The sequence below is a fragment of the Rhododendron vialii genome, chromosome 5a (genome assembly GCF_030253575.1).
Source record: "Rhododendron vialii isolate Sample 1 chromosome 5a, ASM3025357v1".
Lineage (NCBI taxonomy): Eukaryota > Viridiplantae > Streptophyta > Magnoliopsida > Ericales > Ericaceae > Rhododendron > Rhododendron vialii.
In genome coordinates, this window is record NC_080561.1 from 18,034,004 (window position 1) to 18,106,092 (window position 72,089).

The 72,089-nt window shown below is 41.1% G+C and overlaps 2 protein-coding genes and 1 long non-coding RNA gene across 7 annotated transcripts in view; 2 read left to right on the forward strand and 1 right to left on the reverse strand.

Moving 5' to 3' along the window:
• Positions 1 to 29,457: 29,457 nt before the first annotated feature.
• Positions 29,458 to 32,926, forward strand: LOC131327098 (uncharacterized). The gene is made up of 2 exons (XR_009200177.1): positions 29,458 to 30,221; positions 32,753 to 32,926. It is a non-coding gene; the product is annotated as an uncharacterized LOC131327098 (long non-coding RNA).
• An 8,310-nt stretch (positions 32,927 to 41,236) lies between these two features.
• Positions 41,237 to 42,132, forward strand: LOC131327652 (uncharacterized mitochondrial protein AtMg00860-like). Its single transcript, XM_058360798.1, has 3 exons — positions 41,237 to 41,317; positions 41,467 to 41,529; positions 41,617 to 42,132. The coding sequence occupies exons 1-3, from the start codon at positions 41,237 to 41,239 to the stop codon at positions 42,130 to 42,132; spliced, it is 660 nt and encodes a 219-aa protein (XP_058216781.1).
• Positions 42,133 to 70,066: 27,934 nt separating this feature from the next.
• Positions 70,067 to 72,089, reverse strand: part of LOC131326219 (uncharacterized) — an 18,275-nt gene continuing 16,252 nt past the window's right edge. For 4 of the 5 annotated variants that reach the window (XR_009199932.1, XR_009199935.1, XR_009199933.1 and 1 more), the window contains exons 2-3: positions 70,370 to 71,545; positions 70,067 to 70,321 (exon numbers count right to left, since the gene is read on the reverse strand). Coding sequence is in view for 1 of the 5 variants with exons in the window: in XM_058358906.1 (XP_058214889.1) it covers positions 70,421 to 71,530 (1,110 nt within the window). In the remaining 4 variants the exon portion in view is untranslated. Of the gene's footprint in view, positions 71,546 to 72,089 lie in introns of all 5 variants that reach the window. The other variant, XM_058358906.1, reaches the window with a different exon arrangement.

The window sequence follows — 72,089 nt, forward strand, 5'->3', positions numbered from 1 at the left end:
TGGGTATCTTTCCCAAATCCTAGATTCTCAGGGTTTCATCCCTTAAGGGATATCATAACTCTAGAATATTCCCTTTACTTCAGCTCTTGGCTAGAGCTCTTTCCTTGTTCGGTTATATCGTAGCCAAACAGACTGCCTGGACCAGCTACTTCACATGTAACTTGGTCCTTGTTTAACTATTTGGACCAATGTAACGGTACGTCTCTATCTACCGAACAGTTAGTTTACACCAATGACTTCTCATGCCATTCGCCCATATCGCCGATCACTGCTCATGGTGGTTTATTTGTATCGTGTTTAACCCGTGATCCCTCGTATCACATTTTTGGTTATTACTCTATCTGTTCGGGAATACCTCCCTACACTTACTTTTTCTTTACCCATTGGGTAACAAATGTTAGGGAAATTACTATCCCTCGGTTAATAGATATTAGACTTGCCAAGTGTATATACATATATATACAACTTGATAAGACAAGACATGCCTAGGGTTATAGCCTTAAGCCTATTTATACTAGAGTTACTTTCCTAGATATATATATATATATATATATATAAGTGTACTTATATATATATGCAAGAGAGAGAGAGAGAGTGCAAGAGAGAGAGAGAGAGAGAGAGAGAGAGAGAGAGAGAGAGGCCGAATGGGAGAGAGAGATGTGGAGTGTGTGCTTGTGTTTTGTTCTCTTTCACAAGCTACTTAATAGCCCTAAGCCTATTTACTACATGCCAACCCATTAGTAGTCTTCCTAAGTACATCCTAGCCTTTGATTTTGTTCTTTCTTACAAGCAACCTCTTTTTAGGACTAGACTAGTCAAAAACCCTTCATGATGGCCTAAGATTTGGCCTATAAATGGAAGTGACAAGTGAGGGAAGGCTATGGATTGATTGAAGGACTTGAAATGACAAGTCTATGGAGCAAATCCATGGGAGGAGTGGAGAGAGAGAGGGGCAGCCATGAGAGGAGGAGAGAGAGCCAAAATTTTGGCTATAAATAGGACTACCCTCATGCCATTCAATTCACACCTTCACCTAGCAACTTCTCTCTCTAAGAAAGCTTGTGTTCTTACTTCTTCTTGCTTAGTTTTTCCTTGTTCTTGAAGTTCATCCTAAGTTCTTCAAGAAACTCTTTCCAAAACACCTTTTCAATCCAAAAAGTTCAAGTAGTTTTAGTCATAAAGTTGTTTCGAGAGAAACCTTTCTCTTTCGAAGCTACCGGAAGCCAACCGTAAGAAGTTACTCCGCCCAAACACCAACTTACTTTCCGTAGTCGTCAACTACCGCCAAGAAGAAAGGTAGATTTTTCCATCCTCACTATCTCTAAGTAAATGTAGAGTCCCATATACGCTATCTCTAAGTGTACGTAGAATCCCTTGTCCCCTAACTCAACGTATAGCTTAGAATCGAATATTGAAAAGTAGAATGTCTTTACTCTTTAGTTCAAAGTATAACATGAAATATTTTTAAGTAGATAAGGTTATCTATCGCTTTTAAATGTTTGAAATGCATGATAGTGAATAAACTCGTTTTGCTAATGGTAGTATGAACATGTTGGAATAATCGATTTTTACTTTAATAAACATGTAATGTTTTGAATTTCCCACAAAGGAAGAAAGAACGGTTTCGAAAGATAAGACTTTATCATTGATAGAAGTATTCGTATTTTGATCTTTAGGATGGTTATGAGCATGTATTATGAATTGTTTGTATTACTTGTCTTACTGTAAAGCATAAGTGATTCTCACTCCAAAGGCATCCGTACATGTGGCATTATGCTTTAAGTTGTGATTTAAGCATGATTAGTAATATAGAGTTGGATGATCTTGCTAGTTTAGTTCCAAGATTACAATGAATGATTTATGATTTCGTATGTGAAAAGTCCTACCGCGGAGTCGTTGCATGAAAACGTGACACGGAAATCGAGAAAGTTAGAAACATGACACCTAGGGTGTGGTTAATGAAAAAGGCGTGTTTGGAAACGAGAAATGTTTTGGAAACCGCAATGTGGTCGGACGTGGTAGCCCATTGTGTGGTGTGTGTTTTGTGTGCCAATGGGAACCCGGCGCGGCGGAACCATTGTGAGGATACTTGGGAGACTGGCGCAGCGGAATCGAGGTTGGGTGAGTAGCTTGGTTATCCGCAGAGAGGAGCCAATGCAAATTTTGTGTGCCAATGGGAACCCGGCGCGGCGGAACCATTGTTAGGATACTCAGGAGACCGGCGCGGCGGAACCGAGGTTGGGTGAGTTAAAAACGATTTTGGAAATGTTGATATGGTTATGAAATATGGAAAATGGTGACACGGTCTACGAGGAGTCCCGTAGGAGAAACTCGAAAAATAATAGACACCAACGTTAGTTTGGATAATGAATGTGGATGTGTCATTGTTAACCATTTTGTCAAATATGTATGAACTATGTGGAAATTATTAAATTTATGATCGTTTGTTCGTAAGTGTAAGGGTTAGAGGGTATGGGTTACTCTATTGAGCTTTTGTAGTCACGGTGTTACCTTTGGTGACCCTGACATATTATATTGATGGCGACGCCGGTATAATGTGTCAGATCTTATAGATGAACAGGGTGAACTCTACACCTTGGAAGCCGTTGGAGCCGAATAGCTAGCCAGGATGGAGGAAGAAGCGGAGCAGTAGATAGGAACCCTAGTTCCCTCCCTTATTTGAATAAAAGTACTTTTGTAAGGTTTATGATGTAATATTGAGCCAGACTCCATTTATTTTTCAATGAAATTTCCTATTTAGCATTCCGAAAATTAGGGGCATTACAGACATGAACATCGGGGTCCCAAAACCTAAGAGCAGCTCTCAGAAGTTCAGGACAGAGTGGCACATGCCTAAGGTATCGGAATGAGCAAGGCCATGAGATTGGAAGTTCAACCAATCAATGGACAAAAATTCTACTAATCGAGGCTTGATCAAAGTGGGGAGTGGATTCTCCATCGAGAATGCAAAAGGTTGCTGAATATGAGGAGTGAGAATGTGGGTTTAATAATGCTTGCACCTTCCATATATAGGCAAAAATGAGCCTTGATTCTCATGACAAAGTTAAAACCAAGCATTAGTGTCCAAACAACCCTAGTAAGTAAGGACACTGCCTTCTGATACTCAGAAACCGTGTTCAAACCGTATCGAGATAAAGACAAGGTGCTTCTTTAAAAAGGACATTTGGTCAGACAAGTGGATCTATAGCAAGCCTTACCAAAGTATGCCAGCACATTACTGTCGTTCACGTATCCACATTACTGGCGCACGTAGGTATCTACTGGCACACGCCAGTCAGGTTCACCAGAAACCAGAATGCAGCAGCTACTGCCACCGAATGTCCGTTTTCGATTCTGAGGCCTGTTCTGAAAGTTTATTGATTCCTGTAAGTCATGAATGGTATTTGGGACTGTGTCAAAGCATCAAATTCCAAACGTCACGCTTAACAAAGATTTTGGACCCCCTATGGCCCGTTTCAAGTTCAAATCAAGGTTTCGAAGGTTCGAAATTAGTTTCAGGGGCTTTTGCCAAGTTTTGTCATATCGTACACGTCAAATGGACCTAATGTGACTGTACGGGGGTGTCAGTTTCAGTTTGGGACTAAATTTGTCATCTTTTGCGTCTTATGTCCGGTTTTTAGGCATTTTTAGCATTTTCTGATTTATTTCTCGTCTCAAGGTGTTTTTCCTGATTTTGTTGGTTCGTACAGGTCATTGTACGTTTATGTGGTCTTATAAAAGTTTTGGTTTCCCTTGTTTAGGAAAATTTCGAATTTTGGCTCATTAATGCCCAAAATTTCATTATTTTCCATTTGTCCTAAGTTTTGTATCGTATCCAGGGACTTTTCTTTCCATGTCGTCCGAGCTAAGTCAATTTTTGTACATATACGCGCGTGTTTGTTTGTCGATTCAGATCGCTCACTCAATGCAAGTTGGATATTAGTGCTTGGTTTATACATTCTTTTATCAATTTTCTTTACAAAAGAGAATTAATAAACAAAAGATGCAACTTTTATATACTGCTATGTCAATATCTAAAAGCAAAAGGGTGGAACAATGTATGAAGTGGCACAACGGCCCGAGCAAAAGTTGATATCAACAAGGCACATGTGCCAAAAAGTCAAAAAGGGCACACAGGCCCAAGCATCCTTCAAAATATCAAGTCTAGGGCATGCCGGCCCGCCATCAAATCTATCTACGTGGGCGCGCAGGCCCAAATCAAAAGCAAAAGGAAGTAAAATAAATGAAGCTCGGTGATGGCCCTCAGTCGTCAAAAAGGTCCTCGTCGTTGTCGTCTCTCTCTCTTGGATCCATCTTATACTTAGGGTCGTCGTCGAAGCCGTTGCTGAAAGGCGAGCGCTCCTCTTCTTCCTCCTCCTCTTCTCCCTCGTCGCTCTCAGACACTTTTCTCATTTTCTTTTATGCTAGCCCTTGAACTGGCTTCTTCTGAGCTGGCCTCTTCCTCAACTCTCTACGGAAGTGTAGCTCATCTCTTGTTGAGATGATCTCTACTCCTCTGGGCGCTGGTCGTGAAGCGTTTGCTTGTCTCTGGGCTGGGGCATGAGTGGTAGAAGCGCTCACCATCTTCTGTTAAGGAAGAGGCTGCACACTCTTTCGCCTAAGAGCCGCCCTAGCCAGTCCCTGCATTAACAATTCATATCATTTCAATATATATATTGTGCATATTATGTATATTAAATGCTGAAAACTGGAATCAAGAGCAGGTCTATCAAGAAAAATTGAACAAGTTTCTGGGATTATACCTGAGGCCTCGTCTGTATAGACGCCGGGGCTGGAGTCACCGGTGGATACTTCAATCGCAGAGGAGTGCCGCTTGCTATCTTGTGAAATTCCTTCTCCATTGCAAGCATCAAACGGACAGCCTCCTCCGCCCATTCTGCTGGAACCTAAGAGACATTTTGGGAACAAAAGTTTAGCATACAGTTCAAATATGGTACAAAGGAAATGATACAAGCTGGAAGTACATCATACTCGCCCTTATGACCTATGCTGGCTTGAACTCTATTATCGTAGCCTCTCCCTGTGTATCCCTCACTGCTAGTGTCCAAGAAAGTCGAGGCAAACTAGTCGCTACCGCATAGCTAGACCTCTTCCTTGAGCTAGTTGTCCTCTCTCTTTGGCCTCGCCTCTCTTTGCCAGCTTCCATAGCCTCTCCAACAATGGCCTAGTGTGTCATCACCCCGAGTAGTCCCGCCAAGTACTGCCTCCGGTAGATGGCATAGTCACGCTCTAGCCTCACAAAGGCTGAAAGGTCCGCCGGAACAGTAAATCATTGCAGCTCAGCCAGCGTGTACTTGCCTGTGTGTGAAGCACGAGGCGGAAGTGGCCCAGGGACTTAGAACTCAAGCAAGCCAAGTGACTATCTCGTCACCCGGTCACCCAAATACCACTGCCACCCGAAAGCCGACTCTAGCAGCATTCGGCTCGCTCTCACCGCTCCACTCCTAGCCACGTACTCTAGCTCAGGCACCACTTCGCCCCACGGGTTCCATTCCACCTGCAATACATTCAAAAACCAAAACCAAACAGGCATCAGTGTTAGCATTAAAGCAATTCAAGGAAAGAGTAACTAATGAAAGTTTTGTTTACCTGAGTACTCGACAGCTCGTCGAGGTAAGCTCTGAAGGCTAGGAGGCTCCCTCTCGACTTCTTCTTGCCCTTGTGTAGCGGCCCCCAGATCATGGCACGCAGGAGAATCCTCATGCTCAGGCACTTCTTCTCCAGAGGATACATCTGCAACACCTCGTAAGCCTATAGCTATAAGGTTTCAAACAAGCAAAGCATCAGAATACGGCATATACAATTCAAAGTACAAGTATGAACTGCAATGAAATTACAAGTTGGAATTCATACCTCCGACACTCTCCAGTAGCCAACAACAGCCTTCTTGTACCGCGTGAACTCTCCCATGAAGCCATAGCATGTCCCTAAGGCCGCTCCTCCCCAGTCATACCGGGAGGCCATGCGTAAGTCAAAAAGAGCTGACAGGTAAGACAAGTACACCATGGCACACTTGTTGGGGTACAGCGTAGCCCCGAACAGGTACAGTAGATAGGTCCTTGCCATTTGCTCCTCCTCCTGCTCTGTGGTCGGTATCCTCCTCAAATAGCCCCGGAACTGCTCATACCGGACCATGTCTTCTCCTCTCTCAGGCACCCGGCCTTGGAACCACCTTAGTGTCGCCTCATCCCTGTGGATCCCTGAGTCAAACGGGATCGGCTCACCACCTACCCTTAGGCCCGTAATAGCCGTGAAGTCGAAGGGGGTCACAATCATCTCCCCGATCGGAAAGTGAAAGGTGTTGGATGTATCTTGTCACCTCTCACCCAGTGCAGTAAGTACAACATGGTCGTTTTTCACTGGCGTCAATGTGACGATGAACAGCCCAAATCCCGCAGCATCCACTAACTCCAACACTTGCTTGGGCAGTCCTCTGTAAAGCTCAAGCAAGCTCGTTGCTCCTCCATGCCTTCGCGAGCTGGCCATTCTCCTCTGTTCAAAACAGCAAACAAACAAAACAAATGTGTCAGTGCTCGAGCAATTCGAGAGTCAACAGGCAATTGTTAATCATCAAGGCATACTATTGTCGATTTCAAGTTCTAAAGGTATTCTATGGTCGATCAAATCTCAATGGCATACTATTCAGTCAAATCAAGATCTAGGGCATTTTATCGGTCAATTCAAGTTACTTCAGGTATCCTGTGGTCGAAGTCAAAAATCGAGATATTCTACAGTCGACTTAGGCTATTCCCAGCTACATTAACGGTCGGATTGTCAAAAGCATTCTGCAGTAGAATTATCAAAGGCATTCCATAGTCAAATTCAATTATTCAAGTCAATTCAAGTTCTAAATTTGAGGTTGAGGAATTCTAAGTTGATTCAGGGCACATCATTCAAGGGTTCTACACGACAAGTCAAGTGCAATGGTTCAAGTTACATGCAATATCAAATATAAGTCTATGCAGATACAACAGTACAAAATGGAAGGTAAGAAAGCAAGTTTTAAGGGTATACCTACTCCCAAGACCGCGCCAAGTGCTCTTCGGAGTCCCTCAACACAAGCTCGGCATCGTAGCTCTCTCGACAAGGCACGTAATGCTCAAACCCCGACGGAACGAAGATATGCGGCTCCGGGGGCGTGTATGTCTCTGCAATGAACTCAGCACGAGGCTCCCTCGCCCTAGACTCAGCCACCATCACCGCTGACTCTTGTGCCCATGCCGCCTCCTCCTGGACCTGCTCTACTGTCTCGGTCTCTCTCACAAAGGCCTCCTCCTCAACCCTAGTCTTCTCGACCTTAACTCTCAGCCTCTCTTCCTCCTGAGCCAACCCAATCTGTCACTGCCTTTCCTCTCGATCAGTCAAGATAGCCGCTACCACCGCAAGGTTCTCCTCTAACAAATGGGCAAACACTGCCTCGTTGACATACTCCGCAAACTCTCCGTGCATAATGGGTACGTGCACCGAGGAGCCCACTGCTAGTCTAAACTCCACCGGATCCACCAGTACCTCTGCAGAAGCCCCCTCCACAACCATAGGGTCTTTGCCCCTTGCCGAATCTCTCCGTGGGGACCCTGATTAGACATCACCGCTTCCACCACTGCTGCCGCTACCACTGGCACCAACCAAGCCTACACCGGTGACTAAGAGAGCCTATACACCACTCCTTGAGTCTAATCGACGAACCCGTGGGCCCTCTGCTTCAGCACCCACTGGCATACGCTCCTCTAAGAGCGGCGTATGCCGATCTGCTTCATTACCAACCTCGTCTGCATGGCCTCCGTCGCCACCACCACTGCTCCGAACCTCTGCACCGCTGCTTACCGAGGCTTCATCTATCGTTTGATCGTCGATTTGAGGCCCCTCGGCCTCGGCTTCGCTAACTTCGGTCGATCATCACCATGGCTGCCATTGCCACCGCCACTGCTGCTTCTGATTTATGCCATGGGTGTGTAGAGTTGTGTGGATTTTGGAGAGATAAGAGGAGGGAGAATTCGTGAGAGAGAGAGTTTGGAAGAGATGGAGAGTTTCAAAACCGCTGTATGGCAGTTTCCTCTCGTCTCTAGTAATAAAAGAAGAAGAGAAGAGCTAGGCAGAGTTTGAACTCAAGCCTGTCGATAATAGTTGCATACGTCAGTACAGTAACTGCATACGCTGATCCTGTTTGGGCCTAAGGCCCAATGAATGCTACTTCGTCAAATTGCTCCTAAATAACAGCCCATAAATCTTTATTTTTGTTGAAAGATCAGTAATCTGATTTCAAATCAACGACGGTCCGCCCGTCCCTCAAATCAATTCAATCAACGATAATCTATCTGTCCGATCATTTACATCCACTGCAGCGGTGATTCATCAACTAGTTATTCCCCAAGAGAGTCCGCCTCCGTGACAGCCTATCTCATCCAATCAACTAATCAGGTTCTTTAAGTATTCAAGTTTACTTTGACTAGTATGTTCTGTTCTAGATAGCCTGGAAGGGTGTCTAGAAAACCTTTAACATTACTTGTACCAATTCAATGGTGCTCCAAGTGCTGTCAAAGGGGCACTACTATACACACCCTATTCAGGACTGTCCAGATTAGTTTACTTACAGTCTTTGATTCCCCGATGATGATCAAGGTCAAGAACTCCTCGAGAATTTTAATGTGTTTGAGCTTTGAGCATTCCGAACCTCATTCAAACGCTCTCGAACCTGTTTCACACCCTTCAAACCAAAACCAAATGGCCTCAGCAAAACCCTATTTGCGTACGCTAGTACTGTACTAATGTGCGCTGGTAAACTCCCATGTGTCAGTCATCGACCGTTGACCAGGTTCTTACTGGCGTACGCAGGTACAAAAGTGGCGTACACTGGTCAAAGCTAGTCAAATCACCCTTATTCAACCACGTGCACAAGACTTTTGGGCCACCCTAGTACGCTATATAGTCCTATGATGATTGCAAATGTGCAGGGGATGTTTCCCCCTCTCTCCTACACCCTCCATCAAGCAAGTCCCAAGCATTAAATAAATGGAGACTCCTTCATTAACCCAACAAGCCCTAAACCAGCTTGGTTACTATCCCATTCTCTTATCCCTTGGGCCTATATATACACCCCCCCCCCCCCCCCCCCCCCTTGCAGTTATATGCAAAGGGGTTACACTCATTAAAAGCTCTCAAGTTTCCATCTCCGCCTTCTTTAGTTCCTTGCTCTCTTTTCTTTCATCCATTGAAAGAGCAAGCAAGAGGCTCCTCCATACACCCTTCACACCCAAACACTCATCATCCATCCATCAAACCTCAAGTTTAAAGCTCAAACCCATCATCAAACTCAAAGCCAAAGGTATACCACCTTTTATAAACTTCCTGTTCTGACCCCTGAGAGGGGCTGGCAGGGTCAAGATTGGTAATCAATACCAATCCTGGCCCTAAAACTTGCAAGGTTTCAAAAACCGTTTATAGCTAGTAGTGGCGCACACCAGTAGTATCGAACCGTATGCCAATTATGGTTGTACGTGCAGTACTGGAGTGGGGATCAGTGCTTAGCTATTTTCTGTTCTCTTTTCTATTTTATCACTTTATTGCATGCTAAAAACCAATTTACAGCTTTCTATATTTAGAACTGTGTAATTGTAATTTTCAATATGTGCTTTTGTTATTTTGGAATGCCTCTAAGATCATTCTGGTCATGTTTCAGAGCCCAGAAAGTGTGAAGCCAAGCACAGGACAAAAGGGTCTAACTAAAGTATGATATCTACATGCCGGCATACGGCAGTTAGGTCTAGTCCAGTGACTGGCCATTGCATGGCAATTAGGCCTTGGCCTCTGTTTACTCCCCCACACTATTTATGGGGTATTTTGTTTATTTCATGGCTCTAAAGCCATTTCAAATGTCTATATCTAAATATAAATTGTGATATAAACTGCGTGGTTTGTCCTGGGTATGCACTGGTCCTTTCCAGAGCCCAGAGGGTTGAAAATAAGAGCTATGAGTTTAAGTTTACTGGAGTACGCCAGTCCATGTGTGGCGTGCACAGGTCAAGTCTGCATGCGGTGACCAGGTCAGTGCATGCTGACTTTCTTCATGCGCACCTTCCTTTGGATCAGTGTGTTCCAGTCTATTTAAAATGCTCACAAAAGTCTGTTTTCAATCTTTACTTGTTTCAATAAAGTAAACATACTATTTTATCACATCCTACCAACTTGTTATAGTTTTAATCCCCTTTAATTGCTCCCCCACCCTAATTGACTAAAAAATGATTAATGAGAGAAAAATGCAAACGTTTTATAAAATGCCCGAGTAGAGACCGATCTCCGGATTGGGCGAGAGAGGTGCTTTAAAACCCTTCCCCTCTCATAACCTAGCTCCCGAACCTCAGATATCGAAGGTGACGATGGATCAGTCTATGCATTTTTCAAAATCAAACAACTTAGTAAACGTTTCAAGTTAAGTTCCTTGGGTGGTTTATAGCAAAACACGAGTGGCGACTCTGAATCAAAGCATTTCGTCCCGCTTTTCCAAAAAAGGGCGCACCCAATTTTTAAGAATTTCTAGGGGTGTGTGCCCACACCTACCAAGAACTGCGGCCTCAACAGTCGGAGCCTTGCCTACACCCCTCGATGCGGCAGTAGAAGAAGATGGGACATCGGTGGTGGCATCAATCGGAGGAGGTGGAGGTGAAAAGGCCATGGCAGAGGCAACCGGAGAAGAAGATGGCAGTGGAGGAGAGACAGCGGAGAAGAGACGGTAGAAGAGAACGGTAGTGATGGCAACGAAGGAGAACGGTGGTGGTGGTCGCCGCCGAGAAATGCTCAGACGGAAGGAAAGGAAGAGAAGAGGGAAGAAAGAAAAAATAAGCCGTCGAATCGATTAAAACCCAACTTAAATCGATTTCCTGACACATGGCTTTCTCATGGCTGAGTCTTAGATTCCTCGGCCGGTTCTTCAATTACTCAGCCGCTGAATCGATCTCCTAGCTCCCCAATCTATTTCCCACAGCAGCATCAAATTTTATTCAGTGCATTAATCAAACAATTGTGAAGTTCTGGGTCCATGACCAACAAAACCAATGACAAAGAATGGTCAGAATAAGCCTTGGGGGCAATCCTCGAACATATGGAATCTCAAGCACCGGCATTGAACCCGCATCTGGAATTTTCCAAAGCTCTCTCCGTAGTAGCAAGCCCATAATTACTGGTCACTTGACCTTTAAGGACTATGAACCCCGAGCTCTTGCTCTCAAAGCCCAAGGATCCTTGGTACCTCATTCAGGCTCTATGCCCCAGTCATTGTACTTCGAAAGTATGATAGACATCACGTCCCATGTTCACTATCTTAGCAGCTTTACGCCCTTAAACTAACTATTTCAAGCTCCATGCCCATTACCTTAGCAGCTCTATGCTCACTACCTCAATCGTTCAGCAGCTCCATGCTCCTACTTAGCAGCTCCCCCACGCTCATTATTCAAGTCACTCAACAGCTCTACACTCATGACCTTAGCGGCTCTACGCCCACTACTCAACAGCTCCATGCTCACTATCTCAACAGGCTCTATGCCATGAACAACAAGATATCATCTATTCTCAAGCTCTATGCTTGAATGCTCAAAAGTTCAAAACTTTGAATGCTCGAAGCTTTTCGAATGCCCAACCACTATGAATTGGATGCTCAAGTTCCACACTTGAATGCTCAAGCTCAAGTTCCACACTTGAATGCTCAAGCTCTACGTTTGAATGCCCAACCACTGCGTACTGGATGATCAAACTCTATGTTCGAATGCTTAAAGTTTATACTTTAAATGCTCAGGCTCTACACTCTGAATGCCCAACCACTGTGTACTAGATGCTCAAAGCCTGTACTTTGAATGCTCGGACTCTACCTTCCGAATGCTCGAGCTCCACACTCTGAATGCTTAAGTTTAGAACTTGAAAGAAGCTCTACGCTTGAAACAACACACATGCACGGGCCTGTGCACATATTGCATCATCATTGTCATCACCGAGTCTGCATCGTCATCACATCTAACCATCTATTCATATACTATGTTTTGCTTCTATCTTTCTCATGAAACAAGGCAATCCTGCGTGCAACCGGCTCCACACCTAGGCTTTATTGATCGGTCCCGTTCCTCGATCCTCTGGCTCTACGCAAAAATTTATGGAAAATGCTCCATGCTCTGACCCTCAGGCTCTTGCCTTATGATTGATACCGGCTCCGCGCCTTGGTTCTTTCACTTCAAGCTCCATGCTTCACTGGCTCCATGCCGCCATATCTCAAACCGACGTCCAATCATCTCCAGAAGATGGTTTGGATTCCACCCCAAATTATATCAATTCCATCAAGCTTATTCACAAGGATAGGCTACCCAACCGAGCTCCCCTCAGTCAAAGTACGCATGATCATAAAAAGTAATCGACTCACCCACTGTGTACTGATCTACCCCAAAATACCAAAGATGCTCTCTGCAAAAACTCCCCTGGCAGCTCCGCTCTCTTTCAACTACTCTTCGCCAAAATCTTGGCATAGCCCAAGTACATTGCACTAGAGCTTTTAAAGCCCGAAGGTATGTCTTATGTCCTTAACCCTCTAAACTTTTTATTTTCTTTATTGTCCTGAACTACGATTGGTCTGAATTTCCCTTGTGGAATACATAGGCAGCCTCCCGGCCCAACCATAACTAAAACCTTTTTAAAATTGAGTTATTTTATGGCTTTGACTCTTACTTAACATGTCTCGTAATCCATCTAAGTTCAGTCAAAAGGGGCATCTGTAGACACCCGAATTTGGCCTAATGATTATTTCAAGTCCCACCATGGGGACCATTCTGATGATGAATGGATATAGTGATTACTGATTGACTTCTCATAAATCCGTGGACTTTTGGTGAGTACTTTAAGCCACTTGGAGGAACCAATTCAGAGCTAAAAAACCTTTCAGACAGAAATACAGCATCCTAGGAGAATACATCTGTCGGCCACAAGATTGATCTCACTGCCTCCACTTCATTCTTTCACCTGTGAAACATGTTGTTTGAAAATCTCCCTGAGAGATTGATTCCTCGCTCGCAAGATGGATTCCTCAGTCGCCAGATCTTTCTGGTGACCGCCAGATCGTCCTTTTTCCATATTCTAGAACGTTCTGTTAATCGTTCTGTTAACCGTGCATCGTGGTTGGTTAGAGTGATATAATCCGATGCCTATATAAAGAGGCCTTGGGGTTCCGAAATTAATAACACAACTCACCCTCTCTAGTCACAAAACCCTGCAAAAATACTCTCTCTACAAAAGCCCTAAACCTTCGTAAGCAGCCGCAATTCGGCGATCAAACCCCGAAGTACAAACCCTAACCCTAGGGTTATTCGAGAAGAAGGTCAGTCAATCACCCTCAATCCGAAGCAATCAAAGCTACTAAAGGATCAAGGTGGTGATGCCCAGGGGCCTATGGTCTCTTTGTATCTTTAACTTGTAGCATACTTTAATTATTTGACTTTCTATTAAACTGTTCGTATTCTGGTGTGAGGAAGAACATCGGATAGGACATCTTTCCCACGGCCAGTACATTGACCCAGAAGGATCCCTCGATCGTGACATTTATTCACCGGCCACGAGATCTATTCTCTGGAACAGTCTGTTGTATTGCATGCTTTCATTGTTGTGCTCAACATTAACTTTTAAGGCTAAAAATAGATTACGTGTTTAGAATTAAATAAAGCAAGCATTAGTTGTATATTGAATGACTATGGACCAATCTCACGACTTGGTGAAGAGGGGTGCCTAACACCTTTCCCTTATCATACCTTTGGCTCCCGTACCCGAAATCTTTACCTATTTTTCCTAGTTTTTATAAACTAGGTGGCGACTCTATTTTGATGATGACCGCTATCGTGTGGAGATATTCCTAACCATGGGAATATCCACGAACTTGGTCTATGAAGTGGAATCAAACAACAAAGAACATGACTGTATTGCGATGCCCCGTTTGGGAGGTGTCTACAAGTTCACATGTCAAGTAGAAGTATCAATAAACTCATATCAATCAAAATGTACCCACAACAAGTTCTCAACCTTTTATCCTCTTTGCAACAATCTCACATTTCAGACGATCTAAATCAAGGACTCGTAATCTCAACACTCTGCATTTTCACCCCTTGCGTTGCAGTCTGCATTTCCACCATTTACTTTGCAGTCAACATCACCCATTATTTGGGTCTTTACATTACCACCCCTAACATTGCAGTCTGCATTCCCACCCCTTGTGTTGCAATAACACCCACATTCCAATTATAAATTACAACCACTCGTGTCATATCATTAGCACAACAACATCATCAAACACTCATCCAATCTCAATTCATAATGAAGTATGCCAATTGAACCAACTTATAGGTCAAACACGCATCAACAATCACATTTCAATGCATTCCAAACGATCAATCATAACATAACATCGACCGATAAATGAGTACATGCCTTCCCCCTTAGTATGTCACACTATCGTACCAACCCATAGCGACTCTACAACATACTACCCCACTAGTATTGACACTTAGATCTCAAGGAACGAGCATCAAAGGAATTTAGGAAGATCAACGAGATGAATAATGAGGATTCAAGTTACCCTATTATCATTCGGACTATTAGATAGGTTCATGTCAACCAACTATACACCCCACGATATACCTTTTTATAGCCTACAATATTCGAAAACAACTCCACGGTACATTCTCCAATTCACCAATCACCACGTCATATCATAGCACTTAGCAAGTCTATATCGATCATTGAGACGTGTCACAACATCCACTTTTATCAACCAAATACTTAAATAGTGTACGAGTACCATATTCATTAAATTCTACACTTTTCTTTGTTACAAAGAGAGCCAAAGGAGATAGATTGATAAATGAATCATTTGAGGTACAAACAATCAAGTTTAGAAGGGGTTTGAATTTGATTAGAGAGTGTTAGAAGTGATCAAGTTTAAAACAATCGAACGAGGATCAAACTACAAAAATTTATCCAGAGAGCTTGGGGATTGATCCCCCAAAACAGGGGGATTGATCCCCAGATAAATCCAGTGAGCAGAGGGATTGATCCCCCAAACAGGGGGATTGATCCCTCAATGCTTTTTCGCAGATTTTCAAGAACAAACCCAAATAACATACCTCGTACTAAGATACGATTGGAGCACAAAATAAACTTAAAAAAACATAGAATGAGCAAGAAAATCCCTAGCTCAAAGTCAAGATCGAGACCCACGCGATTTGAGCAAGCCCTAGCTCCAAGGACTTTGAAATCTACCGAAAGATTTCCTCTGAGCTCAACCCAACGAGACCCAAGCTCAAAAATGCAATTACATGGTGGAAAGGAAGTAGATCCGTGAGGTTATTAAGGTATTGGGTGAGGTTTTGTGGGAGAGTTTGAGAGAGAGAGAGAGAGATAGACCGAGAGATGGATGAGGGAGAGAGAGAGAGAGAGAGAGAGAGAGAGAGGTGGGAGATTTTTAATCTCCTACAACACACACACACCCCCCCCCCCCCCCCCCCCCCCCCCCCCCCTCCCCTTATATATTACTCCCTCCATCCTAAAATGTTTGTCCGGTCCGCAAAACGGAGTCTTAAAAATAATACGATTTTTGCAAGAAAAATTCAAAAGTTTTTTAACAACTTACTAGATATTAATGACTTCTATTAATTTGTGAAAAAGGTTTGAATTTTTTCTTTAAAATTTTTTATTATTTTTAAGTTATCGTTTTGCGGACCGGACAAACAATTTGGGACGGAGGGAGTAGCATATACACAAATCACACTTGTACTCCCTCAACTAGCAATCTTATCACATTGACCACAAATCAAATAAACTCAATGATTCTCACATTTTCCTCATTTCTTTTCAATTATAAACCTTTAGACAATTTTAAAAAAATACGGGTCTTTACAAGGCAAATGTGAAGCATAGATTGTAATGACCAGAATTTCGGCCCCATTTTAAATCTATAAATAAAACCCAATAATAAAGATTTTTATATATTTTAGTTATATATTTATATAAAACACCTATATGTATACATAAAAACAATACACCAGCACCTCATCACCCACCAGCCACCTCACCCCCCCCTCTCTCTCTCTCTCTCTCTCTCTCTCTCTCGCCCCCCCCCCCCCCCCCCCCCCCCCCCCCCCCCCCCCCCCCCATTTACTTGCTCCCCACCCAAGCCACCACCTCAACATCCCAAAGAATGGAAACCCACCTTTTTAGCCCCTATTGTTGACTTTGCTACCACCCCACCTCACCTTTTACCACCATCGCCACCTCTCTCTCTCTCTCTCTCTCTCTCTCTCTCTCTCTCTCTCATCTAACTTGACATTCACTCCTCTTTTCTCCTATAAATACCCACCCTCCCCAAGCTCCAAAAGACACATCACAACACAACCATCACACTGAAAACAGTGGAGAATGAAAAGAGTGGGAAAGCTCAGAGTGTCGGCCATGGAAGTGTAAAGAGAAAGAATAAAAGTGGGTTTGTGCTGTAACGACGTGCTACACTCCAATTCGAGGTTCCAAACTTCAATAACATCCTCAAGCACCCCAAACCCATCAACCAATCATAAGGAAGCAGCCCTTGTAGAGACCCGTCCCTAATTTTAATTAATTTATTTATGATGTGGTTACGTGGAATTATGAGTAGATAATTTTGTGTGCAATGAATTTTATTTTGTATATGTATATGTATGTTTTGTTGTGCAGGCCCGAGTTCGTCGGCCATAGGACGAGAGTGTTGGGAGACCGCTGCGGTGGGTAACTTTTATGAGTAGTTACTATTTATTTTTATAGCTCATGGGGTATTAGTGTAGCTACATATTAAATTCTACGACTTGAGAAAGTGCTTAAGGTAGTCAAAGGGGTGTAGTGTAATAACTACACTTAAAGGAATCCGAGAGACCCGGCCGATTCTCATTTCTTCTTTTTCCTTTTTTCTGCGTCTTTTCACTCTGTTTTCTCTCCCTCACTCAAACCCTCATGGTTCAAATGCAAAATTGAAGGCCAAGGTTTGAGAATCTCGCAACAAGGCAAGAAGAAAACGTGATCTACGGACAAAGGGCTACGCATCTATCTGAACAAAATCTTAATTGGTCAAATTCAGGATTTCATCAATTTGGGGATTTCTCTCTTTGAGGTAGGATTTATGTTAAATGATTAAATATGGGTATGTATATGCCTTGGTGTACACTTAATTTGAGCTTTGGTTAGAGTTAATCCAATGATAGAGTAAGCCCTAATTGATTTGTTTGGATATGCTTGGTACGCATGGGTTTTGGCTTGAAGATTTGTATAGTTATTCATGATTGTGATAGAGGTTATACATACAGTTTTGATATTCTTGACCTTCACTATGTGGGTTTTCTTACAATGTGAAAATTAAGAATTTTAAGTGATACTAGAACAAGAGCTAGTTTATGCACTCCATGTGTTTGAGGAAATGGAAATAATTTATACGGGCATAGATCTATACCAAGTATACCTGTTTCTTTGCATTTAGTGAACTGGTGAAAGAAATTTTGTGATATATGGTTCGGATACTTGTTAGTTGATTTTTATGGAGACTACATCGAATTTACCCTATATTGGCTATTTTGATGAGTTTGGGTGAGTATTTGAGGAATTTTGGTTGATTTGGGCTTAGAACCAAGTATTCAGATAATGGGATTGTTATTTTCATGATTTTGAGTTGGGTCACCAAGAAACTTGGGTCAATTGTGATGCCGTCAGTGAAAGTTCGTAAACTCACTAGGTCAATTGTGATGCCATCGGTGAAAGTCGGTAAACCTACATGTGTCAATTAAGACGCCGTTGGTGAAAGTCCGTAAACCCGCACAGGGTAGGTTACTTTGTCCTTCGGGTTAGTAGCCTGTAAAGTGCTTGTGCTAGAGACGTCTAGTACGGTTGTTGGTTGGTTGTATCGGTGAGCAACTCATATAATTTTTATGTCTCGGGTTGAGTAAATTTGATATTCGTTTTGGTTGGTCATTCTATTATGAGCTCTGTTATTTTTCCGTATCGACTTTTATGGGTAATTTCCTTTATTCGGGACATGATTTGAGTTCGTGGTTTAATAGCATTCTTTTGTGGATTTGAAGGGAAGGAAAAAAATTAGAAACAGTTAATATAATGGATTATTTTTGCTGCGTTGGCTTGACTTTGAATTGGGATTTTATAACTTCGTTGTAAATATTGAAGGAGAAGAAAACAAGAAAAAAAATTTCAATACTTGTATATAAAAATTGTATATTTTGTATATCAAGCTTTGCATGTTCATATCTTCTCATTTAGCATATTTCCTGCACGAGCTGTGGCTCAGGTTGTTGCTACCCAAATTTTTCAGGTTTCCAGATGGATCCAAAGGCTTAATAATCATGGATATGTTCTAGTTCTTTTTTTTTTTAACATAATCGGATAATTGTACATTTTTGTTTGTAAGGTTATCGAGGCATGTAAACTTTAATTTTATTTTGGGAATGTAAAATTGTAGATTGAAAGAACGGGGCCTGGATGTGCGTAATATATATTGTATTTTGGAGTTTATTTATAATAAAGGGGGGGTCGTGACAAAATGGTATCAGAGCTTTAGGTTTGATTATCTAAGAACCGTGGGAGGAGACATAGTCTCATTTGGCCGCCTTTCTCTTATTATGTTAGATGTGATATGTGCTTACTGTTAAATTATGTTTTTGGGCTATGTGCTTGGAGCTCTAGGTTAGAATACCATAGGGCCATGGATACTTTACTTTGATTGTAGCGTTGCTTGCTAGATGAAAGTGTTTTTGTGATTGGTTGTTTATGTGTAAGTTAATAACATTGGTAAAGTTACGTGTTAAGTGATTGACATGTGTATTTTAACTATGTGTGGAATGAAAATACATATTAGGATGCTATGTGTTTAGATGCTAGGTGACCTGTTTGATAATTTTGACGTCCTAAGTCCTAACCCTTGCAATATTTCTTCTTCCTTGGCTCAATCAATTCTTGTCACAATTGCGTGACTTGTTTCTTAGTTTGTTTCCCTTGGTCTGGAGTCCTTCATATCTTTGACCAGTTTTGGTTTTTCATTATTTGGATTGGTTATCAAACTGCCATTCCTATGATTATCTTGGGCTATTTGGATTTTGCCTAGCTCTGTATCCTATGGTGCATCTATTATTGTTGATGGCTCAAGTGCTAGCATGTGCTTCTTGCCCCTTTGCTTTGGTTCTTCTGTTGATGTTGCAGCACTTGGTATCAATTTCGTTAGTCAGTTTTGGCTTTTCTGTTAAAGTTGTTGGTGTTTGTTGTTCGCAACCTCACTCAAGTTCTAGTACTGTCGCTGCCACTTATTCGAGTCCAATTTGATCGTGCCATATCCAATAATGTCAAAAAAAAAATTGGTGCTGTCATGTTTAGATTTTGTTGCTTTTCCTGGTGTCAAAATCTAATGCCATTTCTCTGTTCAGATATTACTTGTTTGGAGTGTTACCCGTTGTTAGTCTGGCCTTGTATCTTTTTAACTGCCTTGGTTCTGCCTTACTGTGTTTTCTCTCTTCGGCTCAAACATTTAGTTTACCTTGTACTCGTCTCCTATACTAGAGCATTTCATTTGCTGGAAAAAAAAAATCCTTTTCTTTGACACGTGAAGCTGTAGAAAGATCATGGTTAATCATTTCTATTCAAATCCTTTGGATGTTCAAGAGCTAGTATATGGAGATCATTGTTTAGACTTCTTTGAGTTTTGACTTGTTCATTCCAATGGCCGGTATCTTATAATCTCTTTACACTCTTGAGTTTTTCTTTTTTTTTTTGGCAATGAAGCTCGGATATTTGATTTGAGGTGCGTTCGGCCGGCGCAACATCAAATTTGATATCTAGCTTAGTTCCCAGTGCCATTATTTTTCATGGTTGGATCCTTCCATTTTGATGGCCCAAACATACCATGCAAACCTCCTTTCCATTGAAACTTGTGTAAGGGGAAAAAATCCGCTTATTATTTTTTCAACATCTCCTGAGATCAACGTGCATGCCTTCTTGCCGGAACCCTAGTTCGTCGTCGGAACCCTAATCTACAAAACAGACAAGGGGTGAGTGCACCTTTGCCTCTCGTAGCAAAGGCCCTCCGATGCTTAAGTTAGTATCACATACTTGCAGAGAAACCCTAATTATCAGTAGGAAATATCGAATAATGCAACGTATTGCGTACCTCGCTTCGTGGGTGTTACTTCTTATTTATAGATGTAGACTTACTTGTCTTCCAAGTCTCCTTTTCTGCCTAAGATTCCAACATCATTAGGAACCCTGGCCCATATGGAATTCCCTCCCATATGGTAACTCAATTATAATCCCTTTATTCATGGAACACTTGCCTATCACGTAGGATTTCCTTTCTAGAACCTTCTAGAACAACGATCCAGATAGAGTTGGTCCAATGTACATCGGCGGTGTACAATTACTACGGTGCACCTGTACCACGTGTTAGGCTAACTCATTGAACAATATCATGTGTTCGGCCATACCAACGAGCACCTTTATGTGGTGCAGCCGACACTATTCAGTGTCACTGCCTAGCAACCTCAGGGGTTGCGCACCTGTTCGGCATCATGTCCTAGCACCCTCTGCCTACCAGCACACCTGTTAGGCATTATTGCCGAACACCCTCTGCCTACCAGCGCACCTGTTAGGCATTATCACCTAGCACCTTCACATGGGGGCCGCCTACCAGCGCACCTGTTAGGCATCATTGCCGAACACCTTCTGCCTACCAGCACACCTGTTAGGCATTATCACCTAGCACCTTCACATGGTGTCGCCTACCAGCGCACCTGTTAGGCATTATCACCTAGCACCTTCACATGGGGCCGCCTACCAGCGCACATGTTAGGCATCAGTGCCGAACACCCTCTACCTACCAGCGCACCTGTTAGGCATTATTACCAAGCACCTTCACATGGGGCCGCCTACGTTAGGCATCATTACCGAACGTTCGGCAATGATGCCTAACAGGTGCGCTGGTAGGCGGCCCCCATGTGAATGTGCTAGGTGATAATGCCTAACAGGTGCGCAGCGGGTAGGCGGCACCATGTGAAGGTGCTAGGTGATAATGCCTAACAGGTGTGCTGGTAGGCAGAGGGTGCTAGGACATGATGCCGAACAGGTGCGCAACACCTGAGGTTGCTAGGCAGTGACACTGAATAGTGTCGGCTGCACCACATAAAGGTGCTCGTTGGTATGGCCGAACACATGATATTGTTCAATGAGTTCACCTAACACATGGTACAGGTGCACCGTAGTAATTGTACACCGCCGATGTACATTGGACCAACTCTATTTGGATCGTTGTTCTAGAAGGTTCTAGAAAGGAAATCCTACGTGATAGGCAAGTGTTCCATGAATAAAGGGATTATAATTGAGTTACCATATGGGAGGGAATTCCATATGGGCCAGGGTTCCTAATGATGTTGGAATCTTAGGCAGAAAAGGAGACTTGGAGGACAAGTAAGTCTACATCTATAAATAAGAAGTAACACCCACGAAGCGAGGTACGCAATACGTTGCATTATTTGATATTTCCTACTGATAATTAAGGTTTCTCTGCAAGTACGTGATACTAACTTAAGCATCGGAGGGCCTTTGCTACGAGAGGCAAAGGTGCACTCACCCCTTGTCTGTTTTGTAGATTAGGGTTCCGACAACGAACTAGGGTTCCGGCAAGAAGGCATGCACGTTGATCTCAGGAAATGTTGAAAGAATAATAAGCGGATTTTTTCCCCTTACAATTGGCGCCGTCTGTGGGAAACGGAGTAATTCTCTGAGATCAACAATGTTTTCTAGAAGCGTAAAGACTCCACGAATGGAGGATGATCCAAGAGGGAAAAGGAGAGGACACATTTTTCTGGTGCTTCGAAGAAAGCACTAAGTAGGGCTATGAGCAAGTCCTTCAGTATTGTATGCTCTTAGGATTGAAGGAGCATATCAAGATGCTGAGATGGAAGTCAAAGCAGTCCAAATCGCCAAGGTGATTGCGAAGAGCGATCTGAACTTGTTAGTCAGCCACAAAGGCATATTAGAATTTGCTAGGCGATTGCGCAGAGCAATCCGAATTTGTTAGACAATCGCGAAGAGCAACCTGAATCTGCTCGGCATCAGCACAGAGCAGTTTGAATATGCTAGGTGATCGCGCAGAGCAGTTCAAATCTGCAAGGCAATCGTAAGGAGCAGTTTGAATCTGCTCGGCATCAGCGCAATGCAGTTTGAATCTGCTAGGCAACAGTGCAGTCTGAATCTGCTAGGCAGTCTTAAGGAGCAGTCTGAATCTGCTCGACATCATTGCAGCGCAGTTTGAATCTGCTAGGCAACAACGCAGTCTGAACCTGCTAGGCAATCTTAAGGAGCAGTCTGAATCTCCTCGGCATCAGCACAGCGCTGTTTGAATCTGTTAAGTGATCGTGTAGAGCAGTTCAAATATGCCAGGCGATTGTAAGGAGCAGTTTGAATCTGCTCAGCATCAACACAGTGATGTCTGAATATCTGTTAATCGATTGGGTGGAACAGTCTAAATCTGCTATGCAACTGCACGGAGTTGTCTAAGTTTTTTAGGCAATCGAGCAGAGCAGTACACATTTGTTAGGTGCTCTCGAAGGCCTATCTGAATTTGTTAGATGATTAGGAAAATCGGTCTAAGTTTGTTAGGCGATCACAATGTTCTCGAGACTGCGAAGGGTCTCAAAGAAAGAATGTGATATTGAAGAAATGGCTTGGTGTATGAAAAACGAAAGCAAGAAATTAAAGACTTATAGAGATGCCTACAAAAGGTGGAGAATTCAGGTAGTGCTTGAATAGGCGACGAACTGAAGATCCGAGCCCTTTACGAACAGAAACCTGGAAAGTGTATAGTTGTTGCACAACGTTGCGCTCGTAATAAACCACGAGAGAGGAATTACAATGTAAGAAGGAATCCACTGAGCAGGATCAAGAGGAGTGAAAATTATATTTTTACAGTCCAGGATTCAGGAGCATGAATTATGATATGCTCTCCTAAGGGTCTGATGCTAGAGCTGGTTGTTCAGCTAAAAGCTCAGTGCTTTGAATAAATACGAAGCCTTGTTTGTCGGGCTACGAAGTGCCCAAAGTACTGAAGGCTGAGAAACATAGGAAGTTTTCACATGAGATCCCATGAATGGGAAGCTTGGTCTGAACTGGGAGAGACCATACAAGGTTACAGAGATAGCTGAGATTGAAGCTTATCGCCTCAAAGTCTCGGATGGAAATCCAATGCCAATGCCATGGAATATACAGATAAGTAGTGGAATTACTTATTGTTATTTATATTTTAGCTATGAGTTGCTATAGGAGAATTATGAATAGAATTCCGTAGAAACTATTGCCTATTGTAATTTATATTTTAGCTATGAGTTGCTATAGGAGAATTATGAATAGAATTCCGTAGAAACTATTGCTTATTGTGATTTATTAGCTACGAGTTGCTATAGGGGAATTATGATCAGAATTCCATAGAAAGTATTCAGCTACGAGTGGCTTTGTGACATAATTATGAAACTTTTATTTGTGTTTGGTCCTAGCGCGAATAAGCTAAGTATGGACCTAAAGTCACTTAATTTGCCTCCATACTGGGGAGCAAGGAGAGTGTGCATCCAAATATGGATAAACTTGGAATGAAGCAATAAAAATGAAATTTGAAAACTTCTTGTTGTTTTTCAAGTTTAAGTACGAATATGACTTAAGAAAGAAACTTGAGAACCAAACAAAGTATGAGAAGCTTAAGATACAAATGAGTACGAAAAAACTCAAAACTTGGATAAGTATGAATATACTTAAGCCATGGCAATGAATGATGCCTAAATCCGATCGAGCACGATCATACTTCGAATTTGGCTAAGTATGAATAAACTTAGGCCATGGCAATGAATGATGTCTAAATCCAATTGAGTACGATCAAACTCAGAAATTGGCTAAGTATGAATAAACTTAGGCCATGGCAATGAATAATGCCGAAATTTGATTGAGTACGATTAAACTCAGAATTTGGTTAAGTATGAATAAACTTGGGCCATAGCAATGAATAATGCTGAAATTCGATTGAGTACGATCAAACTCAGAAATTGGCTAAGTATGAATAACTTAGGCCATGGCAATGAATAATGCCGAAATTTGATTGAGTACGATTAAACTCAGAATTTGGTTAAGTGTGAATAAACTTAAGCCATGGCAATGAATAATGCCGAAATTCGATTGAGTACTATCAAACTCAGAAATTGGCTAAGTCAGAAAAACTTAGGCGCATACGAACAAGCGTACAAATTTGCTAAGTATGAAAAACTTAGAGGTGTGAGAAACTTAGACGTGTACAAGTAAACACGCAAATTTGTTAAAGTATGAAATACTTAACTGTGTACGAATAAACACACAAGTTTGCCAAACGCTTGGGCGAGCAAGCACATTACAAAAAGTGTGTATGAATGAACACACGAAATTGGCCAAGCACGAAGGGCCTAGGTCCATAAATAAATCTGGTAAGGATTGAGTATGGTTGAGGTGTACGAAGAAACACACAAACCCGACTAAGTACGAATGCTTAGATGTGTATGAATAAACACACGAAACTAGGGTGTGTGCATGTAAGCACAACAATATTAAGTATGAGAAACTTAGGAACTTGCTAAGTATGAAACATTTACGTTTATGCTCGAATGCGCATAGAACGGTTTACTAATAACACTTAGTTATATGTGCATGAACAAGCAGGAGATTGAGTCATGCGCGACCATTGACTATGCTTGAGAGTTGCCAAGTATGAAACACTTTGGCACAGAGGTAGCTAAGAATGAAAAACTTAACCTTATGTATGAGATACATAAGATTGATAAGTATGAAAAACTTAATAAGCTCACATGAAATTTGGACAGCTACGATTGGCATCCGAGCACGGTATACTTTGGCCACGAAGGGCCATCAGTCAAAATAACGTAAAGTAATGGGATTACTTAGTAAGAGGTCCTGGCAAGAACATGCTAAGGACACTTTGCCTCCATGCTGGGGAGCAAAAGCATTCATCAGAAATATTCGTTGAACACGATCAAACTCAGAATCCGGCTCAGTGCGAATAAACTTCGGCCAAGACCATGAAGGGTGCCGAAATCCAATCGAGTATGATTGAACTCAGAATATTGCTAAGTGCGAGAAAACTTAGGTTATAGCAACGAATATTGCTGAAGACTTGCTGAGTATGAATACACTTAGTCCGAAAGCAACGGTTGGCTAAGTAGGAAGACACTTAGGCCAAAAGAAATGAATAATACTAAAAGGAAGCTAAGTACGGACAAACTTAGATAGTTCACCGAGTTTGAACAAGTACGAGCAAAACCTAAGTATGCATATACTTAGGCATACCAAGTGTGAGTAAGCTTGGATAATGACTAAAACAGTTATGCTAGAGCAATAAAGATTGCTAAGTATCTACCAAGTGTGAAAGAACTTGGCTGCGAATAGGGCTAGCAAAAGGCAATTAAAGGAAATTTGCCTCGCAAAAAGCAACGAACAATGTTGAGATTTGGCTAAGTGCGAATACACTCAGTCCGACAGCACCAAATAATGATGAGAAAATCCAAGTATGAATGCACTTGGGTTGCTACCTAAGTACGAATGAACTTAGATGATTCGCCGACATGGATAGGCTCAAACAGTACAAGTACGAAAAAACTTCATTGTATTTGGCTATGTCGAGCATAAACAAAGGCAAAGTTAAGTGCCTAGAATTGAAAAGTAACCAAGCAAGAAAACTTGGGTGACTACAAGCTAAATTGAAAATAGGTACGAATAAACCTGAACTATGACAACGAAGAATGTCAAAAGTAGACCCCAGTACGGAGAGGTTTGGGGTCTGAGCAGTGAACGTTGCTCTGAGCAATAACATCGTTAGTATACGTAAGTGGGTCTAAGCATGCATGCGCTTAGGCCCCGAGCAGTCAATATTGCTCTAAAAATGGCGAGGTTTAAATACACCTAGTCTTTATAGTGAAAAATGTCAGAATATAACTAAGTACGAAACAACTTAGGATATGGGTGCATCGTGCACAAACTAAGACCCAAACGTGAAGAGGTTTAAGGCCCGAGTAGCGAACATTGCTTGAATTATGACAAGAGAAGGTTGTCAGATAAAGGCCCAAGCACGAAGAAGTTTGGGGCCTGAGAAGTGAACATTACTCCGATACGAGTAAGGCCTGAGATAAGCTAGGTACGACATAGACCTAGGCACAACAATGGATTGGCTAAAAGCGAGTATGCTTAGGCCAGGATAGTGAGGAATGCCAAAATCGACAAAGTCCAAGCAAACTTAAGCCTTGGCTACGAGCTGAACCCGAGATAGGCCAGGTGCAAAGGAAACCTAGGCCTTGGCAACATATAAGACCTAAATCAAGTCCAAACGCACTTAGGTCTTGGCATTGAGTAATAACCGAAACGGCCAAGTTCGGCTGAGAATTGGGATGAGTACGAGTACTTCTAAAGTAGAGAACATTGCTAGGAATTCCCTGAGTACGAGAAAACTTTGGGCCAAAGCAATAATCAAATACTGGGAAATTGCGAAAAACTAATTAACTTAGCAGATGGCAACATGTACAGCCAGAGAATTCCCAGGCATAAACAGAGTCTTACGAAGTTAAGATTGAGTCAACTTGGTGCAAAAAGGAAGGTTCTTGAGACGATGAGCAATGCTTCAATAATGGGAATTGCCTTTCTTCCTTTTATAGAGGAGGACTTAGCAAGCGAGATGAGGGTTTGAAATGGGACAAAAAACACAAATATACCCTAATAAGAAGGGGTGGCATATGTGAAACGTCACCCTAGACGCCGTTTGGGCGTTCCGTTCCCTGAAGGGTGTCCATTCACGTTTACTGTGGCCAGTATGGATTGCGCCACGTGTAAAAAGGGCAGGAAAAGCCTGTCCAGCCTAAACGATGAGACGTTTTGCCTAGCTTGATGATGAAGGTTGCACCGAATTTGTGTTTGGGATTGAGCAAATAGTGAGCAAAGTGATTTTTTGCTCGGTTATAAGGAAGCTTTGCTCATCATTTCGAGTTAAAAATGGCAAGTAAAGCTGGGGAGCAATTGTAGGGGTTATTCCCGTACAGGCTTGAACACATGGTACGTAGGACCATGGTATAAGTACAATAGAGACAATCGCCGTGCAAGACGGTGGTCGTCAATATGGACCAATGACATGAGAAGCCATTGGTTCAGAAAGACTGTACGGAATCAAGATCCAGTAAAACATGAGAAGTTATTTGACCAGGAGATTGTTAAAGGAGCAGTAACACACGGAGTTACTGGTCCAAGTATTCTGTTCGGCGATATGGACCAGTGATATGTGAAGTCATTGGTCCAAGTGATTGACAGGGACCAGTGACATGTGAAGTCCCTAGTCCAGGTAGTCTATTCGGCAATGATGCCTAATAGGTGTGCTGGTAGGCGGCACCATGTGAAGGTGCTAGGTGATAATGCTTAACAGGTGCGCTGGTAGGCGGCCCCATGTGAAGGTGCTTGGTAATAATGCCTAACAGGTGCGCTGGTAGGCAGAGGGTGTTCGGCAATGATGCCTAACAGGTGCGCTGGTAGGCGGCCCCATGTGAAGGTGCTAGGTGATAATGCCTAACAAGTGCGTTGGTAGGCGGCACCCTGTGAAGGTGCTTGGTAATAATGCCTAACAGGTGCGCTGGTAGGCAGAGGGTGTTTGGCAATGATGCCTAATCGGTGCGCTGGTAGGCGGCCCCATGTGAAGGTGCTAGGCAATAATGCCTAACAGGTGCGCTGGTAGGCGGCACCATGTGAAGGTGCTAGGTGATAATGCCTAACAGGTGCGCTGGTAGGCAGAGGGTGTTCGGCAATGATGCCTAATAGGTGCGCTGGTAGGCGGCACCATGTGAAGGTGCTAGGTGATAATGCCTAACAGGTGCGCTGGTAGGCAGAGGGTGTTTGGTAATGATGCCTAACGTAGGCGGCCCCATGTGAAGGTGCTTGGTAATAATGCCTAACAGGTGCGCTGGTAGGCAGTGGGTGTTTGGCAATGATGCCTAACATGTGCGCTGGTAAGCGGCCCCATGTGAAGGTGCTAGGTGATAATGCCTAACAGGTGCGCTGGTAGGCGGCACCATGTGAAGGTGCTAGGTGATAATGCCTAACAGGTGCGCTGGTAGGCAGAGGGTGTTCGGCAATGATGCCTAACAGGTGCGCTGGTAGGCGGCCCCCATGTGAAGGTGCTAGGTGATAATGCCTAACAGGTGCGCAGCTGGTAGGCGGCACCATGTGAAGGTGCTAGGAGATAATGCCTAACAGGTGCGCTGGTAGGCAGAGGGTGTTCGGCAATAATGCCTAACAGGTGTGCTGGTAGGCAGAGGGTGCTAGGACATGATGCCGAATAGGTGCGTAACACCTGAGGTTGCTAGGCAATGACACTGAATAGTGTCGGCTGCACCACATAAAGGTGCTCATTGGTATGGCCGAACACATGATATTGTTCAATGAGTTAGCCTAACACGTGGTACAGGTGCACCGTAGTAATTGTACACCGCTAATGCACATTGGACCAACTCTATCTGGATCGTTGTTCTAGAAGGTTCTAGAAAGGAAATCCTACGTGATAGGCAAGTGTTCCATGAATAAAGGGATTATAATTGAGTTACCATATGGGAGGGAATTCCATATGGGCCAGGGTTCCTAATGATGTTGGAATCTTAGGCAGAAAAGGAGACTTGGAGGACAAGTAAGTCTACATCTATAAATAAGAAGTAACACCCACGAAGCGAGGTACGCAATACGTTGCATTATTCGATATTTCCTACTGATAATTTGGGTTTCTCTGCAAGTACGTGATACTAACTTAAGCATCGGAGGGCCTTTGCTATGAGAGGCAAAGGTGCACTCACCCCTTGTCTGTTTTGTAGATTAGGGTTCCGACGACGAACTAGGGTTCCGGCAAGAAGGCATGCACGTTGATCTCAGGAGATGTTGAAAGAATAATAAGTGGATTTTTTCCCCTTACAACTTGCATATCATTCCAAAGTTGCAATCATTTTGAAACCTGGTTAGTGTTGTGGTGTTTTTTATGTGACTTATGTGCTAGAAACTCTTGTGTTGGATTTTTGAGTTTTTCGGAAGGTTTGCTTGTGTTAAGCAGAGTTCGCCTACACTAGCAATTATTAATCGAGCATTTAGTGGCAGCATTTGAAGGCTTCTACGAAGATCGCCGATTTGTTGACCTATCGGGAAGACAACGGTTAATGGCCAGACTTAGTATGGAAGACCATCAAGAAGGTTGCTAGGATTCGGCAATGACTAATTACCGCCAATGTCACCACAAGAACTACAGAGATCGAGGGAGACAACTCTTGATATTTAGAACCCGAGATTGAGGATGACAACTTTTGTGAAGAACGACTAATGAAAATTTTAGACAATCGAATATGAGTCTTGCGTGAGAGCAACATTCCTTTTATCAAGGTGATGTGACATTGTTATGGAGTCAAAGAAGCCATATGGGAGTTGGAATCCGAAGTACGTTTGAAGTATCTAACTTGTTTTCTTCTTCATGTGTGTGGTGAATTTCGGGGACGAAATTCCTTAAGGTGGGGAGATTGTAGAGACCCGTCCCTAATTTTTATTTATTTATTTACGGTGTGGTTACATGGAATTATGAGTAGATAATTTTGTGCGCAATCAATTTTATTTTATATATGTATATATATGTTTGGTCGTGCGGGCCCGAGTTCGTGGGCCATAGGACGAGAGTGTTGGGGGACCCGCGGTGGGTAACTTTTATGAGTAGTTACTCTTTATTTTTATAGCTCATGGGGTATTAGTGTAGCTACATATTAAATTCTACGACTTGAGAAAGTGCTGAAGGTAGTCGAGGGGTTGTAGTGTAATAACTACACTTAAAGGATCCGAGAGACCCGGCCGATTCTCATTTCTTCTTTTTTCTTTTTCCTGCGTCTTCTATGTCTATTTTCTCTCCCTCTCTCAAACCCTCATGGTTCAAATGCAAAATTGAAGGCCAAGGTTCGAGAATCTCGCAACAAGGCAAGAAGAAAACGTGATCTACGGACAAAGGGCTACACATCTATCCGAACAAAATCCCAATTGGTCAAATTCGGGATTTCATCAATTTGGGGATTTCTCTCTTTGAGGTAGGATTTATGTTAAATGATTAATTTCTCCACAATGAGGAGAGCTTACACTTTTCAATGAGTCCTGCATCCGCTTTCCCCCTTGCTTAGCTTCTTCACAAGTTTCCATTTATGAATTGCATTTTTCTGCTTCCTTTTGATAATGGGAAGAAGTTTCCTTCGCATCAGTTATCAATCTTTTTGCGTTTCAAGTTATCATCGACATTTTTCTATTAACTAAGTTCATCTCCTTGTAATTTTATAGCATCATTTCACACTTTATTGTTTGTGTTTTTTTTTTTTTTGTGATCAGTGAAAAATTTTATTAGGGATCTTGTCAAAGGTACAACAAGAAAGGGGAGGGGGAGTCCAACCTTTGGTTGGACAAATATAGCCAAGGGCAAAAGCCCAATCCAATGGGACAAGCCCGAAAGCCTAAGGCCTAAAATGCCAAAATCAAACAATGAAGCTCAAGAAAACCCCAAAGGCCAAAAAGCCAAGATATTACAATTCCTTGTTTGTTTCAGGACCATTTTTACCACAATCTGCACAGAGTATAGAACTAAGGGGAAGGTGGGTAACAAGCTAGGATTATCCCTGGCAAAGAACTTAAGAATAACTCCCTCAAAGGAGTTCTATCAAAATGCTTGAACCTTTCTCTAGGTCCTTTTCTTTCATCACTTCTCCTAGCCTTCCTAACATCATCACACATCCCACAACCCTATGCAAGTTATAAAGAAGCACATAGGCACTTGAATCACATGAATCCATCCAATAACAAGTAGCTGTTGGCTCTCAAATTTCAAAATTTTCATGTCTTACAAGCACTTTGCAAAGTCCTTTTTTAGAAGCTTCAAAAGTCTATAAAATCATGCCTAAGATTCATGAAGAGAAAAAGCACCTAAAAGCCAATCATTTGAAATAATAAAACCAGCCCCAATATATTTATAAGAAAATATGAAGGATTAAAAACAAATTATGAACTTAGTCGAGCAATCAATAGGTGACTACAAAGTGATATAAACAAAAGTAATGGGAAACGAACGAACCTTTGGCTGGAAAGAAGACCTCGATCATGATAAAAAAAAAAAGTCCTATCACAATGGATCCATAAACAATCATGACAAGTTCTCACAAAGTGGGAAATCTACCTCCAGTTCACACGACATCAATTGAAATTTTCAGAGGTTTGTGCGAGATTTTGGGCAGTTCTCACGGAGTGGGAAATCTACCTCCAATTCGCACAGCATCAATTAAAATTTTCAAAGGTTTGTGTGAGATTTTGGCTGCCTGACATTTACTTCTTGTAGTGACCTAAAATAATATAACATGCTGAATGACTATTAAAACCCTAGCCCGTATATGGCCAATAATTAAGAAAACTATTGAATCAACCCTGATTAGGGCTTCTTCGAATATGGCGTCATTCTTCTCCGAGTAAGAATCGATTGAGGGAGCAGAACAACAATCAAGGTTGGTCATTGATAAGGATTCAAGAGAACCCAATAGCTATTAGAAAAATAGAGAAGAACGAACTTACCTGAAAAAATGCTGAAACGGTTGAGAAGAGACATGCGTAGAGGAAAACAATTTTGAGAAACGATTGAGAAAAATGAAGCAACCTAAATCGAACAGAACCCTAGAACAACAGCCGATTCGTGCGAACCAGAACCCTAGAACAACAGTCGATCCATCCGAACCAGTTCGCACGGATAATGATTCAGAAATCTGGGATTTGTTCGGAATCTATTGACTGAAAATTTCAAAAGGTAAGTGAAAATTTCAGAGGGATATGTGCGTTTAAAAAAACCCCTTTTTGTTTTGGTTCGAAACAAAAACAAATCCAAAAAGCCCTAATCTCTAGAAATCGATCGAGAGATCTGGAGAGCTCGAGCGAGAGAGAGATAGATAACTTGGCAGCCCGTTCGTCGTCGTCGTTCTTGGATCGTTCGTGGTGGTTGTTCTGAAATCGCCTCTTCTCTCTCTCTCTGATTGCCGCTATTGAGTTGAACGCTATATATGTGGATGGCATTTTAATGAAAAACCAGAAATGATTCGTGCACAGCAGCTGTGCACAACGGCCTTTCTCTCCCGCCTTGGGTCGCGCAAAGATAATCGGAGCCGCTCATTTTGTTCAAAGGCTAAATTCTGAAGTGATTTTGGGTGTTTTGTTAACGCCTCTAACGATATCGAACGAAGCTCATTTTTTACAGAGACCTTAAACGACATATTTTGAACAAAATGAGCGGCTTTGATTATCTTTGCGCGACCCGAGGCAGGAGAAAAAGGCCGCTGTGCACAGCTTGCTGTGCACGTAGCACAACTCATGAAAAATGCTATAAAATTATTCCGTGTTTACGGAACGCTATGGAAGTCTTTCCACTTTCTTTTGTGAGTATAAAACGCTGTAGTTGACAACTTTTCATAGCATTCATAAAAGAATGCTATTGTATTATGCTATTAAAAGTTATATTTGTTGTAGTGATATCTTCTCATTTAGCATATTTCCTGCACGAGCTGTGGCTCATGTTGTTGTAACCCAAATTTTTCAGGTTTCGAGATGGATCCAAAGGCTTAAGAATCATGGTTATGTTCTAGTTCTTTTTTAGAATTTAATTGGATAGTTGTACATTTTTGTTTGTAAGGTTATCGAGGCATGTAAACTTTAATTTTATTTTGGGAATGTAAAATTGTAGATTGAAAGAACGGGGCCTGGATGTGCGTAATATTTAGTGTATTTTGGAGTTTATTTGTAATAAAGGGGGGATCGTGACAAAATGGTATTAGAGCTTTAGGTTTGAATACCTAAGAACCGTGGGAGGAGACTTAGTCTCTTTTGGGCGCCTTTCTCTTATATATTATGTTAGATGAGATATGTGCTTACTGTTAAATTGTGTTTTTGGGCTATGTGCTTGGAGCTCTAGGTTAGAATACCATAGGGCCATGGATACTTTACTTTGATTGTAGCGTTGCTTGCTAGATGAAAGAGTTTTTGTGATTGGGTGTTTATGTGTAAGTTAATAACATTGGTAAATTTATGTGTTAAGTGAATGACATGTGTATTTTAACTATGTGCGAAAGAAAATACAAATTAGGATGCTATGTGTTTAGATGCTAGGTGACCTGTTTGATAATTTTGACGTCTTAAGTCCTAACCCTTGCAATATTTCTTCTTCCTTGGCTCGGTCGATTCTTGTCTCAATTGCATGACTTGTTTCTTAGTTTGTTTCCCTTGGTCTAAAGTCTTTCATATCGTTGACCTGTCATGGTTTTTCATTATCTAGATTAGCTATCAAACTACCATTCCTATGATTATCTTGTGCTATTTTGATTTTGCCTATCTTAGTATCCTATGGTGCATCTATTATTGTTGATGGCTCAAATGCTAGCATGTGTTTCTTGGCCCTTTGCTTTTGTTCTTCTATTGATGTTGCTGCGCTTGGTATCAATTTCATTAGTCAGTTTTTGCTTTTCTATTAAAGCTGTTGGTGTTTGCTGTTGGCAACATCACTCAAGTTCTAGTACTGTCGCTGCCACTTATTCGAGTCCAATTTGATCGTGCCATATCCAATAATGTCAAAAAAAAATTGGTGCTATCTTGTTTAGATTTTGTTGCTTTTCCTGGTGTCAAAATATAATGCCATTTCTCTGTTCAGATATAACTTGTTTGGAGTGTTACCCATTGTTAATCTGGCCTTGTATCTTTTTAACTGCCTTGATTCTGCCTTACTGTGTTATCTCTCTTTGGCTCAAACATTTAGCTTACCTTGTACTCGTCTCCTATACTATAGCCTTTCATTTGTAGGAAAAAAATAATCCTTTCCTTTTCCATGTGAAGCTGTAGAAAGATCATGGTTAATCATTTCTATTCAAATCCTTTGGATGTTCAAAAGCTGGTATGTGGAGATCATTGTTTAGACTTCTTCGAGTTTTGACTTGTTCATTCCAATGGACGGTATCTTATAATCTCTTTGTACTCTTGAGTTTTTTTTTTCCGGCAATGAAGATCGGATATTTGATTTGAGGTGCGTTTGGCCGGCGCGACATCAAATTTGATATCTAGCTTAGTTCCCAGTGCCATTATTTTTCATGGTTGGATCCTTCCATTTTGATGGCCCAAACATACCAGGCAAACCTCCTTTCCATTGAAACTTGCAAATCATTCCAAAGTCGCAATCATTTTGAAACCTTGTTAGTATTGTGGTGTTTGTTATATGACTTATGTGCTAGAAACTCTTGTGTTGGATTTTTGAGTTTTTCGGAAGGGTTTCTTTTGTTAAACAGAGTTCACCTACACTAGCAATTATCAATCGAGCATTTAGCGGCAGCATTTGAAGGCTTCTACGAAGATCGCCGATTTGTTGGACCTATTGGGAAGATGATGGTTAATGGCCAGACTTAGTATGGAAGACCATCAAGAAGGTTGCTAGGATTTGGCAATGACTAATTACCGCCAATGTCACCACAAGACCTATAGAGATTGAGGGAGACAATTCTTGACACTTAGAACTCGAGATTGAGGATGACAACTTTTGTGAAGAGCGACTAATGAAAATTTTAGACAATTGAATACGAGTCTTGTGTGAGAACAACATTCCTTTTATCAAGGTGATGTGACATTGTTATGGAGTCAAAGAAGCCATATGGGAGTTGGAATCCGAAGTACATTTGAAGTATCCAACTTGTTTTCTTCTTGATGTGTGTGGTGAATTTCAGGGATGAAATTCCTTAAGGTGGGGAGATTGTAGAGACCCGTCCCTAATTTTTATTTATTGATTTACGATGTGGTCACATGGAATTATGAGTAGATAATTTTGTGCGCACTGAATTTTATTTTATATATGTATATGTATGTTTGGTTGTGCGGGCCCGAGTTCGTGGGCCATAGGACGAGAGTGTTGGGCAACCCGCGGTGGGTAACTTTTATGAGTAGTTTCTATTTATTTTTTATAGCTCATGGGGTATTAGTGTAGCTACATATTAAATTCTAGGACTTGAGAAAGTGCTGAAAGGAGTCGAGGGGGTGTAGTGTAATAACTACACTTAAAGGATCCGAGAGACCCGGCCGATTCCCATTTCTTCTTTTTCCTTTTTCCTGCGTCTTCTCTGTCTATTTTCTCTCCCTTTCTCAAACCCTCATGGTTCAAATGCAAAATTGAAGGCCAAGGTTCGAGAATCTCGCAACAAGGCAAGAAGAAAACGTGATCTACGGACAAAGGGCTACGCATCTATCCGAACAAAATCCCAATTGGTCAAATTCAGGATTTCATCAATTTGGGGATTTCTCTCTTTGAGGTAGGATTTATGTTAAATGATTAAATATGGGTGTGTACTGTTACATCCTTGAATTTTAATTTATTTTATTAATTAATTTGACCATTATTTAATTGGGTGTTATGGTTGGGTCCCAATTAATTATTTTTGTGTGCACCTTAGGTACAATTGTCGTAATTATTATTACATGGGTATAAGCTTAATTAACCATAGTAATTTAGTTTTTACCCCAGTTAGAATATTAGATATTTTGTTAAATTAGATTGCTATAATTGTGGGTGTTTGTTATTAGTGGGAACTACCAAAGGATATAGTTATAAGCTAAGTAGGGTTTTTATTTGGTTGGACGTATCGTTCTGAGGAAAGAAAAGGTGCGCAGCTTCGAGGGTTCTTCGAGTTCGAGTATTGTTTCAACTGGTGGTCTTGGTTTCTCTAAAATAGGTACTTTGCTCTTTAATTGGTTTAGTTGCTTTCTAATCTACAGATATGTTTTAGTCTGCACCGAGTTCTCCTCCTCGTAAAATTATTGGGTGTGTTGGGTTTGTGGCAAGGCGAGAGGGAAGGGACGGGTGCTACGTCGGTTTGTGCGTGGAGGATTGACGAATATTGTCACATGTCCTTTTGATATATTAGCAACTAATTCCCTTTCTCTTGTATTATTCAAACTGTGTTTTTGTGTTTCGTAGTGGGCTGTTGTAGTGGATATTGGAGGATTAGGTAATGGTTAAAGACTAAAGAAAGTGCAAAAACTAGAGTTTAGAACAGAAAGTTTGACGTGGTGCGAGTGGGAAAATGAATGAATTACTTTTACTTGGGTTGGAATTTGGGAATGGAGAAACAGGTGGCTACATTGGAGACATGTTGTTGGAATTGGAAATTAAAGTTTGGGTTTTGTACGGTTCTCGTGGATTGAGTGAGTTAATTCTAGGATTAGTTAATTTTAATTTTACATTAGTCTTAATACAATTAGTGATAATAGTACTACATGATTCTTTGTTCAGGTTAGACTCGTTTCGCGTTGTTCGTTTGCATTAGCTTTGGACCCAGGTGAGTGGTTAAGCATGTTATGTACTTTCAAACTTCCCTGCGTCCCTTAAATTGTTGTTTTGGAAAATTTATGATTGAAATCGGAAACACACAATTGTTTATGTTTGATTATATTAAATTGGCATGCGGCATCGGTGAAACCATTTGTTGTTCGAATAATCTGTTGGTGAGAACTTGGTGGAATTCGATGGGAACATATTTTTGAAGTCCAGGGAAATTAATCCTCTGTGTGCGGGTGACTCTGGCCATCAGGGAAGAGACCGGATTAGGCCGGTGACCCTATGCTCAACGGTTGTTATTGACCGGATCGTTCTTTGGGAAAAGTTCCACGGGCTGCCTACTCGTGGTAACCCTAAGATTCGATATTGGATCCAATTATGAGATATTTATTCACTGGCATTTGGTACTATTGATTTTGGTTGTGGTTCCCCATTTTTGTTGGAGATTGGATTGAGAACACCATTAAGACTTATCGGATGAATCGTTAATTGGATTAATGGATTATTTTGTTGTTCACCGCATATGCCAAATTTATGTTGACATGGTAAATTATTTTGATCCCTGTTTTGGAACTGTATTTAATAGACATGCTTTGCTACTCACTGAGCTCATCAGCTGACGGATTTATTCCAACTTCTTTTTCAGGCAAGTTGGAGAGTTAGGAAAGGACTCTGGCGGCATCTCAGGGATCCCGTTTGTTGACCTCCTTAGGGTGTCTCATCATATTTTTATTTTATTAATCGCTTCCGCATTTGAAACATTTTGTCAGACATCTTGATTCTTTTAGTACTGTTGGATCACTGGATTAATTTGGTTCATGGGATGTTTGTGCCCCATTCTTTTTATGGAATTTATTGGTTGGGGATGTTCTGAATAAAAAAAAAATGGTTGACTGTTTGGCTGATCCTTGCTTGGGAGTTTTTATAAAATTCCGTTTTAGGCTGCATGTTCTACGAGCTTTGGTCTTGTGGTTCATGGCCGGTCACTTCTCATTTTGGGGTGTGACATGTACATGCCTTGGTGTACACTTAATTTGAGCTTTGGTTAGAGTTAATCCAATGATAGAGTAAGCCCTAATTGATTTGTTTGGATATGCTTGGTACGCATTGGTTTTGGCTTGAAGATTTGTATAGTTATTCATGATTGTGATAGAGGTTATACGTACAGTTTTGATATTCTTGACCTTCACTGTGTGCGTTTTCTTATAATGTGAAAATTAAGATATTTAAGTGATACTAGAACAAGAGCTAGTTTATGCACTCCATGTGTTTGAGGAAATGGAAATACTTTATACGGGCATAGATCTATACCAAGTATGCTTGTTTCTTTGCATTTAGTGAACTGGTGACAGAAATTTTGTGATATATGGTTCGGATACTTGTTAGTTGATTTTTATGGAGACTACATCGAATCTACCCTATATTGCCTATTTTGATGAGTTTGGGTGAGTATTTGAGGAATTTTGGTTGATTTGGGCTTAGAGCCAAGTATTGAGATATTGGGATTGTTATTTTCATGATTTTGAGTTGGGTCACCAAGAAACTTGGGTCATTTGCGATGCTGTAGGTGAAAGTCCGTAAACTCACTGGGTCAATTGTGACACCGTCGGTGAAAGTCCGTAAACCTACTTGGGTCAATTAAGACGCCGTCGGTGAAAGTGCGTAAACCCGTGCGGGGTACGTTGCTTCATCCTTCGGGTTAGTAGCTTGTAAAGTGCTTGTGCTAGAGACTTCTAGAACGGTTGTTGGTTGGTTGTATCGGTGAGCAACTCATATAATTTTATGTCTCGGGTTGAGTAAATTTGATAATCGTTTTGGTTGGTCATTCTATTATGAGCTTTGTTATTTTTCCGTATCGACTTTTTTGGGTAATTTCCTTTATTTGGGACTTGATTTGAGTTCGTGATTTAATAGCATTCTTTTGATCATTTGAAGGGAAGGAAAAAAATTAGAAACACTTAATATAATGCATGGATTATTTTTGCTGTGTTGGCTTGACTTTGAATTGGGATTTTATAACTTGTTGTAAATATTGAAGGAGAAGAAAGCATGAAAAAATCTTCAATACTTGTACATAAAAAGTGTATATTTTGTATATCAAGCTTTGCATGTTCATATCTTCTCATTTAGCATATTTCCTGCAGGAGCTGTGGCTCATGTTGTTGAAACCCAAATTTTTCAGGTTTCGAGTTGGATCCAAAGGCTTAAGAATCGTGGATATGTTCTACTTCCTTTTTTTTAGAAATTAATCGGATACTTGTACATTTTTTTTTGTAAGGTTATCGAGGCATTCAAACTTTAATTTTATTTTGGGAATGTAAAATTGTAGATTGAAAGAACGGGGCCTGGATGTGCATAATATATAGTGTATTTTGGAGTTTATTTGTAATACAGGGGGGGTTGTGACGGCCCTAAAGTCCCCCATTCTCGTCGTCTTTCTCGTTTTACCAAAAACCCGATGTTTGCGTTTTAAGCTTGTTTGACTGATTAAAGGTAGATAAAACGCTTCTTTTACTCTCTCCTAAGTATATTAAGTGTCTATGTATTGGTTTTTAATGTTCTGGAAGTAGACACCCCAATTTGGCCTAACGAGTATTTCAAGTCTCACCTAAGGGACCATCCCAATGATGAATAAGATACAGTGATTGATGATTGACTTCTCATAAACCTGAAGACTTTTGTGAGTACTTTTAGCCACTTAGAGGACCCAATTCAGAGCCAAAAAGTCTTTCTAGACAGAAATATAGTTTTCAAGTTGAATCGATCTGCTTGTTGCTAAATTAAAGTGTTGGCCGTTACTTTTTTTCTTTCACCCATGGAATATGGTGTTTGAAAATCTGCTAGAGAGATCATTTCCTCGCCCGTGAGATGCATTCCTCGGCCACCAAATCCTTCTGGCAGCCACCAGTTTGTTTTGCCAAGAATTTTGGAATGTTCTGTCTTCGATCCAAGCTCGAACCCTAGCAGCCATGAAGCGAGACTTCGGGGCTACGAAAATACTTCCCATACAGAAATCTTGTTGCACTATACTTCCACGTTGATTCATGCATTGTGATTGACCGGAGTGAGTCACCCATAGCCTATATAAAGCGGCCTTAGGGTTTCGAAATTGATATAGAATTCCTTCATCTTTAGCCACGAAATTCTACATAAGTCATCTCTCTCTCATACTCCCTCTACAAAAGCCCTAAACCCTTGTGGGCAGTCTCAACCCAAGTGATCAAACCCTAAAGTACAAACCCTAATCCTAGGGTTTTAAGAAGCAATTCAATCAATCACCCTCAATCTGAAGTAATTGTGCACTGAGGGATCAAGGTGGTGAGGCCCAGGGGTCTCTCGTTTAATCTATTTCCCTTTTTCTGTAACAAAATCATAATTTTCCTTACTGTCCTGGCTCACCTTATTGACTGTTTAAAGGCTTAATAATCAGTTTGAAATGCAAAATAAAAATAAACCAAACATTAGTCTTATGTTGAATGACTATTGGCCAGTCTTACGATTGGGCAGAGAGGGGTGCCTAACACCTTCCCCTTATCCTACTTTTGGCTACTATACCCGGGATCTCTATTTATTTTCTTAGTTTTAATAAATTAAGTGGTGACTCTATTTAGTGGTGATTTGTTATTGTGTGGAGATGCTCCTAGCCATGGGAATATCCATGATTTCAATATAAAAGAGGAAACAAGTATAGATGATATTTGTGTGGCGATGCCCCTTCAAGGAGGTGTCCACAGTTTTGGTGACTCTGCTGGGGACTTGAGATCCATAGCCAGAAAGTTCAACATAAAATTAATGTTTGCTTGATTTGATTCTTTTATCATATGCATCGAGTAGGTAACTTCATTGAGTTCACCTAATGCCCTTGTATGTCACGGGCTATGTTAGGGGTTCCAGCAAACTCCACAGTCACTTGTATCCCTGTGGTAAATTAAAAAAGGAATCACCCAATTGCCACTTGTGATGGGCTGGCGAAAGGATTGACACCCTTTGACAACGGAGCACCTCTGAGACCACCCAAACCATACATGTGATTAGAAAGCCATAGAACTTAAAGACAGGGACCTACAGGTTAGGAATCTACTTTCATCCATCTTTAAGTTCTTCCTCACACCTTGTATAAATTGTTGTAACATCTCTTTTTGTGTAGAACGGTTGAGATTTTTAGCCCAAATCCTAACCCTATATAGCCAAGTACTAATGTGCAGTACTCTGTTTCAAGTAGGCACCATAAGTAAGTCAAAAAAGCAGCCACGCCAGTTTCATACTCTTATTACACCCGAAGCTATGCCAAACAAAAGTTGCCTTGTTTATCATCTCCACTTGTCAGAACACCCTCACCACAACAATCCCAATCATTCCTTGGATCTTCACGGTCATCCTCTCAACAAATCTGATAGTCTACCAATCCCCAAACTCCATCCGGTACTCATTCTATTCCTGTCTCAAAAATGTCAAACATTAACGCTGTCATCGCTGACCTCAAAGCTCAAATCACTGCTTTACAAGCCGAGAAAGTGGCAATAAATGTTGAGGATGAGGAGTAAAAAGAAGATGAGACTCCTCATAATAAGTTGGTGATGGTGGAGAATCCTGAGCTTGGCAAGCAATTAAGTTAAGGAAATCAAGCATGCTTTCGCACGCTCTCAAAGAGACCAAATCCTTGACTTTGAAAGGCTCTACCTCTTCCCAAACGCCTAACTACCGGAAAGATTCAAGATGCCCAACATTAAGAAGTTCAATGGGACTGGTAACCCTACCAGTCATGTTCGCCACGTTATCAACACCTTGAAGCCCATGGTTCTAAACGATGAGCTCATTGCTTAGCTTTTTTAAAGGACTCTCACTGCAGTGCTCTCGATTGGTTCCTCACTCCGGAATTTGTGCACTATCAAACTTGGCAGGAGATTGCCAATGCTTTCATTAAGTAGTATACATACAATGTCCAGATTGAGTTGACCACTCGAGATTTGGAAATGACTAAGCAAGAGCCGAACGAGGGATCAAGTGAGGTTAGTTGTCAAAATCTGCAATCAAAATATGTCAATCATACTTACACCCAGGCTATCACTAATTTAAAGCGGTTGTAAGCCACTGAGGATCTTTTCGTGGTCATTTTTGTGGACGACATCCTTATCTACTCGCCTTCAGAGGAGGAGCACCAAATTCACCTTTCTATCATTCTTGAACTCTTGAGAGAACACCGTTTGTATGCCAAGCTTAGCAAGTGCGAATTTTGGTTGTCCGAAGTCAAGTTTTTGGGTCACGTTGTGTCGAAAGATGGGGTATCCATTGATCCGGGGAAGATAAAGTCCGTAATGAATTGGCAACGACCGAAGAGTGTATTCGAGATTCGTAATTTCTTGGGCTTGGTCGGGTACTATCGTCGTTTTGTGCTTGATTTCTCTTGCTTAGCAGCTCCAATGACTAGATTGACTCGTAATGGGACTCTTTTTGTTTGGGGTGACGCGTGTGAGATGGCCTTTGAGGAATTGAAGAGAAGGTTGACTACCGCATCGGATTTGATTATGCCCGAACGGGGAGTCAATTACTCCGAGTATTATGATGCTTCAAAAAAGGGGTTAGGGTGCGTTTTGATGCAATTGGGCAAGTGATGGCGTATGGATCGCGGCATTTGAAAACTCTCGAGCGGAATTACCCTACCCATGACTTAGAACTTGCGGCCGTTGTTTTTGCTTTAAAGAGTTGGCATCATTATCTTTATGGTGAGAGGTTTGAAGTCTTTTCCGATCATAAGAGTCTAAAATACTTGTTCTCTCAAAAGGAGCTTCCTTTGCGACAACGCCATTGGATGGAACACTTAGAAGACTACAATTTTGAGTTGTAATATCACCCGGGCAAGGCAAGCGTGGTAGCGGATGCATTGAGTAGAAAATCGACACACCTTATGAGTTTAGCCATCCACGAGTGGAAAACAATGAATGACTTAGGCTCCTATGCTTTGCATTTTGAGGAAGATCGAGAGGGAGTCACTTTGTGCAACTTGACTGTTCAATCAACTATGTTGACTCGAGTAATTGAAGCTCAACAACGAGATGAAGAAGTGGGGGAATTTCGCACCAAATTTCTTAGCGGAAATGCTCGATAGGAGTGGATGATACATGCCGATCAAAGTTTGCAATACCAAGGAAAATTGTTCATGCCCATTTCGCGTCGGGAGGAAATTTTGAGGGAATTTCACCATTCGCTGTTAGCCGTGCATCCGAGGGGAATAAAAATGTACTTGCGTAGACAATTTTGGTGGCCGGGAATGAAGAGAGATGTTATTTTTGTGTCCAAATGTCTTACATGCCAACAGGTGAAAGTCGAACATCAACAACCCACAGGGGAGTTACAACCATTACTAGTGGCCGAATGTAAGTGGGAGAACGTGATAATGGATTTCATTATCGGTTTACCGAGATCGCCGAGGGGGCATGATGCCATTTGGGTGATCGTTGATCGATTGACCAAATCAGCGCATTTCTTATCTATTCAGGTTTTGGATTATTGATGCGCTTAGTCGTTTGTATATCCACAAGATTATCCGTCTTCATGGGATTTCCATTTCTATCATGTCAGACTAAGATCCAAGATTTATCGCGCGCTTTTGGCAAAGTTTATAGGCCGCTCTTGGCACCAATCTCTTATTTAGCACCGCATATCATCCTCAAACTGATGGGCAATCTGAGAGAACGATTCAAATTTTAGAAGATATGCTTCAGGCGTATGTTATGGATTTTTGGGGTAGTTGGAAAGATCACCTACCGTTAGTCGAATTCGCGTACAACAATAGCTACCAATCTAGTAGCGAGATGGCACCGTATGAAGCTTTGTATAGGAGACCGTGTCGATCACCCGTTTGTTGGACCGAGTTGAGCGAGGCTACATTAGTTAGGCCGGATTTGATCAAAGAAACCTCCAAGAGTATGAGAGCGATTCGCCAATGCCTTCTTGAAGCACAAAAGAGAATCACTGAGCAAGTCAAAATGATTCGCCAATGATTGTTAACCGTGCAAAGTAGGCAAAAGAATTATGCCGATCATTGTCGCCGACCATAGTCGTTTGAAGTGGGGGATCACGTGTTCCTTAAGGTGTCACCGCATCGGGGATTATCTCATTTTGGGTAAAGGGGCAAGCTTTCACCGCGTTTGATCAGATCGTTTGATAGTTTTGAGAAGATTGGGGAAGTGGCATATCGATTGGCCTTGCCACCGAAGCTATCGGGCATTCATGATTTGTTTCATGCGTCGATGTTGCAGAAGTATGAACCAGATCCATCACACATTCTAGAGTGGTCCGAATTAGAGTTGGAAGCCGATGCATCTTAGGGAGGAGCCGACACGAATCCTAGACTCACGTGAGCAAGTTTTGAGGGACAAGATCATACCGTTAGTGCGAGTACATTGGAGTAATCTCGGAAAGGAAGAGTCGATGTGGGAAAGGGAAGACAAAGTTAGAGAAAAGTATCTGCATTTGTTTCCAAATTAATCAATGTGAGTCTTGAAATTTTAATCTCATGATTGTTAACTTGTCGTTTGGTAATATGTGTTGTGGCATGAGCATGATTACTTGATGCATGATCATAGTTGGCGTGAGTTGTAAATTTCAGAACGAAATTTCTTTAAGGAGGATAGACTGTAGAGACCTGGATAATTTAATTAGTGAAATGCTTATTAAATGCCTAATTGAGAAAATATGATTTATTCGGTGGTTAATTGAATTGAGGATTGAAGTGATAGAATTGAAACTTGAGGGAGTGTGTGTGTGATTAAAGGATATAAAAGTATATATAGTGGGTGTGTGTGTGTAGGAGATAACATTTCTCTCTTGTATCTCTCTCTCTCTCTCTCTCTCTCTCTCTCTCTCTCTCTCTCTCTCTCTCTCAAACTTCACTCCATTTCACAAAAATCTTAAGGATCAACCTCCCTTCGGCCTTCCAATCACGTTCTTGAGTTCAGAATTCCTTGGGTCAAACTTGGAGGGAAGCTTTTGTTGATTTTGCAGTCTTTGGAGCTAGGGCTCGTTCAAATCGTTTGGATCTTGGTTATCGTCGCGAGGTAAGGACTTCTTTGCCTCTTTTATGTGTTTATATGTTGATTTGGTGTGTAAATAAAACCTTGATCGTCCTCTTTCGCCCTCTTGAATGCTTTCAAACATCTACAGAAATCGCCCGAAAATCGCATAGGGATCGATCCCTAGTCATGGGGGATCGATCCCCTTTTGTTTTTTTGCAGGTCCAGCAACCTCAGGGATCGATCCCTGGTCATGTGGGGATCGATCCACCTCTCCTCTGGACAGCCATTTTGTTGTTTTGTATACTTTTGATCGTATCGACTACCGATCGCTTCTAAACCCTTTTGGACACCTCCTAACCTATTTCTAGCGTGTCCTTTTGACTTCCTTTGATTATTTGATGATATTCTTGTCCCGTTGGCCTCCCGTCTGTAAGGAGCAAATAAGAGTTTACTTGATTAAAATCGCGTTAAAATGAAACTTATTGATTGATTGATTACTTGAGTGTGTTTATGGCATATTGGTAGCATTGTTGACATAGCATATGATGTTTCATGTATGAATGTGATCATGAGAAAGTCCTAGTTTACATCTTGAGTAAGAAAGTAATCGTTTGGGTTGGAAGTTGGGATAGGGAGTCTCGTAACGCAAGGGGTAGTAATACGGAGACTCAAGTGGGTCTCGTAACGCAAGGGGTGATAATACGATGATCCAAGTGGTTAGGATTCTTCGTAACGTAAGAGGTGGAAATACAGACAGTGGAGATTGGTGATAGTGAGTCGTGTCAAAGTTATAGGGTTGTTTATGTCTTGTAAACAATGTGCCTAATTTGTGATAGTGGCATGTCATGGAACGATCGTATTGAATGATTGGCATACCTATGAGTTGATTGCTATCCATCGATTGAGCTATATTTTCTTGTCTTCTTCCCTCTGCACTTATCAGCAAATTTGCACATAAAATTGGTAAAGATTTTCCTATTGGGATAGTGTAGCTCAACCTATCATTCTTTCCAGGTTCAAATGCCGGACAATAGCATGCATGCTTCATGTGTTGGGATGTGAAGACTGTTGGAAGCTAACTTCATTTAGTTACTTAATCATCTTGTAATGACTTTCTTTTGACAAAGACGGGTTTGTAAATTACACTAGAATTCCTTTTGACCAAATCGTTTGTAACTTAACAACTTGTTTGTATTCGTACTTGAGCTTATTTTGGGGCCGGTGTGCCAATGTTGTATAACCTTAAACTTGGGGACTTGAATTATAAATTAAACAGGTGGGAACTCTTTTGGGTATTATTTATCTTATGTGAGGATCCTTTATCGAAAAGGTTTATTTATTTATGTTGAAAATCGAGGGTGTGACAAGGAACAAGCAAAGAAGGAAAAGCTGAAGAAATGGGAGGAACATTCTTGGGCAAGACATAATTTGGAAGAGCCAGACATTCCATTTGTTGAGGACGATGAGTGGCTTCGTATTTGGTTTAAGAGTAGGAAGAATGAAAAAGAAAGGGTCATTACGATGCACGTTTGGAGCCAACCCAAATAGTGGTACCAATCAACCGCCCTAAAATTCCAACGCCTCACATCGTTTGGGAGATGATCAACCTCATACAAGAAGAAGAGGAGTTCTAAATGCAACCATGGTAAATCCCTATGAGGAATGTGACTATAATAAATGGGTGGAGGAAGAGGAAGAGTATATGGATTCCCATGGGCAGACCCATATAGAACTGGTGAAAGCAATTTCAACAAAATGGAAGGAGAATATGATGATCCACTCGATGGGGTCTCCTTGGCATCTCTGTTTGATCAATTAGAGGTGGCCAATTTCCCTTGCGTTTGTGCAATCGATGATGGGGATTGGTGGTTAGAAATGCACAAGGCCCTACCAAGTGAATGGAGGGCTAACAAAATCGAGCCAACTGACCCTTGAGGCACTCAAGAGTAAGAAGTAGGCCATCTGGAGGCCACATATAAACCTCTTCAGAGAGATTGCTATCGAGAAAAGCATTCTTTACATCCAATTGAGAAAGAGGCCACTGATGCACTGCAGCCACTGAGATCAAGGTGCGAACAGTGGTCATTTTGGCAATGGGGGCGGGCAAAAGTTTCCTCATAATCAATCCCATACTCATAAGAAAACCCTTTAGCAATTAAGAGGGATTTATACCATTCCAAAGAATCATCAGAATAAGTCTTAACCTTGTAGACCCATTTGCAACCAATTAGATTTTTATCATCTGGAAGTGAAACCAACTCCCAAGTCTGATTGTGAGCAAGAGCAGTAAGTTCAACTTGCATGGCATCCACCCAATTGGGATCATTGCAAGCTTCTATATAGGACCTATGTAACGACCCTGATTTTTGGTAAATAAAAATTTTGCTAAATATTTAAATTTTATTTTTAATTACTTGGATTTCCTTTAAAATTCCTTTTTAATAATCCGTCATAACTAGATTTAAGACTTATAAAATTATATTTCTTTGCACCGGACAATCTAGTCATTTTCAAAAGACAAGTGTACTTGTAGAAGCACTTGTATATTTTCCTAGTGTATAAAATAAAATATTAAATTATATTTCTTGACTAGAAAATCTTACGTGGCAAGTAGAATTAGTTTTCAACCGATTAGTTGGAAGAACCGAACTATCAATTCATCTAGTTACAATCTCCTAACCATAGATGAACCTTTACCCATTGGACAATAAAAGTTAGGGAAACTTTTATCCATTGGACAATAGGAAACCTAGATTTTCTATCAAAGATATTTTGTGCTAGATTTGATAAAGTACTCATATATAGTTGTATATAGACTTATATACACATGCCTAAAGGACATTTGGTTATTTTAAATATTATTCAAGTATATATTACATTATTCCCCTTATCCATTGGTCAAAAAATGCAAGGAAAAATATTATCCATTGGATAATAAGTTAGTCTTACTAACTAGTACTAGAATTTATTAAATAAATCACTTCCTAGATTTTTCCATGTGTTTATATGCATTAAATTAAGATATGTGAATATCTAATTTCCTAGATTTCTAAGTACACTAATAAATATATAAATACTAGTACTTCTTGAATTATTCTAATAAGAAAATCTTGGCCATATATTTTATTTGATACTTGGAAATCTTGATGGATTATATGGTACCTAATAGTACCTACATTTATATTTGAAAACTTGGACATGTGTGTATATATATATAATAATATAATAGGAACATGTGCTTATTATATTAGTTTATTAGGAAATTTTGATCGTATATTTTTTTCATTGGATACTTGAAAATCTTAAAAGATTATATAGTACCTTGTAAAGTATTTTACAAGATTTTTTAAATACACAAATATATTTATATATGGGTACATGTAACTTTTGGCCTATTATTTTTCTAGGAAAATCTTAACCATTGGACAATAATTGCCAGGGAAAATTTTATTCCTCGGGTAATAGCCAAGACTTTTGCTATAAATAGCACCTCATCCTTATCATTTAACTCACACCTTCCAACCTTTCAACTTCTCTCTCTAGAAATACTTGAGTTCTTACTTTGTTCTATCTTGTTCTTGGTGTTCTTGAGTTTTTCTTGAAGTTCTTCTTGAAACTCATCCTAAGCCGCCACTAAACTGCCACCCGACCACCCTCTCAATCCAAAAGTTAGTAGTTTTTACTCAAGAACTAGTTTCGAGAGAAACCTCTCTTTCGAAGCTTACGGAAGCTTACCGTAGGAAGTCACTCCGTCCGATAGCCGACTTACTTTTCCGTAGCCGCCCTACTGCGAAGAAGAACGGTAGAATCATCTTATCCCTTATCTCTAAGTATATGTAGAATACCTCTACTTACCTACTCTACGTATATTGTATGTTGTTTGTATATCAAAATGCATGGAAGTATTCGTATTTTGATCTTTAAGATGGATATGAGCATGTATTATGAATTGTTTGTATTACTTGCCTTGTTGTAAAGCATAAGTGATTTTCACTCCAAAGGCGTCCATACATGTAGCGTTATGCTTTAAGTTGTGGTTTGAGCATAATGATTAATATAGAGTTGGATGATCTTGCTAGTTTAGTTTCAAGATTACAAAGTCCTACCGCGGAGTCGTTGCATGAAAACGAGACACAGAAATTGAGAATGTAGAAACATGGCACCTAGGGTGTGGTTAATGATGAGATGTGTTTTGAAAAAAGAAATATTTTTAAACCACAAATGAGGCAGGACGTGGTAGCCCATTGTGTAGTGTGTGTGTGTGTGTGTGTGTTGCAATGGGAACCCGGAGCGGCGGAACCATTGTGCCGATACCCGGGAACCTAGAGCGGTGGAACCGAGGTAGGGTGTGTGGTTTGGTTACCACGGAGAGGTGCCAATGCCAATTGTGTGCCAATGGAAAATCGGAGCGGCGGAACCATTGTGCGAATACTTGGGAACCCGGAGCGGCGGAACCGAGGTTGGGTGTGTAAAAATGATTTTGGAAATGTTGATTTGGAAAATGAAAAGTGGAAAATGGAGACACGGTTTACGAGATATCACATAGGAGAAACTCATAAATCACGGACACCAACATTAGTCAAATAGTGAATATGGATGTGTCATTGTTAATTGTTTTGTTAAGTACGCATGCGCTATGTGGATCTCACTGATTCTATGCCCTATTATGTGTAAGTTATGGATTAGCGGGTATGGGATTGTTCTGTTGAGCTTTTGTAGCTCATGGTGTTACCTTTGGTGACCCTGACATATTATACTGGTGGCAACGCTGGTATAATGTGTCAGACTTTGTAGATGAATAGGGAGAACTCTACACCTATGAGGCTTTTGGAGCTGGCTAGGATGGAGGGGCATGCAAAACAGTAGATAGAAACCCTAGTTTCCCCTCCTTTTGCTAAATAAGAGTACTTTTGTGAGAATTATGATGTAATGTTGAGCCAGACTCTATTTATATTTTCAATGAAAATGTCTATTTAATGTTCCCAAAATTCGAGGCATTACAACCTAGGCTCAAAATAAGTGTGAATGCGAGGAAGGAATGATTGATAAGAGGATGAGAAACAGGTATTAGTAAAGCCATATTTTGCTGGTGGTTAACGATTGTCACGGAGGGGAGAACGGCAGGCAAGCGGATCAGGATCTGTGGAGGCAGATTGGGGAGCAGTTGTAGAAGTTGGACGATGGGTGTAGACTTGAGTGATCGGAGCACAGCGAGGTGATGCTGAGAGGGCTGTAGAAATATCAGATACCTCTAGAGTGGAGGTGTACTCTTCGGGAGGCACATCCATATCCATAGGAAAGGGGTCAATATGGATCAAATCTTCTTTGGCTACAGGAGTAGTGCGAAGAGGAAGAGTAAAATAGGGAGGACGCTTTAAGAAGACAACATGCCTTGAAACATAAAGCTTTTTGGTCATAGGATCATAACACTGATACCCTTTTTAGTTAATGCCATACCCAAAAAAAACACCTAAGACACAGCGGACGCTGAGCTTAGTGCGGTCTTTCTTGGGGAGGAGAACAAAACAGGTAGAACCAAACACTTAAAGAATAGAGTAATTAGGAACCTGACCACAAAGCAGTTCATAAGGAGAGACACCAGAGGGAATAGAGGTAGGCATCCAATTCAGGAGATAGGCTGTAGTGAGAACAGCTTATCCCCAGTAACAGGACGGGACTGAGTTAGACAAGAGTAGAGATCGAGCAGTATTAACAAGGTGACGATGTTTTCTTTCATCTCTACCATTTTGGGTAGGAGTGTCAATGCAAGACGATTAGTGTATAGTCCCAAGCGAATCTAGGAATTTATGAAATTCTGAGAGTGAATATTCCCCACCCAAGTCAGACCGAAGAATTTTAATCAATGTGGAAAACTAATTTTGAACCATGGCATGAAAATTCTTATAAATCATAAAGAACTCAAATTTGTGTGTCATTAAATAAACCCAAGTATACCGACTAAAGTCATCCACAAATGAGACATAATAGACAAAACCACCTTAAGTAGCAATTAAAGAAGGGCCCCATAAATCAGTGTGAACAAACTGAAAAGGCAAAGTAGAAACAGAAGTACTTTTATTGAAAGGTAAAGCTGACATTTTGGCAAACTTACAACCACTGCATTCTGAAATATCACTAACAGAAATATGACCCAAATGACCTGACGTAACTAAAAATTTAGACGCTCACTAGACAGATGTCCTAATCTAGAATGCCAAAGATAAAACGGAGATGACTTATGATCTAAACAAAAAGATGACGCAGCAGTGGAAGAAGATTTTATTGGGACATGCAAGTGCTCCAAAAGATAGAGATCACCAACTCTACGGCCTGCCCCAATCTACTTCTTGGAATCCCGATCCTGCACAACACAACCAGAGGAAGAGAAAACAACATCAAAACTAGAGTCCAATAATTGGCTGATTGAAAGTAGGCTTAAAGACAACTGAGGAACATAAAAGACATTAGGAATAGATAGCGAAGGTGTAGTAGAAGATAGAATAGAGCCAATAGAAGCAACATGCATGGGAGAACCATTAGTTGTGGCAATACTAATAGGAAAAGCAGGTGGCACACAATTACTAAGAAGAGACAAATAAGGAGTCATATGATGAGAAGAGCTAGAATCAAAGATTCAAGTGGTGGGTTGGATACCTGAGGTGGGAGAACCACGCAAACCTGAGTGAGTGGTAGTCATGGCAAAATCTTGGGGGGAACCCCTCGAATGGCTTCCATGTAAGCCTGATACTGCTGAAATTGCTCATAATTAAACTCTTGGAGGTGCACTACTGGAGGTTGGTGCTACCAAGGCTGCAGAAGGGTGAGAATACTGTTGTGGTGCCCGAGACTGATGTAGGGCGTAAGAACTAGTCGATTGAGTAATATTTCGTCCCTTTGGCTTGGGACAGTTAGGTGACTGATGCTTCCAATGACCCTTCTGATGGCAATAGTTACACTCGTCTTCAAGAATTTGAGGCCTTTACTTGGCCGCAAATTGGACAGGATGAGATGCTGGGTGGGCGAGTGATGTGCTGGATACTTACCAGATGGAGCAAACGGAGCAGCAAAGACAGACTGTGAGGGAGGTGCAAGATTAGCCATTTTGAACCGCGTTTCCTCTGCGATAAGCTCATGAACAGCACCATCTATTGAGGGCAATGGAGACCAATGCAAGATAGCCCCACGAAGAGGCTCAAATGAAGTTCAAAGGGCCATGAGAAACTAAACAAGTCGTAGCTCCTCATGAAATCTGACATAACTATCAAGTAGCTGCAACTCTGAAGGTTCCATGAGAGTTAACTGATCCCAATATATAGAGACCCGTATTTTCGGAAATCATTTAAAGGTTTTATTAATGTTAGAATATTGAATAAATGTGGAATCATCTTGAATTTATATGATTTGGGGCTCGAATGATAGAATTGTAAGTAGAGGGAGTGCAAGAGTAATTTGGGTATGTGCTAGTATATAATGGGAGGGATGTGTTGTAGGAGATCAAAAAAAAATCTCCTATCTCTCTCTCTCACTGCTGTCACTCTCTCTCCTACTCCTTTTCTCACAACTCACTCCCAAACTCCAAACCCACCCAAGATCCACCACCAAATCGACTTCCTCAAGGGTTTTAGGCCTCGATCGAGTGGTGTTCGTTCAACCTCACAGGAGGTGTATGTCACTTGATTTCGCTTTTGAAGTTCTAGGGTTTGGGTAATCTCTTAATTTTGGTTTCAACACTCGAGGTAGAGATTTCTCACTCTTATTATGTGTCTATGTGTTGATATGGTGCTTGAATCGTGCCTTGTATGGTTGTTCGAAGTTGGGTATTCAACCTTGAAAATCTAGAAAATCGCTGCTCGAAGTCAACTGGTATCGATACCTTTTGCAATGGTATCGATACCAATGCCTCTGGATTCTTGCTAGTCAATTGGTATCGATACCATTTGACATGATATCAATACCAAGGGCCTTAAGGCAGATTTCTTTTAAAACTTTGGATAAGCATAACTTTGTCATCCGGACTCCGTTTGGGACATATTATATATCAATATTGATGTACGGAGGGTCTATTTTCCAACGATAGTGATCCCATAGTCTAATCCTAAACCAATAAGATGTTATGGCTAATATAAGACCGGTTGTTGTAAGGTTTCATGTTAACTCTGGGGGTTAAGTTATGTTTGAACCTCACAAATGATGTAGTACACTTCTAGGTCCTCGGGATGGACACAGTGGTATATTCTGGGCATCCTTTTCCCTTAGATTCACTTGAGTGAGACACGGACGTTCCTAGGTTCATTTAAGTATTCGAATGGTCTAACAAGGCCTTGATAGTACGCCACCATGTTTAGGAAATGTTTATTGAAACGTAAGAAAATGTGAGGTGCAAGGGGTGATCGTGTATTAACATTGGAATGGGAATACTTGAGCAATGATGATTAATTAAGTTTATGAAATGGTAATGTGTGGTACAACTATTATTCTTTTCATTTGAACCATAAAAATTGAAAGGTGAAACTGTATCTAAGTATTTGCATGAAGTTGAGCTATTGAATGACTAGTTGATGCTTAATGGTATAACCAATAGATTGGTGACGTGGGTGTGTGATTTTCATGATGTCGTAATTGTTGATTTACTTGTATCAGATTGTTTCATTGTGTATGCCTGAGGTAGAGGCTTGGATATGTATTGGACAAGTGTGGTAAAATCAATGAAATATGTGTGTCAACCTACTATGATGTGAAAACTAGCAAGGATAATGATGGGTTGTGATTGAGGGAACAGACTCAGGGTGACCCTACGCTCAAAGGAAAAGACCTGAGGTGACCCAAGTTCTTGTGATTGAGGGAATAGACTCAGAGTGACCCTACACTCGAGGGAAAAGACCTGAGGTGACCCAAGTTCTTGTGATTAAGGGAATAGACTCAGGGTGAACCTACGCTCGAGGGCAAAGACCGGAGGTGACCCAAGTTCTTGTGATTGAGGGAACAAACTCGGGGTGACCCTAACGCTCGAGGGAAAAGACCCGGGGAGACCAAAGTGATTGTGATTATGGGAAAAGACTCAGGGTGACCCTAACGCTCAAAGGAAAAGACTCGGGGTTACCCAAGTGATTGTGACTAGTTAATGTTGAGAAAAACAATTGAAATTCATTGATTTAAAAGAAGGGAAAAGAAAAGGATTTTTAATAAGAAAAATCCTCTGGCATTCTTGAGTGAATCAACAGACTCCAGTATTTGGGCACAAATCAACGGACTCTGGTATTCAAGCTCTAATCAACAGAGCTTGACTCGTACTAGTTTTGTATACCCCTACACTACTTGTTATTACAAAGTATGATTTTATATAAAAAGGGTTTTGATAACTAATACTGTGGAATTGAGACATAATCGAATATTCAAATAAGGAACAATGAACTATGAACATGAGTTGGCATCTCACAGACGTCTGGTCATTGGGCTCGTTGTCATGATAGCAGTTTGGGTGAAAGACGTGCGTGAATGTGATTGTGTGTTACTCATATTAGGTTGATGTTTAAATGGAAAGTAAGATAAAAAGGGTAAATGTGAGGGACAAAAATTGATAGTAACTTGTTTGTTATGAATGTTTGTGTGATACTTGGTGGTGTGATACATTGTGAGAGGGTTATAAAGGGTATTTGTATGTCAAACTAATAAAAAGGAAATTGATATAAATGAAATTTTGATAGATGACAACTTAAGACTAGAATACAAGTCGTGGGTAAGAAAGCAGAATAAATATTAATATATCAACATTAACAAGATGACTTGATAGTGGGGATACGAGGGAGGATACGATCAGTGCTAACCTGAGATTTAAATGACTAAACTGGATAGTCGTGTGAGTGTCTTGGCGAAAATGATATAGGTACCTATGATTTCTGTTGGGAAACTGTACTAACAGCCACGCCGGGCCATCTATGGCCACCGAACGGCTGATCCGAGCCGTCCAAAAATTCTAAAAAAAAAAAAAACCAAGGGGCCCAGCGCAGGAATCAATAGCATCTGACGTGTGTAGGGGGCTTGATCTTAGCACCCCCCCTATTTACATATAAACACGAAAAATAGGGTGCTTAGATCAAGCACCCTACACACATCAGATCCCGTTGATTCCCGCATTGGGCCCCTCAATTTTTTGTTTAGAATTTTTGGACGGCTCGGATCGACCGTCCAGTGGCCGGAGACAGCCCGGCGTGACCGTCGGTACGGTTTAGCAGTACTCGTGTCTTGGTGTCGTAAGGAGGTTGGGTTTGAAGTGTTTTTGTTCACTTTATGTTTCTGCTCCTTATGAGTGGTACATATACTTAGATGAGACGTATGTGAATTAATTGGTGAAATGAGATAAGAAAGAGAAAACGGTCGTCTAAGAATCTAGAATGTTTCTAAGTAGCAGAAATGAGAATATGATAGATGAGGTCTCGATAAGGATAGGTGTGAGGGGTGACTTTGAACAGCAAGGGATTAGATAAACAATTAAAGGGTAAATGCAAGTATGAAGTATGAGTTCGTTAGCTTCCCTCATAGTGTTGTACTTTGTCGTAAGTTTCAATATTATCTGATTTCACCTTTCTCGCATATACCTATCATCTCATTTGCACATAAAATTTGGAGAGATTTTCCTATTAGGCTAGTGTAGCTCAGCCCGTCATTTTCAGGTACCATCCAAGGTGTGTAGCATGGAGTGCCAGGGTGCCTTGCCGGATGTATTTGAGCCTATATAGAGACATAGCTCCCTTGTCATTTTATTGAGTTATGTTTTTAAAAAAAATGTGTAACTTTTATGTAAGTCAATTCATTTCAACACTTATGAGATGTTGAACTGTAATTTAAGGAGAACCACTTTTGAAATGGACATTTGTGTTGTGTAGAAATTTGGCATGTCATGTTGGGGTATATATGTATATATTTGGAGAAGGACAAAAGTTCGTTTATAAGAAATTTATTTATATTATATTTAAAAATCGAGGGCGTGACACAATAAGTAGTCATTTCGTTATAAAATTCTTGAATCATTTATTGTTTGGGGTGGAATTTCTGATTGACATTTTAAGCTCATATTGTTTAGCAAAATTTGATTCAAGATACAGAGCTTGTAGATAATCCCAAACTTTCTTTGTTGCGTTATTTTTCGAAAAATTCATGCCAATACTTGGTTCTAGGGAGTTGTGAAACCAAGTCAAAATATGTGCATTCCATGTGTTCCATTTTTCCAAGGCAGAGGCATACCCTGGGTCTTTTTTATTAGAAGGAGATAGCGTAGAACCGTCTACATATCCCCGCATTTCTTTACCAACAACAAAAATTTTCATCACATGAGCCCAGTAGGAGTAGTTGTTACCGGTCAAACGAACACTAACAGCCTGATTTTTATCTCCATACATGATGCTATCAGAGAAACGCAATCAAAAAAGAAAATAGAATACCATAGTACCAATCTACCTTAGACTGGTTCGTCGAAGCTGTAACAGAGGTCACCAGAGATGCTACAGTGCCGGCGAGTGCTACTGGAGGTTGTCGGAGTGTGGGTAGGTCACCGGCGGATGGAGAGGGATGGGTGTCGACTGTTGACTGCTGTGGGTGTTTCTTGTGATTCGGGTTGCTGAAAAACAGAGAGAGAGGGAACGATAGTAGCTGACAGAGGGAAAGAGATCTGAGGATAGAAGACTGATCGAAAAGTAGGGTTAGGGTTTTGGAACCTGCTCTGATACCATGATGGAAAACAGAGAAACAGAGACGAAAAATACTGATGTTATTTCTAAATGAATTACAATGAGGTGAGTACACTTTTAAATAGAGTAAAGCTATGCCTAAGAAAGGAAGATAACAAGATTTGATTACGCTATGATTACCCTATGATTATGCTATGATTTGATTACAATACATGTCCTAAAATAGCATATTACACGAAGATACATAATACATATTCAAGATATAGAATATATATTCACACTTACCCGAAATGGGAGAGTGTACAAGCCCGACAAGCTCAGTGGAGAGAATCCAGCTGCAACTCGGATGATGGAAGAAGATTAGGAAATTCGAGAGGAGGAACTTGAGAAGAATAGGGTATTAAACAGTTGAAGAAGATCCAGGCTGATATCTCCATCTTGGGATTGCTCATGTCTTCCTATGAGCACCGTCACTCATTGTTCAAAACTTTGGGGAAAACTGAAGTCCCCATGGATATCACTCTCGAGGCCCTGGTTAATCTTATAATTGCATTCAAGGTCCCAAAGCCTACAATAGCTTTCACCGACAGTGATTTGCCTCCTAAAGGCCTTGCACATAACAGACCCCTATACATCTCTTCGAAATGCCTCACCAAGTGGATTCCGCTCATACTGGTCGAGAACGAATCCACTTTAAATATGTGCCCTCAAAGAACCCTTAACAAATTGGGAATTAGTGCTTCTGAGACACGCCCGTTAAACAAAGGAGTGAGAGGGTATGACAATTCCAAGAGAAGCGTGGTTGGGTTTGTTACCCTACCATTAGAAGTGGAAAAAATTAAGACAGATGTGGAATTCCATGTGATGGATATACCGGCCACCTTCAACCTGTTGTTAGGAAGGCATTGGCTGCATGACACCAGAGCAGTACCATCCACCTTACACCAAAGAGTCAAGCTTGCAGTAGATGGGAGGATCTTGACCATTTTGGGGGACTCTTCCATCCAAACTCATTTTGAGATAGAGAGAAAAATGAGAGTATTGATTAGAGAGAAATAGAATAATAATTAGAATCCAAACTCCAAAAACCTTAAATGAACGGGATTAGGCTCTGTTTTTTGTTTTGATATAAAATATTTGTTCAGAAAATAAATTTCAAACTTTTATTTTCCCGTATTTGATTGACACATGAAAAATATATTCAGAAATTGACAAAATAGTGCATAGATAGATAGATAGAGAGAGGGGCTTAATGGTGGAATTCGAAAGAGCAAGAGAGAGCGAGGGGGGGGGGGGGTTAGTGGTGGAATTCAATTTAGGAGAGAGAGAGAATTGAACGTGGGTCAGGACTGATCAAGAAAACTAAGCAATGAGAATTACAGTAGAAGACAGCGGGTTCATTTCGGAAAATAACTTGCGAAAGATTTAAGGGTTAGTCATTTTCATCTAATTAATGGTATTTTTCTCATTTTTTATACAACCAAATACCGAAAAATAGGTAAAACATTTTACCAGAAATTATTTGATGCCCAAACAAACAGAGCCTTACACAGCCTTACACGAGTTTTTAAATTTTGTCTCACAAACTAAAAAATTAATTTGAAATTATGAACTTGATGCAAAAATTTGTTGTATTACTAAAGTATTTAATTATTTCATCTAAAAATTAATTCGAGTTTTTCGTAATGGATCAGAATTATGAAAGGAAGAGAATATTCTCAAGAAATTTTATACTCTGTTTGGAACTTGAGAAAAGTGAAATAAAAGAGGAGAAAAGAAAACGAGAGAAGGATGAAAGGAAACTGAGAAAGAAATTCCACTATTCATAATTCTAAATTTTTCTATTTTCTCTTCTCTTTCTCTCCAAACCAAACACAATGGGAGAGTTAATTTTTTAATTTTTCCTTCCTCAAAGTTGTAGACTGGTCAAGTCAGCTTGAGGTATTTCCTTCCCTCCATATTTCTTTAATGATTGCGTCTTGGGCCCTACTCGAAAGACAAAATCTGACTTGTCTTAACCAAGAGCTCGCTTATTATACGGGATCAGATATCGATATCGATTGGATGGGCAGAGATTCCTTGCGTGTGGTCTCCACTAGTCTTTCGTTAGGCTCATTGAAGACTTGGGAATCAGTGTCACTCCTAGGTTTATACCTTACGCCCCTACGGTCTCAGGTCCTTCAGATACCTTCTGCGTCCTGAAACATCCTCGGCCATTGCTGAAAGCACTTTTAAAATGTTTCCAAAGAAATTGATCCACTACTTTCCGACCTTCTTATCTAAGCTAATCCTTCTCTCATTAAAGAAATATAATCTGGAATGCGGCCAGGGTCAGCATTGAATGAAGGGGACGAGGCAAAGAAGAGTGAAGACGATGAAAACTATAGCCTTTCTCGAGAAAAAATCTTTCACCATTTCACTCGAAAATTGGGGCTTCAGCAGCTTATATCAGTTCTAGTGTCTCATAGCAGTCTGAATCTGAGGCGTCGAAGTGGTTGGCCCTTATGCGAAGGACGGGAACGAGAGGAATCAATGTGTTCCAATTTCTAGCCTTGCACCGACCATCCAATGGACCATGGACTAAATGGCCACTGCCTGAAAGGACTATGTCCAGGGGACCGCCATTATGTTAGGGGGTCTTTCGCTTTTGCCAGATCTTTCTCTTCTTTTTCTCAAGTTCAAACAAATCATTAATGTCTATACACATGACCGGAATTAAAAAATTATAGTTCCAACAGGAAGAGAGTAGTACTTCAAAAAAATTTCCCTTGTTTGTATGGTATTTTGAAAATTTTTAAGTTTGATTTTTGGATAATGAGTGGAGAGATAAATTAGGGTAATAATTGGAGATTGGGATAATGAGTAGAGAGAGATAGAGAGAGAAATGACAATAATGATTGGAGAGAGAAGAGAGGAGATAAAAATAAAAGTAATGATTAAAAGTAGGAATAATAAGTGTTTTTTGAGTTGCAGCTTACAATTTTGCTGCCTCCAAATTCAAAGGTTTCAAGATTCAAAATAACACCTCATTCTGTGTGATACTCGTCGTCTAAACTAGGACAAAGAGTCATTCATTGATCAATGTGACGTAGAACACATGGAGACCCAATTTCATGATCAATTGGACCAGTTGAAGCCTCAGAAGTCCAAACGTTGTCGGCCTAATTCCTTCGTTTGGGCCTCCAATTAGACGTTTTTGCTGTTTTAGGAAATATTTGTTTCGTTAATAACTTTTAGCGTATAATTCCGTAGGAGTTGATTCTTTTTGGGAAAGTCATGTTTTTCTTTTCTTTTTTCAATTTTATTATTTTCCTCAAATTTTGGGAATTTTCGTTTTTGAGTTAGGGTTTTGCTAGGGTTACACCTTTTTCCTATGAAAGGAGTTGTAACCTAATGTTTATGCAGCTTTTATCAATATTATTCAGACTTTGTCTCTTTCTCTTGTAGATTCAAGAACTGCTCGTGGCTATGAGTACCTATCATTCATTTGATTAGTACGCAACTAATCTCTTTGTTAATTCCGCTACGTCAAATGGTATCAGAGCAAGGCTTTGCCTGGTTCGATGGTACCAAACACAGAAGAAGACACACCCATTGACATTGGTCATGGGCTTACTGACCTAAGGAGGATGGTGGAGGATCAATAGGCACAATTGACCGAGATCCGTCAGGATACTCATACTCAGTTCGCTGAGATCTATGAGTTGCTACAGGAGTTGACTCTACAAAATCGCCAAAGGCCAGACAGGGTTGAGAAGGAACGCGCAGTGGGGTTTGCCCATCGTCAACCTCGTAACCAGGATCGGGAGCGCACCGAAGGGCTTGCCCGAGGCCCACCCGGTGATCAACGGGTTGCAAGACATCTTCGTCATCGTGCTGATACTGAAGATTCTGAACCTGAAGATGAAGAAGAGGCACAAGGACGACGCCGTTTAGAACGGCAACAACAGTGGTTTGATGATTACAAAGTGAAGGTGGATCTTCCCACATTTAATGGTAATCTGCATATTGAAGATTTTCTTAACTAGCTTTCTGAGGTTGAGAGATTTCTTAATATGATGAAGGTTCTTGAGACCAAACAGGTGAAGTTGGTCGCCTATAAGTTGAAGAGTGGCGCTGCAGTTTGGTGGGATCAGTTACAAACGAAACGGTACAGGCAAGGAAAAGAGCCTGTGAGGACATGGCGCTGGATGAAGCAACTAATGATGGAACGATTCTTGCCGCCTGATTATGATCAACATCTATTCCGGTCATATCAAAACTGTTCGCAGGGATCTAAATCTGTTGTGGGTGGACAAAAACTGCCCTATGTAAATAGATGTACGTTGATATAACAGCTTCACATGCTCTTTGATTGAAAGCCTAGCTTCTCGTCGGACACCTAATCTGCAAAACAGACAAGGGGTGAGTGCACCTTTGCCTCTCGTGGCAAAGGCCCTCCGATGCCTAAGTTAGTATCACATACTTAGCAGGAAACCCTAAATCTCAATAGGAAGCTAGTATTGTATGAATGCAATGTATTGCGTACTTTTTACCTCTAGGTTTACCTCTTTATTTATAGATTCATAGATGCTTGCTGCCCAAGCATCCCTGTTGCCCTAGGATTCCTATCTCATATAAGAAACCCTAGATATCTTGGACTCTCGTTCCCTTATCAGTTTATTGCTTAAGAGTCCCATAACTGGCCGAACATCCCATTCTCGTTGGGTATCTTTTCCAGATCCTATACTCTCGGGATCCCATCCTTTAAGGAATATTATGGTTTTGGACTCTTCCAGAGTACTTCCTATGTTCCTACTCTGGTCGGGAGCTCTTCTCCTGTCCGGCTCTCTCATAGCCGAACAGACTACCTGAACCAGTTACCTCACATGTAACTGGTCTGCTATTGTCTATTTGGAACAATATAATTATATATCTTTATCTGCCAAACAGATAACTTGAACCAATGACTTCTCATGTCATTGGTCTATATAACCGATCTCCGCTTGTGGTGGTTCATTTTATTGTATTTATCCTGTGATCCTTCGGACCACATGTTCGGCCATTGTTTTATCTGTTCGGGAATACCTCTCTACATTTGTGTTTGACTACACGAATGAATTTAGTCAACTTTCGTATCGTAATAATCTGAATGAGATTGAAGGTCAGCGCGTAGCCAAATATATGATTAGATTGAAGCCTTCATATCAGGAGAGAATTGGGATGCAGGTTGTGTGGGATGTTGAGGAAGCCTATAACCTAGCTTTGAAGGTCGAGCAGTTTGAGCGTAAATTGACCACTTCAGGATTCCGCTGAGGTCCGGGGGAGTCGTTTGTTCCTTCTTTTGAAAGGGGGAAGGAAAAGCAGCATGGGGTTCCAGCAGTTCCGACGTTTCAATCAAAGGGTGTTGCTGGTGGTGGAGTGAAGTTTGGGGGACCTAACCAGACGGGTAGCTCTAATAACAGAAACATGGCCAAGGATTCGAACCCTTATGCCAAACCGAGGGGTGACAAGTGCTTTTGGTGTAACAAACCCGGTCACTTGTCTAATGCATGCCCAGATAGGAAGGTGGGCCTGGTAGAAGAAGACGGGCCTGTTGAAGAAGATTCTGAGGATGATCTTGATGATGTGGATTATGCCGAGGAAGATGGGGAATGGGTCAATTGTGTGGTTCAACGGGTGCTGTTCGCACCAAAATCGGAGGGTTCTAGCCAACGTCATAGCATATTTCGGTCGCATTGTTCAGTCAACCAAAAAGTTTGTGATTTAATTGTGGACAGTGGGAGTTGCGAGAATTTTGTGGCTAGGAGACTAATGGAGTATCTAAAGTTGTCAACGGAACCCCATCCCGCGCCTTACAGCATTGGGTGGATCAAAAAGGGCCCCACGGTGAAGGTAACTCAAATCTGTAAACTTCCTCTTTCAATTGGGAAATTTTATAGAGCTGAAGTTACTTGTGATGTTATTGAGATGGATGCTAGTCATGTGCTGTTAGGTAGACCCTGGCAGTTTGATGTAGACGTTGTTTATAAGGGTCGTGACAACACTTACTGTTTTAATTGAGAGTCCCATAAGGTTGTTATGGTACCCACCAATCATAAGGTGTCTGTGAAGCCTTCTAAAGTAGAAGGGTCCTCGTTTTTAACCATTGCTAGTTCCGAACCTGAGTTTGTTGCAGGTTTGAAAGAGTCTGAACAGGTTTATGCAATGGTGGTAAAATCGTTGGTTGTGCACGAAGTGAATGACGCAATGATTTCAAGGCCAAAATAGATACAACCGTTACTGGAAGAGTTTGAGGAGCTGGTTACTGATGATGTGCCTAATGAGCTCCCTCCCATGAGGGATATTCAGCATCAGATTGATTTGGTGCCAAGGGCAAGTTTGCCCAATTTACCACATTATCGTATGAGTCCTAAAGAGAATGAGATCCTGAGAGAAAAGGTAAAAGAGCTATTGCAGAAAGGGCATATTCGAGAGAGTCTAAGTCCTTGTGGTGTTCCGGCTTTGTTAACGCCAAAGAAGGATGGCAGTTGGCGTATGTGTGTTGATAGTCGAGCTATTAACAAGATTACCATCAAGTACATGTTTCCTATTCCGCGTTTGGATGATATGCTTGATATGTTGTATGGGTCAAAGTGGTTTTCAAAAATCGATCTGCGAAGTGGTTACCATCAGATTCGTATCCGACCAGGCGATGAGAGGAAGACAGCGTTCAAAACCATGGATGGCCTTTATGAGTGGCTGGTTATGCCATTCGATCTGTCTAATGCGCCAAGTACTTTTATGCAGATTATGAATCAGATTTTGCGGCCTTTTACTGGAAAGTTTGTCGTCGTTTATTTCGACGACCTACTAATCTGTAGTAAGTCCGAGGAGGAGGACATGGAGCACGTGCGCCAAGTGTTAATGGTACTGCAAGAAAATAAGTTGTACATTCAACTCAAGAAGTGCAGTTTCTTGACTAACAACTTATTGTGCTTGGGTTATGTGGTTAGTTCTGATGGGATTCATATGGATGAAGATAAAGTTTGAGTCATTCGTGATTGGCCGATGCCGAAATCTATTACTGATGTTCAAAGCTTCCATGGGTTGGCCACTTTCTATGGGCGTTTTATTCGAAATTTCAGTTCTATTGTGGCAGCGATCATTGAGTGTTTGAAGAAAGGAAAGTTCTTGTGGGGAGATGAAGTAGAGAAGAGCTTCATGGTGATTAAGGAGAAGCTGTGCACCGCGCCGATTTTGGCACTACCTAGCTTTGAAAAGATTTTTGAAGTTGAGTGCGATGGTAGTGGGATTGGAATTGGGGTTGTACTGTCCCAAGAAAAAAGACCGGTGGCTTTCTTTAGTGAGAAATTAAGTGAAGCAAGGCAGAAGTGGAGTACGTATGATCAAAAATTCTATGCTTTGGTGCGTGCTCTCAAACATTGGGAGCATTATCTGATTTAAAGAGAGTTTATTTTGTATACTGATCATCTGGCGCTAAAATTTATCAATAGTCAGAAGAAGCAGGATAGTATGCACGTGCGTTGGGCGGCGTTTTTTGCAGAAATTTCCTTTTACTATTCGGCATAAGTCTGGGGTAACAAATCGTGTGGCTGATGCTTTGAGTCATCAAGCTGATCTATTGGTGACTTTGGCCCATGAGATTGTGGGCTTTGAGTTTCTTAAGGAGCTGTATCTAGAGGATGATGACTTTAAGGAGACTTGGGATGTGTGTGTGCAAAATCGGCCTATGAGTGATTTTCATAGTACTGATGGGTATATGTTTCGAGGCAATCGCTTGTGTATTCCGAAGTCTTCCTTAAGGGAAAGCTTAATCCGAGACTTACATGGTGGAGGATTAAGTGGTCACTTCGGGAGGGATAAAACTGTGGCCAGTTTGGAGGAACGGTATTATTGGCCTCAGTTGAAGCGAGATGCTGGGAATTTTGGGAGGAAGTGCTACACTTGTCAGGTGTCTAAAGGTCAGTCCCAAAACACTGGTCTTTACACGCCTCTGCCTGTTCCTAATAGCATCTAGGGGACTTGTCAATGGATTTCGTGCTGGGTCTGCCTCGTACTCAACGAGGAGTAAATTCTGTGTTTGTGGTAGTGGACAGGTTTTCGAAGATGGTGCACTTTATTGCTTGCCGAAAAACATCCGATGCTTCTCGTGTGACTCGTTTGTTTTTCCGTGAGGTGGTGCGTTTGCATGGGGTGCCGCAGTCCATTACTTCTGACCGTGATGTGAAGTTTCTTAGCCATTTTTGGGTAGCTTTGTGGAAGATGTTCGGTACGTCGCTGAAACAGAGCGCCACTGCACATCCACAAACGAATGGCCAAACCGAGGTGACTAACCGGAGTTTGGGAAATTTGATTCGTAGTATTTGTGGGGACAAGCCGAAACAGTGGGATTTTGCTTTACCGAAAGCTGAGTTTGCTTTCAATAGTGCAGTTCACAGTGCCACGGAAAAATCACCTTTTTCTTTGGTATATGTGACCCCTCCAAAGCATGTGGTAGATTTGGTTCAGTTTTCACGAGGGCCTGGAGTTAGTATTGCAACTGAAGCAATGGCTAAGCAGGCTCAAGAGGTGCAGGAGCAGGTGAAACAGAAGTTAGTTGAGACGAATGCGAAGTACAAGCGAGCTGCTGATAAGCGCAGGCATGAGAAATTGTTTCAAGAGGGTGATTCTGTTATGGTCTTTTTGCGCAAGGAGAGGTTTCCCGTGGGAACCTACAATAAGTTGAAACCGAGGAAGTATGGTCCGTACAAGGTTGTAAAAAAAATTGGTGACAATATGAGATTGATCTGCCTGAGACTATGAAGATTTCCAAGGTTTTCAATGTTGTTGATGTAACAGCCCTGATTTTTGGTAGGTAAAAATTTCGTTAAATATTTGAATTTTATTTGAATTACTTATTTTTACTTTTAGTAATCCGTCGTAATTAGATTCTAGTCCTTCAGGGCCAATCGAATTAGATTCCAACCGACTACTTGGAGGAACCGAGCAACCAAACTCACATAGTTACTAGATGAACCTTTTGAACCTTTTGCTTTTACCCATTGGTCAATAGATGTTAGGGTAATCTTTGTCCATTGGACAATAGGCCTCTCATTAAAATATTTTGATAGTACAAAAATATAGTATTTTAATGGTGTATATCCACATGTGCAAAGTACATATATGCATTGTTTATTGGGGATTCTCCCACCCTTCTATTGTCCATTGGTTATTAACCACAAGGGAAATTATTACTCATTGGGTAATAGCCTTAATCTTTCAACAAAGTACAAGGCTTTGTTTTAATAATCAAGATTTGGATTTCCATGTACTTTTATGCATTAAAATATTGGGGTATATCTAAACCCTAGATTTTCAAAGTACTTTATTGAATAAAATAGTACAAGTACTTTATTGTTATTTTCATGGGGAGAATCCTAGCCTATTATTTAATTGGGGTACTTAGTACCACTTCTATATTTAAATATAGGGCATTTGTACATGTGTATCAAAACCCTAAATTTGTTAGTACAACATCTATTTGTTTAATGGGGCATGTGCCTAATTGTAATTCTTTAATGGGGTATTTGGATTTGAAAATCTTGTACTTTTGTACTTTTATGTTATTATATGTGTATATATATATATGTAGTGTACTTGAGAGAGAGAGAGAGAGAGAGAGAGAGAGAGAGGAAGGAGGAAAAAGAGAGGAAGATTGGTTGTACCTTCCATGATCTTCTTCATCCTTTCAAATCCTTGGGTAAATATTCTTCCTAGCCTAAATCTATCTCCCCATTGTACTTCTATTATTGTTTAACACCAAATCTTGTACAATATATCTTTCCCTCCATCAAATCTTCCAAAAATCTTCCATAATCCAATCCTTGGTACAAATCCTAGCCATGCAAGCCTAGGGTTAGGCTTTGATCTTCCAAGATTGCATGACAAGTGTCAAAAATTGAGCTATGGAGAAAGAAGGGGGGGCCGGCCTTGAGAGAGGAGAGAGAGCCAAGGTTTTGCCTATAAATAGAGTCATTCCCATGCCATTTCAACTCACACCTTCCATTCTTCAACTTCTCTCTCTAGAAATCCTTTGTTCTTGCTTTGTTCTTCTTGTTCTTGAGTTCTTGTGTTCTTCAAGAAACTCATCCAAAGCCGCCACTCGACCACCCTCTCGATCCAAAAGTAGTAGTAGTAATAGCCAAGATTAGGTTTCGAGAGAAACCTTTCTCTTTCGAAGCTACCGGAAGCTCCCATAGGAAGTTACACCGTCCGACCACCGATTACCATCCGTAAGCCGTTACTACCGCCTAGAAGAACGGTAAGGAAATCCTTACTTACTTACTTACTTACTTATTCCAAGTAAAACGTATGTTGTTGATCTTTGAGAAAGAACGGTTTTCGAAAGTTAAAACGTTACTATTTGAATCGAAGTATTCGTATTTTGATATTCTGAGTATGAGCTTGCATACATGAATCGATTGTGTTACTTGTGGTATATTATAGAATTGGATGATCTTGTTAGAATGTTTCATGCTTACTTTTGTCCTACCGCGGAGTCTTTGCATGTAAACGAGATACGAGAACCAAGAAAGTAGAAACATGGCACTTAGGGTATGATTAATGAAAGGAAATGTTTTCCGAGGAAGAAAATATTTTTGAAACTACATTATGACCGATTTTGGTGGCATAATGTGAGTTGGGTGTGTGTGTTTCAATGAGAATCCGGGAAAAGCGGAACCATTGTGAGGTTGTGTGTGTTCCAATGAAAATCCAGGAAAAGCGAAACCATTGTGAGGTTGTGTGTGTTCCAATGGAGATCCGGGAAAAGCAGAACCATTGTGAGGTTGTGTGTGTTCCAATGGAGATCCGGAATAGCGAAACCATTGTGAGGTTGTGTGCGTTCCAATGGGAACCCGGACCGGCGGAACCATGGTGAGGTATGGCTTGGTTATCCGCGGAGAGGAGCCAATGCAAGATTTTGTATGCCAATGGGAACCCGGTGCGGCGGAACCATTGTGAGGATACTCAGGAACCCGGAACGGCAGAACCGAGGTTGGGTGTGTTAAACAAATGATTTTGAAAGATGGATTGGTATGTAAAAATGTTGACACGGTCTACGATGAGTCGCGTAGGAGAAGCTCAGAAAATCTTGGACACCAACGATAGTTGATTAACGAATATGGATGTGTCGTTGTTAGCTGTGTATACATGTATCATGTGGAAATCGATGATTGTATAACCTGTTGTTTGTAAGTTATGGGTTAGCGGGTATGGGATTGTTCTGCTGAGCTTTTGTAGCTCATGGTGTTACCTTTGGTGACCCTGACATATTATGCTGGTGGCGACGCTGGTATAATGTGTCAGATTTTGTAGATGATCAAGGTAAGCAGATCACCGTGGAGACTTTTGGAGTTGAGGAGCTGGCAAGAATGGAGGAGCAGGTGGAGCTGTAGTTAGGAACCCTAGAACCCCCTCCATTTGTGTAAATATTGAACTTTTGTGGGAATTTTGTTGTAATAACGAGCCAGACTCCATTTGATTTTATCAATAAAATGTCTTTTTAACGTACCCAAAATTTGGGGGCATTACAGTTGATCTATTTGAGTACCATGCGGAGGAGCTACTTTATCCAAATTTGAACTCGGGGTCAAGTTCTTTTGAAGTAGATGGGACTGATGTAGTACACGTGGAGGCTCAATTTCATGATCAATTGGACCGGTCGAAGCCTCGGAAGACCAAACATTGTTGGCCTAATTCCTTCGTTTAGGCCTCCAATTAGACGTTTTCGCCGTTTTAGGAAATATTTGTTTTGTTAATAATTTTGAGCGTATAATTCCGTAGAAGTTGATTCTTTTTGGGAAAGTCATGTTTTTCTTTCTTTTTTCCAATTTTATTATTTTCCCCAAATTTTGAGAATTTTCGTTTTTGAGTTAGGGTTTTGCTAGGGTTACACATTTTTCCTATAAAAGGAGTTGTAACATAATGTTTATGCAACTTTTATCAATATTATTCAGATTTTGTCTCTTTCTCTTGTGGATTCAAGAACTGCTCGTGGCTACGAGTACCTATCATTCATTTGATTAGTATGTAACTAATCTCTTTGTTAAATCTGTTGCGTCACAATGACTAAAAATTTGGCATTTAAAATAGGGCAAAGTACGAATTATCTCCCAATGGTTTGGCCGTTTGGCAGATGACTTCCCTGAGATTTACTCATAACCACTTTACCCACCTATAGTTCTGGAGTTAAACGCAACTATAACTCTGTTAACAGAAAATCGTAAATGACTTGAATACCCCTTCATCTTGGTCATGTTCTCTCTCTTCCTCTCTCTGTTTTTGACAGGGAAAACAACCACACACACCCCCGCCGCCGCCGCCACAAAAAAAACCCAGTAACAGTTTTTTTGAATGCTTTAATCCAAAATTTCTTCTCGAAAAGCACGTTCTTCCTATTGAATTCAACTCTGAACATGAACTCATCTTTAGAAATCGATCTTTCAGCCAAAAATTAGTCAAGTATATTCTAAATGGGGTGTGGGTTGCTCGGCGGCGGATGATGATTGATTTGGGCAGTGCGTTTGTGTGGTGTTTCAACACGGTGGTGTTCGGCAATGGTCGAGGGTAGGTTGCTGGTTAATTGGGATGGAGGGCTACTGTAATACTAATAACTCGCTCTTGTACGAGTCACCGATCAGGGCCGGCCCAAGGTATTATAATGTTCAAAGCTAAATTAAGGAGTGGTGCCCTATGTATTTTTAGAATTAAACAACAATGATAGAAATGTTTCTTTATATTACTATTTTAGACTCCATAATGCATGTTAACTACTTTGTCACTGGTGGCCAAAGTTGCCTAGAAGACTTGAACTCGGACACTTCATATGAATTAAAAGCAACTTATCACTGAGCTATCAAAGACATTTGTGTTATAAAATGAACAAGTAATATATATACTAATTTACAAATAATATTGGAGTGCCCCTAAAATTTGAAATTTTTTAGAAGCCCAAGGCCGCCTGGGCCGGCCCTCCCTCTCTCTCTCTCTCTCCCTCTCTTAGTTTCATACTCAACAGAAAATGCTCGCAACAAACAAAAGCCGCCGCCTCCGCACGTTAGTACTATTCTTCATCAGACCCATGCAATATCAATCCTCGCCATCTCTAGGTCCGTCAATTTCCTCCTCCTTTTTAGCGTTATTGGGTTTTAAACGGCTTATATCTCTCGACGTACATTGCTAAAAATATGCAATATGAATCTTGTTTGATAGATTTCAATTTTTTCTCTAAGACAATAATTTCAAAAAGATGGAGAAAAACATAATATACGTCGAGAGATATAAGCTGTTGAAAATGCACGCAAAACCATAGTGGACAATTAAATAGGGACGGAGGGAGTATATTTCTTGATTCTGTGCTGTATTGGACCACCGGTGTCAATTTAGGGGCTGCCAGAGTTGAATTTTGCTGTGGAGTGGGACGGTAATGGACATATTGGTGTCAGACATGCAGTATTGCAAGAGAAAAAAATCCTGGTCATACTAAGAAAAAAAATCTCTCCCTCTCTCCTGATATGTCCTGTGTGTGATGTACACAGAGCAAAGATAGGGTTTCATTGGAGTTATAGGAAGATGAATCATAAAAGGTGTTGTCTTTCTATCACATGAATTTTGGAGAAAAGTTCAGTTTTTAATGCCAGAAATGCTTTAGGAGCGCATGATGTACACATACCGTAACTTTGGACAAAAAATCTGACAGTTGCACTTTACTCAATTAAAAAGGTGGGTAAAATAGTTACGAGGAAATCTCAAGGAGATCATCTGCCAAACAGTCAAACCATAGGTTACCAAGTAATCCGTACTTTGCCCTGTAAAATACATTCAAATGAATTAAATATTGCAAAAGAAATACATTGAAATTGAACACTTGCTTACAAAGGAGAAATTCACATGGTTGGATTTTCAGGGATGCAAGGTAAAGGATAATGGAACAACGAAATGACAAGTTTAAATTACAACGGGAAAAACAGCTTTTTCCACCTTCATTGCACATCCATTGATACAGATTCAAGAAGAAATAAATGCACTTTGCATAATTCAAAGGGAACTAACCCTTTTTCCTTGTTGTCTCTACTCCTAAACTAAGACACCCCAAGAATCTTCTCCCAATACCATCCTTTCTCCACCACCATCGACACCCCAAGAATCTTCTCCCAATACCATCCTTTCTCCACCACCATCTATCTCTCTCTCTGGCCCCCACCGGCTTCTCTACGCCCTCGTCTCCTCCCAGACCGTCCCAACAGAATTCTGCCCTGTCGGCGCAGCCGATGAACAAGTGATAAACCACCACCACCGCCGCCATCATCATCATCACTTTCTCGATCAGATGAATCATAAATGACGACAGAAGATGCCTGACGAAAACCACCACCACCACCTCCATCTGAATTTCGGTCCGATTCCCTCTCATGCTGTCTCATTCCCCTATTCTGGCCAACATGTCCACCCGGTCCAAATGCGTGCAATAGAAGGAACACATTAACCAAATTCCTATCAATTCCCACTTGGAAATCCTCATTCCCATCAGAAACACCGACATCAAAACCATCCTCCTCTTCATCCGTATCAAACTCATAATCACTTCCTTCCAACACATAATCACCAAACACCACCGCCCCAGGCATCGATGAGCTTATCGTACTAATCACGTCATCCCGCTCTCGCTCGTGCTCGAGCCTTCTCCATTTTTGTTCAAGAGCAGGGTCCACTTCCCGCGGGCGAGCACATGGGTGATCCGCCCTCACGTGCTTCCTCAACTCCTTGTAAGTTCCTGCAAACGAGCAGTTATCCTGTGTGCAGCTCCGGTTCTTTGCATTCAAATACTCCCGAGCAGGCTCCACCACAGTCCACCCCTTCACCTGGCCTCTGCAAAGAGGACATGCAAGCACTGTTACTTCGCACTTCTTGATGGGCCAACTAGAAAAGGGGCCAGCATTCAGATCATCATCCGGGCCTTGGGACAAGGGTTGGAGTTGAAGGGGCGATGTGACTTTGGTGTAGGCTTTCTTGTACTGATCTAGGCAGTTGGAGTAGCGAACGCTAGTGCCGCACATGTAGGGACGGCAACCCTTGTCGTGAGAAGAGCATAAGAGGAGAACGGCATTGTGGGGGCACTCCATGCATACAGAACAGGTAGCGTCTACCCAATCTTTCTCTACCAAGATTTTGGAGCACTTCTTAGGGTTCATGTCATCTGATATAACCTGATTATATGATGCCAACGGATATGGGGTTGGCCTGCACTGTCGTGAGGAAATCTTGCGTCGTCCCCTGGTGCCTTTTGCCATTTCCTAGCTCTGAACCTGAAAACCAGTATTGATTCAGGAAACCAAACCGAAAGAGCTAGAATTTTAATAAGACGCAAGTAATTCTGAGACTTAATTAGTAGAAAAGGCAAGTATAGAATGTTGCAGTGTCTCTGCTTCAATATTCTACGTTCCACCTACGACTCAAGGGAAGAGAAGATCAAATTGGAAATGAAAAGGTATTTTCATGCAATTATCAACCAGTACAAAAGAATACATTCGAAACAATTTGTAAGTGTTCAGAGATGCTGCATGTTCAAAGTTTAAAGCCTTTCTTAGAATGTGAAAACAAAATTTGTGTATTCACGCAACTATATCTAGCCAATATGAAACTAGGCAAAAACCCATCAGCACATAAACTTAGTTTGACAAATGGAATACAAATAATTTGCAATATTTAAATTTCACGATACCATGTAATTCCTATCGTTTCTTACGAAAGTCTGGTACATACTTTGCTATTTGCTACAAATAGATACCGTGTGGAAAATAGAAAACCGACCACATTGCATGACTAACAAATCTAAGTTCACTCCAACCA

Coding starts and splice junctions, on each gene's coding strand:
- LOC131327652 (XM_058360798.1), top strand. CDS start 41,237: ATGCCCAACATTAAGAAGTTCAATGGGACTGGTAACCCTACCAGTCAT. Junction 41,318..41,466: donor TCAACACCTTGAAGCCCATG/GTTCTAAACGAT, acceptor TACAATGTCCAG/ATTGAGTTGACCACTCGAGA. Junction 41,530..41,616: donor CGAACGAGGGATCAAGTGAG/GTTAGTTGTCAA, acceptor TAAGCCACTGAG/GATCTTTTCGTGGTCATTTT.